This window comes from Podarcis tiliguerta (assembly GCF_965153285.1).
Source record: "Podarcis tiliguerta genome assembly, chromosome: 5".
In the NCBI taxonomy this organism is placed as follows: Eukaryota; Metazoa; Chordata; class Lepidosauria; order Squamata; family Lacertidae; genus Podarcis; species Podarcis tiliguerta.
This window is the reverse complement of record NC_139538.1, coordinates 41,213,682-41,267,781: the sequence shown is the minus strand read 5'-3', so window position 1 is coordinate 41,267,781 and position 54,100 is coordinate 41,213,682. Positions and strand designations below refer to the sequence as shown.

Below are 54,100 nucleotides of genomic sequence, written 5' to 3'. Positions count from 1 at the left end.
TGGCTTAGAGGGACAAGAGGAAGCAGCCTGGCAAAAGTCCATTTTGATGGGATAGGCTGAGCCAATAATAACATGTGGAGAACATCAGGTTGGGGAAACGCTGGGCCCATCTCTCATTCTTGGGGTCTTTTCTCTGTTTACTTGCAGAGATACATGGAAATGTTTAGTAAAAGTCAAAGGAAAAGCATCTCTTTTGACTTAATGTTACTACCAGCCTTCTGAACCGTTCCGATCAGTGGCCTTCCCAAGCACAGGGATGCAGTGAATAGGGATCATTTCACTTGCTGCATGTTTGCTTATTCCACATCTCCTGGGAAGGAAAGCATCTAGTTAAGAATAAATCAAACTGGACACTTGACCAGGATATTTCCGAGCACAATTCAAAGTGTTGGTGCTGACCTTTAAAGCCCTCCCAGTATACTTGAAGGAGCATCTCCACCCTCAGACACTGAGGTCCAGCACCGAGGGCCTTCTGGCAGTTCCCTCAGTGCAAGAAGCGAAGTTGCAGGGAACCAGGCAGAGGGCCTTCTCGGTAGTGGTGCCCGCCCTGTGGAAGGCCCTCCCATCAGATGTCAAAGAAATAAACAACTGTCTCATGTTCAGATGACATCTGAAGGCAGCCCTGTTTAGGGAAGTTTTCAACGACTGATGTCTTAATGTATTTTTAATCTTTTGTTGGAAGCCACCCAGAGTGGCTGGGGAAACCCAGCCAGATGGGTGGGGTATAAATAATAATAATAATAATAATAATAATAATAATAATAATAATAATAATATATTACTACTACTACTACTATCATCATCTAAAAGGCAGACTTTCAATAAAAAAAGAAAAAGATAAGAGAATCTATGCTCCTGAGGCTCCCAGTGCTTGAGGTAAAGCAAAGCCTTTGCTGTTCACTTAATCACTTAAAGTTAGATTCCTTTTAATCAATTTTAATGAGCTACCGCTGTTACAAATAAAATAGAGGCTTCCCTGTCTTTGAAGCAGTGTTCCAGGTTACCCAGTAGCACCTCTTTGGGCTTAGACTGGGCTTTTCTTCTTTGGATTTCCATAGCCAGCTGAAGCCACAATTTATTTCTGGGGATACTGGAGGTTTTTCCTTTATGCTCAGTAATGTTTCCCTCCCTCATCCTTTAATTTTTTTTGACTTAGTATCTAGTCTAATGAAGAATGTTTATGAAATCCAAAATCTTATTTGCCTCTTTGTGATTTTTAATATTTGGTCCAAATAAAAGTGCTCTGCTACTCTTGCTCTTAGATGACCTATAACTCCTCATCCAATACTATTACCATCATTTTGAGGATGGGGTGCCACAGCAGCCTCCGACCCCTTTGTAGCCCCCTCCCAGCCACAGCAGCAGTGGCAGCTGCAGAGGAGGCCACTCTGTGTGGTGACTGTGGCTGTGGAGGCACCTTTGACATCTCACATCACTACTTGTCACTGGATCAAGAGTGACAACTAGGCAATGGAAACGGGTTTCTGGACCCAGTCAAGGGATCCTGCCCCACCCATGAGGATAACATTCAGAAGCTCTCTATGCTCCAGATAACACCTTAGTTGGGGCATAACGTGACTCTTCTTTATAGTGGGGAAACATTTGTGACATACCTGGGAAGTGAATTGAGTAAATTTATTCTGCATTTCAAGTCAAACCACTTGCTGCTGTCCCCCTCTGAACACACTGCATGCTCGTCATCCAGTTGCTGTCACACACAGTCCCTCACGTGAACATATCTCCGTCCACATTTAACTCAAGTGTAGACACGCGCCCAGCCTTGTCATTCCTAGCTGCACTGAAGAGACAAGTCGCTCTTTCTCCCTCAGCCCCATTAATCTGCGGCTGCCAATGCAGCTCAGATAAGATAAAGCCATGGCTTTATCAAGCCCACTGGAATGAGGGGAGGTGGCCTGAGGCCCCCAGGTATCACAGGTAGAAACAAGATAAGCTCAGCAGGCTCTGGGACTGACAGAAAATCACTGGCTCCTGATGAATGTGCTGGGATGAATCAGCGCAGTGTTCAGGGGGCGGGTGGAGAGAAGGGGAGACTGGCAGGCCTTGGGGTGTGAGTGTCACGAGGTGAGACTGTGCAAGAGGAATTTATAAGAGTGTGAAGGTGGACGTAAGTGTGTGCGAATCAGCATTGGGTGTGACTCGGAATAGATGGCTGATTCTACCTCTTTTCTCTTCTGCTTGAAAAAGGAATCTGTCAGATATGTGGAAACACCAAACAGATAAGTAGGGGACCTACTCAGAGGCAGCAGCATTGCCCAGCTTGCTCTACCTCTTTGAGAACTCCAGAAAAACTTGTCGTGCAAAGATTCTCAGGCAAAGATTTGTGTCAGAAGCTGAGCGCATGTTTCTAGGCAGGCCAAGTGCTCTCTGTGTGCAGCAGCACCTCCTATAGGCTTCAGTTTCTCCTTCCTTTCTGTTTTCATGCCAAGAAATAACCATTCCCAGATGCTGGATTGATGGGAAGGGGAGAAAAGTCCCAGTAAACATGGGCCCAGGGTGTGGAGGAGAGATCCAGGAACAGGCCGTCCTTGGCTTTGCATGCATGCGCAAGTGCATGTGATGTATTTCCCAGGCATGCACCCCAAAGTGCCCCCCTGTGAATGTAAACACAGTCGCATAGGCATGAGTGGATGCTGACCTCAGTTAAATAAATTTAACCATATTGCTCATTGCAGGAACCAAATCCTTCCAGGACAAAATGTTTCTACAGCCCCTGGATATAGTATGGACATAATTCACGCATAGTCAGAATGAATTGTGGGCCCCCCTAATCCGTTGCTGCTCTGGGGTCTTGCACATCCCACACACCTGATGTTCCATAATGTCCAGTCCCAATTGCCATGAAACTGAGCATACATGTGTACAAGAGCACACAAGGAGGTTGTACAGTCCCTGGCAGCACCTGCCAACCTAGCAGTTTGAAAGTATACCAGTGCAAGTAGATAAATAGGTACCGCTGTGGCAGGAAGGTAAACAGCATTTCTGTGCACTCTGGCTTCCGTCACGGTGTCCTGTTGTGCCATAAGTGGTTTAGTCATGATGGCCACATGGACCAGAAAGCTGTCTGTGGGCGAACGCCAGCTCCCTTGGCCTGAAGCGAGATGAGTGCCACAACCCCATAGTCAACTTTGGCTGGACTTAACCGTCCAGGGGTCCTTTATCTTTACCTTTTTTTTTTACAGTCACTGGTTTACTTGGTACCTCTCCTACACATTACCTGCACAATCTAACTAGCTACTCCTCTTCCAATCTGCAGTGTAAACTGTGGTCAGATTTGCTCTAAATGCTGCTGATTTTAGAAAAAATTAAGATTAAGCTATGCTGACCCTCCTGGACCAATGATTGGTAATGCGGGTGACATGCTGTGGTGGGCTGTATGTGCATCTAGGTCAGCGTAGAGAGAGTTAATCCTGATCTACTTTCCATGGTGGCTTGTTAGTGGAGACATAGAGTTGGAAGGACCTCAGAGATCACTTATTTCCCCTTGTTCTACTACAGAATCCCTTGCAGATGCCCACTCAGGTTTAATACCTTCCATGTAGGAGAGTCCGCCAAATCTAGAGGCAGCCTGTTCCATTGTTGAACAACAATCACCATTAGGAACATTCTCCTAATGCTTGCCTGAAATATGTGTCCCTACAATTCCCACCCATTAGTTCTATCCCCGGGCTCTATACACACTATAAAGCACCCCCTGCAAAATTTGGAAACTGTAGTTTGTCAAGGGTGCTGGGAATTGTAGCTAATGACAGTTCTTAGAGTTCTTGGGGGGTGTTTTCAATGCATGGTGCATATGCACCCCTGCTCACTGGATCAACAGAGCACAAGTCTGTTTCATCTTCGGTGTGACAGCCTTTCCGACGTCTGAAGATATCTATCATGCATCCTCTTAATCTGCTCCTCCAGGCTAAACATGCACATCTCTTTCAACCAGGGACCACACACTCCACTCACATTCTGGCTGCCCTCCTTTAGAAATACTCCAGTTGGTCAGTGATTTTTTTAAAAATGTGGCTCTTGGTGCTGTGTCCATCAGTTCCCATTGGGAGATCTGGGGTTAACCTTTTCCTGCTCTATTTCCAATAGCCCCTGGAAAAGCAAAGGTTAGCCTTTTGCTCCAATGAGAGATGTTAGCATGCCTGGATGCTGGCTGGGAAGGGCAAACTGATTTTCCCCTGGGGTCTTTGTGTTTGCTTTTTCTGCTGGGAGACATTGTTGGAGACAAGATGACGCCTGCTTGGGGGTACTGCTTGGAAAGGGGGAGTTGAGGGAATGCTGCGTATTGACAGTAAGGGACAGGGGCATCTTCACTTACTACACTGGGGAACAAATTTTTTGTTGCATTGACACCTGCAGTTGTTCTAACCTAATTTTGACGTGCTGAATTCATATCTCAATTTGGTTTTGTTCTGTAAGCTCTAGTTTTTTTGCAATTCATGTTTTTCACTTTTCATCATAATCTTTGTTTTTCACAATGAAAAATTGTTTTTGTCTGCTTGAAGAAGCCATAGTCCGATCTGAAAAATACAAATATTTAGGTTACAAAACTATAAAAATAAAGAAAAATTAAGTTTGCAAAACAATAATTACCATGTGGTTAGAGTAGATCAATGTGTCAGTGTCCACTTATCTGCAGTGTAAATATGACATATCAGCAAAAGTCGGAAATTGCAAGATAACTATAGCATGTACATGAAAATCAATTTCAGAATTGAAATCAGCGTTGAAAGGACATATAAGAAGAGTTGAAAAATCTCATGCAACAGAAAATGGAAAAAAAAAATTGTTCCCCAGTGGTATTGATTGCCTTGCACAAGGCTTATAACTCTACTGTCTACCACTTAGATCCTCTGCTCTCCTGTGCACTTGAAGTACTTGGCAAAGGAACCTCTCTGATGCATTTTCTGGGGGTAGCATTATATGGCCGTTCATCCTTGCAGTGGTGTAGTGGCAACATAGGAACTGCAGGAGCTCATCATGGCAGCCCCCATGACAACACTGCCAAGGAGAGCCTTGTAGCCCCTGGGGGGGGGGTACTCCAAAATGCAAGCAGTGGAGACACACACAGCAGTGCAGCACAATTCTCAATTCAATAGGAGCTACATGACTGCAACCCCACTCATGGTTTCCTAGGAATAGGCTCAGGTGGACTCAGCGGTGCTGACTTCTGACTTGCACAAGGTTGTAAAACACAGTGAGCATCCATAAAAGATTTTCAACCAGCCGAAATGCAACCTTGAGCTTTTGGTCAGAAATGCACAGAACAATTTCAAATGCAAATTGTGCCAAGAAGTGGTACCCCCTTAAATTGCTATTGTTCCGGAAGGTGATGTCATCACTCCTGACAAAAGTTCCAGAGCTGCACACTCCCTCCACTACATTGTGGGGTTAGAGAGCTGCCATGGCTGTTTACACTGTGGTTTTCACTCCAGAAGGAGCGGCTTATCTGTATCCTCCAGCATGCTGTGAACTGAGCCATTGCCATGCTCTTGCTAGTCTGAAATCTGGGGAAGTGAGGGGAGGGGCTTGAGAACAGTTGGCTCATGGTGCATCTGTTATGGGAGAGCATGGATCTCCATGTATGTTAAGCTGCCATGGCATCAGATATAGACATGTGGTTCAGCCCTGTGTTGCCAAGATCAGATTCTGCCCACTCTGAATTGGTGCAGATTTTGAGTCCCTTCTGGACTCACAGCTGTCCATGGAGGCGCAGGTTAATTTTGTGTCCAGGGCAGCTGCTTATCAGCTCCACCTGGTACGCAGGCTAAGACCCTACCTGCCCGCAGACTGTCTCACCAGATTGGTGCATGCTCTAGTTATCTCTCGCTTGGACTACTGCAATGTGCTCTATGTGGGGCTACCTTTGAAGGTGATCCAGAAACTACAACTAATCCAGAATGCGGCAGCTAGACTGGTGCCTGGGAGCGGCCGCCGAGACCATATAACACCAGTCTTGAAAGACCTACACTGGCTCCTAGTACGTTTCCAAGCACAATTCAAAGTGTTGGTGCTGACCTTTAAGCCCTAAACGGCTTCGGTCTAGTATACCTGAAGGAGCGTCTCCACCCCCATCATTCTGCCCGGACGCTGAGGTCCAGTGTCGAGGGCCTTCTGGCGGTTCCCTTGCTGCAAGAAGTAAAGTTACAGGGAACCAGGCAGAGGGCCTTCTCGGTAGTGGAACTCGCCCTGTAGAACACCCTCCCACCAGATGTCAAAGAGAAAAACAACTACCAGACTTTTAGAAGACATCTGAAGGCAGCCTTGTTTAGGGAAGCTTTTAATGTTTAACAGCTTATTGTATTTTAATATTCTGTTGGAAGCCACCCAGAGTGGCTGGGGAAACCCAGGTTATTATTATTATTATTATTATTATTATTATTACCCAGGCAGTGACATAATACTCCTTCCTACTGAGTCCAACATCTTTCTTCCTAGAATTTCCAGGACCCAGGTGGTTTTTATCATGGACAATTTCCTATGCCTTCAGCAATTCCCTCAGATGCTGCACCACTGCAAGAATGAACAAGATAAACAACTTAAGTGGCTTATTTACGTTTGACCAAATGACCATTTTTTTGCAAAGCCGCTTGGAAGGGCCTAGCTGAGAAGGTCAGGCCAGAGGCAGAAGTACTCTGATTTTCTGTTGGGATGCTAATATTATTTTTAATTTCTCCAGCAAGTTTACTACAACAGAGTGTTTTTGCTGCTTCTTTTAATTCACCCTCATATGTATGTGAGGTCGTGATCTAGGGATTTCAAGGCAAGTGACAGCCCCAATGCCCCCAAAAGGACTGGGAGGGACTGGGAGCTGTTTCAGCACTGGTGAGATATTCTGCCATTTTGAACAGCCTGCAGTTTTGACAGACAACCCTGTGCATAACACATAACAGTAATGTAAATCTGGACATTGTCAGAGTGGGGGGTAATTGACCAAGCTGTCCCTTTCAAGGATCAGTTGTAGCTGGCACCAGGGGAGCTGCTGGAAGTCACCTTCTCTCTCCAACCCGGTCTTGGTTCTGCTGCTTGGGCTGTTAGTGACAAAACTAGATCCACATTGAGCACCCTCAGAAATAAGAACCTGCTGCTTTAGGGAAAATACAGTCCTGTCTAGGACCTGTTGAGCACCCCCTTGACAGCCAGGAGAACCAGCCGCCAAATACACATCCACCTTTATAGGATAAGCTTCACCAACCTAGATGTTTTGGAATAGAACTCCCATCAACTCTAGCCAGTATGGCCCATGTTCATGGATAATGGGAACTGAAGTCCAAAACATCTAGAGCAGCAGTTCTCAACCTGTGGGTCCCCAGATGTTGTTGGACTACAACTCCCATCATTCCTAGCTGGCATGACCAGTGGTCAGGGATGATGGGAGTTGTAGTCCAACAACATCTGGGGACCCACAAGTTGAGAACCGCTGATCTAGAGGGAACTAGGTTAGGGAAGGTTGTTGTAAGGGCTAGTGAACAATGATGGCTGGCCCATTGGTTATTTAGCTGGGTGACAAGAAGCAAAGAGCTGACTGCAAAGGTTTATGGTTGGTGCAGGAGAAAAGATATTAGGCATATCTGGTTTCTGGGCACCCTTGTTCAAAAACTGCCTCTCCTCCCAGTCACTGAATACCTTACATGGGTGTATGATGAAACAATCACTTTTCCCCCCAAACTTTGTGTCAATCTACTCAACCAGTTTGGACCTATGAGTTGGTTGTCAGCGATAGTAATAACCCCAGGGCAGTAAGTTCTCAGTGAGTTCCTCTGAAGGGTTCCTTCATTTAACATTGTGAGATTGAGAGCTGGTGTAGTGTAGTGGTTAAAATGTTGGGCTAGGACTTGGTAGACCAGGGTTCAAATCCCCACTCAGCCATGAAACTCACTCAGTCACTTTGGGCCAGTCGCAGTCTCTCTGCATAACCTATCCCACAGGGTTATTGTCATGGTCAAATGGGGAAGAAGAGAACCATGTATGCTTTGAACTCCTTGGTGAGATGTAAATGTGATTGATAAATAAATAAATCCTGGGTGAAGAGTGACTAACACTTGCTATCTACACACACACACACACACAGAGAGAGAGAGAGAGAGAGCAAGCGAGCGCACAAACAGAACAGAGATACTTCAACAAAACAGCAAATGGCACGTTGTGTTGCTTTAGTGGGAACACTGTATTAAAATATAAGATCTTGTTATTCCACCCCACTCAGCATCCCTCAGGCTCTGAGCTGGGGAATTGAGATCCTCCCTTTAATAAGGATGCTGACAATCTGGAGAGAGTTCAGAGGAAACCGAGTTGGGGAGATGATTGGGTTGGAATGCAAGACCTATGAGGTAAGCCCAAAGAATTGGGCCAGATCACTAAAGAGAAAATGATGGGAAGCGGACAGCACAAAAACTGCTTTCAAATAAATCAGAGGCTGCTTTGAGCTAGATGATAATTTGAAGGAGACCGAGCCTGGGAGTAAAGGGAAGGAGTTTTGGAGAAACAGTGGAGGAGGGACCTACTTTAAAGGAGACTGCAAGCATTGGGTCAACTGGGAGACTCCTTCATTGCAAGGTGGTTGGTTTTTTTTAATTTAAAAAATGTTTGACAAATACGGTTTGGGAAAGGACTGGGTCAGATTGGTCCAGTTGAGGGATGGGTCTTATGGAGATTTAAAGTCATTTTTAGCAATAACATAGTGGTTCAACTGGTTTGTGGAAAAGGGAAGTAGCTGGGTGTTCCTATATAGTCTCCACCTAAGGGTTCTCATTTGCTTTCCTAGCAGGTATCCTGTGTTTTTTTACCAGCGGAATTCAACAGGTGAAGCCTTATCTGTATCTTCATGTGCTGAATTTCTGTCTGACGTGCAGCTAACTGCATGGGGGTATCTCCCCACTAGGAGATGTGTCCTCCTGGCACCAGGTATGTTTTCCTGTCCTCTCCCTCTCTATCATAGGGTGCTGTGCCTGAGGTGCTCCTCCCCAGCCTCATTAGTGCCGATCTGCTCCCTGTCTGTCAAAAACCCAGCCGGGCCGAGAGAGTCGCTGCTGCAATTACTGTCTCCTCAGAGAGCTTCAGCAAAGACACCACATGTGCCTGCAGCTCAGCCAGCCACAAGATACCAATTAATGTTACTGACTGTGAACAGCATGGCCAAACTTGACTGCTTCCCTCTGGCTCTGCTTCCTGCCAACCCTTCTCCACCCCCCATGCTGCAGCCTTAGCTTGCAATGGGGATAGGGGTCTTCTCTGTACTCCCCTTTCCTAAATCTGGCTCTCCCTCCTTCATGCACCCAGAAAAAAAACTTGTTATGTTTTTAATTCCAGCTTTGTAGCTGAATGAGATGACCCATGTCGTAGGGTGCCAGCGTCTAGGGATGAAGACAGCTTTTAAAAGGGGATTAGGCAAATGAACAGAGGATAGGACTATCCATAACTGCTGCTAGTCAAGAATCCGTAAGACAAGTAGTCAAACTTAGTCTAACAGTAGTAGATAGCCTCAAATACCCAATTCTCTTTTTAAAAAAATATCAGTCTATTTTCCTATTACACTGCAGATTCACAGTACACTCCTGCTAACATTTTGCTTCAGCCCCACTAGTGGTGCTTAGGCCTCAGAAGTAGCAGGAACACATTAAAGCATTGCTCAAAAGCTCTTTGAAGAAAAAGCAGTTTACATGAAGTGAAAATATCACTGGGCAACATTGGCTGAACCGCTTAATCCATTTTCGCTCTTCTGCAGCGTTTTCACAGCACTTGGCACTTGCAGTCCTCTTGTCAAGGTGAGACCACCACACCAAACCATGAAACCTGGTAGTAGTGGCTGGGTGAATTTTGTTTTGAAGGTGTACAACTGCTTTGAGCTTGCGTTATAGAAAGAGAGCTGACCTCCATCAAAGTTGCAATAGACTCCTATCCTGTCTGGAAACCAGGACATCTAGCTATGCAATGTCTCCAGGATCAGAGGCACCATGCTTCTTAATACCTGTTGCTGCTGCCAGGGAATCACAGGCAGGAGAGGAGGGCTCTTGCAGTCATGCTCTCCTGATGGGCTTCCCTTGGGCATCACATTGGGAAAGGGGACGCTGGACCAGATGGGCTGTGTTCTTATGTTCACTTCCTGTGGGAGAAAGGAATCGCGTCCCCCTCTTCATTTGAATGAGGGAATCTACAAAATCAGGGGAGGCCAAGGGTTTATGAGCTTGGTTCCGGCTGTAGTATAATACTAATGTTTTGGCATATCCAGAGTATAACATGAAGGGGTGTCCCGGAGAAAGGGAGAGAGGATGATGAGCAAGTTCCATGGAATATTCAAGAGATCTGTGCACAGTGATAAAGGGTGGATTGATGATGGTGATTCAGAGTGCTGCAAGAAGAAAACCTCCAAATGAGAATATGGTTCGCTATGGTTAGATTCCCCAATGTCACCTTTCCTTAAGGGCTTTTTTTTATGAGCATCTTACTTTTCCACAAGGAAGTAGTACAGCGCCCTCTAGTGTCACACTGGCAGCATTGGGGGGGGGTCACTCAAAGGGGAGAATGTCCCCTGACTTATCTGCAATCCTCCTGACGGCACAGCACCCTCTCTGCCCTTCAGTTCAATTCCATTATTGATGTTGATCCCACGGTCTGGCTTTGCTGCTCTGCTAGGGAAGCCTTGCCAGTCCCATAGGCCAAAGGTGGAATGCAAACCTGGTCTTGGGTGTGCAAAGATCCTGGAGTGTGAGAGGGGTAACACACACACAAAATCGCCTTTCTCTTGGACGGGGGCACCTCTCCTTCTTCCAGAGGCAAATGGGACTCTCATCTCAATCAGGCTCCAGTTGGTCCCTATGTCTTTGCTCCATGAGACTTGCTTGTCTCAGGCTGCCCTGAGCTTCAATCCCTTCTAACTGAATGAATGCATGAATTATGCCCCTGGGCTCCACCACCCACCTTCCTGAGGTCCCTGGAATCACTGCAGCAGGTGCCTTCGGACTGTCAATATTTTGCAGGAGGGATTCAAACGTAGGTTTGTGCAATGAAAGTGGATTAAAAGTGTTTTGTCACTCTAGTGCAGCAAATCCACTTAAAACAACAACATTGGTTTTCTGAGATTTGGAAAGGGACAGGGAAATGCATTGAAAAGTGTGGGGTGAACAAATGAACAAATGACACCCCACAAGCAAATCAGGATGAATGCTCATTGTCATCTAAACAGATCAGAAAGAATGCTTAGTTAAGACAGGACATGAAAGCTTTGTGCAAACATGTAACCTCCAGGTAAGCTTTGCATAGGTGCTGGATAAAGAGGTCATCTGGAGGACCCCAGAGGCTGGGAGGAATGAAGTCCAAAGACTACAGAGCCACCTTTCTGGGGATCAGGGGGATTATGAAAGGCCTGTCTGGGCTGGGCTCAGAGCCAGTTGGCCCATCTGCCCTGTCTGTCAAGACACCTTCATTACTGCACACCCTCTGATCTCCCGGCACTCCTTGACCTTTGGGAAGGAAGACACAAGGGCGCAGCATGCTCTGGCCACTTGCCCCCACCTGATCAAGTAGGGCCTCTTTCCCACTTTTATATACCACTTTCCCATCCAAATGTACCCGAAAAATAACACAACAAGGCATCCCCACCTGCAGCAAAACAAAACAGAGATGAATAAAGACCTAATAACCAGGCCATTTAAATATCGGAGGCAGCACTTTCAATTGTTCCAAGAAACCAGGTGCCAGCAAGTTGGTACTATAATGGGAGTTTTGTGTCTCATGCACCAGTTAACACTGGGATCATCCAAATGACCTCTTTATTGAACAATCATCCAGATTTGCTTGGACAAAGCTTACACAAAGGCATAGGAGCCAACTCCTAGGGCCTGAGGTCCCTTCACCCCCCCAATAAAATATTTGAGGGGGCCAGTTATCTTCCAAATTTGATGGGCATTGCATGTTCATTCATCACATCTTGGGATTGATTATACAGGGCAGGGCTTACCTGCTCCTCTCCCCCCATTTATTCAAGTTGTCACCCTATGCCCTGTCTTTATTGAACATTTGTTCTGATTTGCTTGTAGGACAATAGGACAATGAATTGCTTGTGTGGTTTTCACACATATTCCCATTAATTCTCAACTCTCCCCTCCCCACATATCAACGGCAACCTCTTGAGGTGGAGGCTCTGATCCAAACAGCACAGGATTCTGTGCTTCTCTGGCAGCTCTCCCTCTCTGTTGTGTCGGAGCTCCAGCAATGTCTTGAATCCTGACACTAGCCCTGGAGGAGGAGCTGGCTGGGGTGGATGCATGACCAGGCTGGCTGGGCCTGTGAGCACCTGTGCCTGTCAGTGACATGCCGGGGTCAGCAGACTATCTCAGCCGGGCAGTGGAGGCAGGAAGAGAAACAGGGACTGTGCTTGCAGCTGGCCAATGGGGGCTGGAAGCTCGTCTGAGAATGCGGCGAGACCCTCGGCTGAGACAGGGACATCTCTAGCTTCACAGGTACTGAAACAGCATCTCCTCGGTTTGTTGGCAGTAAGGCCTCACTCAGCCCCCCAGGCTGCTGTAGGAGTTGCTTCCTTTTATAGGGCCAAAGCTGGGTCTGGGAGATTGGAAGCTGAGTGCCACCTCTGAGCAGGTACTGTTTTGCTGCCCCTGCCGACTCCAGAATACAGCCTTGGCTTCTTCTTCTCCTGGGCGAATAACCCCCTCGTAGGCCGCTAGAGGACTCTTTCTCCAGCCCCCAGCCTGTTTTGTTTCATGCCGCAGGCTCTGATGCCTCCATGTCCTTGTCATTTGCTCTCTGCTGCTTAAGATTTATTGAGGCTGTTGGCTACAACTGAGTGCTTTAGAGCTGCAGGCAGCAACGGAGAAAGCGGAAAGCGGCTGTAAGGAGAGGGGCGGCGGGGGGGGGGAGAGTTCAGCTAGAAGGATGGCGAAATCTCTTTGGCAAGGCAGGGAAGCTATGCAGAAGGCGGGAGGAAAGAAAGACATTTCAGGCATAGTTCCAAGTACCCTTGGAAAGAAAGGAACAGGTGATCTAGCAGGGTCAGGTTCTATAGTGGTGCATTGGGGCGGCGGGGGGGGGGATAGAATTCTGACATTTAAAGCTAAAAGTGATGACAGGGAACTGAGTGGCAGAAAACTGGCTTTCTGTTTATTTGGTGGTGGTGGTTGTTAATTATCCACCCTCCGGCCTAAGATCCCAGGATGGGTTACAACAATTAAAGTACAATATTAACAGCAGTTCAAAACAACTTACAACCACAGCAATAAGATGGGTGATGATGATGATGATGATGATGATGATAATAATAATAATAATTTATTTGTACTCAACCCATCTGACTGGGTTGTCACAGTCACTCTAGGGCACCTCATGTGTCCAAAGCTAGGTATTACTATTAGAGATCATGAATGTGAGCTGCAGACCAGAGGCAACCTCTGTGGATCTGGCAGGGGGGCACTGATAAATTCTGCCCTCCTGGCGTTGATCAGTGGCACAACCGCATGTGGCTGGGCGCCTCTTAAGTGCTCCTCACAGAGCCCTTTGACTCGTGCCTATGTGCCAATCCCACTTCTCCTAGCTCACAGGCCTTCCTTTCCTCCATGCCACACACTCGCGCTCTTGTCCCCAAAGCTGCGGAATGTGTCCTTGGCCGAGGCTCAGCCTGGCCAGTGAGAGGGGAGTGAAATGCATCTGGAGGCGGCCCAGTTAGTGCTGTGCCATGCTGCTGCTGCTGCTGCAACTCACGCTTCCCATACTAATAAATCCTTCCTGGCTGGTGGAGACACTGCAGAGATGCTGCCTACCGCATTCCCTTCTGCCCACCCAGGACAGAGTCCCTTCCCTTGGAACAAGGTCAAGGAAGAAGGCTTTGAGCAGCAAGGATCTTTCCTAGCCTGTTGGGGTGTCGGCTGCCCTCCTCCAGCTGCATTCATAATGCTCTCCCTGTTTGTCAGAGCTGGCTGGCTGACAGGGAGGATATGAAATATGAACAGAACAGCTCTTTGTACAGAAGGGAATCCCAGAAGGTGTGCTGGGAGAATCAGAGCCACAGTCCAGCAAGTTCCTCCAACACTCCCTTTTGGGGGGATTAGTGGCTGCGCTTCAATGAAGGCCCCTTGACTACCCTCTTGTGCGGACTCAGGTTTGGCCTCCATCACTTGTAGGTCTCTGGCTTCTTCTGGAAGCAATGGCAGTAGCCTAGGCAAATGTCTCTCTGGTCCAGCAGAGGATGTACTGGGAACAGCTCAGGAGTTGTGGTGGCAAGTCAGGCAATATAAGTCAGAGGGCACATATAAGAACATAAGATGGATTAGTTGGTTAGAGCATGGTGCCGATAATGCCAAGGTTGCAGGTTTGATTCCCATGTGGGACAACTGCATATTCCTGCATTGCAGGGGGTTGGACTAGATGATGTTCAGGGTGCCTTCCAACTCTTCAGTTCTATGATCTTATGACATGGGAAATTGCATGGGGGGGGGGGGGTCACAGAAGACAAGGATACTGGGTGTGAGGGCTGGTGATGGCAGCAGGAATATACAGCCAGGCACCTGAGCAATCAAACTCCTCTTGTGTGTAAGAACATAAGAAGAGCCCTGAGGGATTAGACCAAGGGCCTCTTTGGTCCAGCATCTACAATGCCTGTGGGAAGTCTGCAAGCCGGGTGTAAGTGCAGCAGCACTCTCTTCAACTTGGGAATCCCAGCAATCTCAGTATACTGCCTCCGGCCAGGTTGTCATTCATAATTTCCATGGCTAGTAGTCACTTGTCAGTTTTCCACTTTCTTATCTCACACCATCATGCCAGATTCCTAAAAGAAGTCTTTTAGGGCAGCCTTTCCCCAGATGTTGTTGGACTACAACTCCCATCTGCCCCAGCCAGCATGGCCCATTGGTCAGGGATGGTAGGAATTGTAGTCCAACAACAGAAATTGTGCTCTGGCGGCACGGCAGCAGCAGGAGGCCCCATTACCTAAAGTGGTGCTTCAGGTTAAGAACAGTTTCAGGTTAAGAACGGACCTCTGGAACGAATTAAGTACTTAACCTGAAATACCACTGTATTGTTTTTTGTCCTGTTGCCTTTGTTTGTGGGTGTGTTTTTTGGGTGTGCCAAGATAACTTGACTAGCCTTGTGGGTGCTATTTGTGGGTGGGTATGGGTGCCATACCCGCGGACGCGGGTGGCGCTGTGGGTAAAAGCCTCAGTGTCTAGGGCTTGCCGATCGAAACGTCGGCGGTTCGAATCCCTGCGGCGGGGTGCGCTCCCGTCGTTCGGTCCCAGTGCCTGCCAACCTAGCAGTTCGAAAGCACTCCCCGGTGCAAGTAGATAAATAGGGACCGCTTACTAGCGGGAAGGTAAACGGCGTTTCCATGTGTGGCTCTGGCTCGCCAGATGCAGCTTGTCACGCTGGCCACGTGACCCGGAAGTGTCTCCGGACAGCGCTGGCCCCTGACCTCTTGAGTGAGATGGGCACACAACCCTAGAGTCTGTCAAGACTGGCCCGTATGGGCAGGGGTACCTTTACCTTTACCTTTTATGGGTGCCATATGCTGTTCCACCTGGCAGCCAAATGTATTGAGCTAGTTCTGCCCACAGCCACCTCTTGCCCAAACCTCCATGCATAGCTCTGCTTTTACTGAGAGCAGCTGTGCACCAGGGTCAGGAAGAGGAGCAAGCTGTTGGGACAAGCGGAGTTGTGGCTGGTGCGATAACAAAGCTCTGAGTGTAAAGGTGCCTGGTTTGAGAACAGGTGGTTCCCTTTATGGGAAATCCAGCCAATGCACTTTCTTTAAAATACTATTGGACTTTAAAGGAGGGTTGGACAAATTCATGGAGGATGACGCTATCAGTCGCAACAAGCCAAGATAACTTTACTCTGCCTCCATGCTTCTGAATACTAGTTGCTGGAAACCCCAGGAGGGGAGGGGGCTGTTGGGCTCAAATCCTGCCCTACTGGTTTCCCACAGGCAACTGGTTGGCCACTGTGAGAACAGGATGCTGGACCAGGTGGAGCTTTGCCCTGATCCTGCAGGCTCTCTGTTCCATTCACAAAGAAAGGTGCAGGATTGCAGCCATGTTCTATCTATCTGGCTCTGTCCTATCCTTCGTTGCTCCTATCCTTCAGTCACCTCGTTTCTGCCTTCCTATTCTACGCCGAAGGGGCTGGCCATTGGTCAGCTCAGATTCTGACCAGACTGGAATAGATATGAAGTGTAAACAAGATGCATAGGAATAGGTAGCTAGCTCTGGCAGCTTGAAAGTTTTATGTTCGGTCTTTGCAGACCAGACTTTGCAAAAATAATAATTCTGCCCTTCAGTCAAGAGGAATTAGAAAATTAACATGCAAAAAAGAGAAAGATCTGGATTGTTGCTGCTGGTTAGTGAAGATGCCACCAAGCTTAAGAAGCTGCAAGCTGTGTAGCCCATTGGCACCATTCTATAGGGCCAAGTGGGAAATGTAGGCAAAAGCTGACTCCATCTTCCTGTAGTCTCTTCCTGAACAGAGAGTGTTTGTTGGAGTCTGGCTGTATAATTTGTTGATGGTTCTGATCCTGCTGGCCAGATAAAGTTTTGCATCTGTACCAGGACTTCAGGATGGAAAACAAACAAACAAAAAAACAAAGGACTGGGTGCTTCCTGGTTCTGATTCAGTTAGGTTCATTCATGATGCTTCAGGGAGAAGAACAGTTCTAAGCCAAGTGCTTGGTGCTCCAGTTGGTCTGCACGGCTGTCCATCCTTACTCACAAATAGCAGCTGCCCCTACCACCCTCTCCCTTCTCAGTGAATTATGATTTTTGCTCGAGTCCCTTTGTCTGCTTGGAGGACCTCAAGTGTGGGAGGGGAGGGGAGGCAGAGGAGATGAAACCTGCTTTAGACTATCCACCAAAAGGTCATGCATCAGAGAGCATCTCCCACGCACAAAGGTACCCTTAGAAACAGTTCTCTGGAGTTTCTCCTTCCACACGCACCTGGTGCCTTTATAGAAAGGTCAGCGCATATCTCCAGTAGCTTCTGCAGTCACCTGGCTTGGCTGCTGTCATTCTCCATCCTAATGATCCAGTCGGAGTTTGCTTCCTCCCCATCCTTGTTTTGGAGTGCAGCTGACAGGCTCCTAGCTAAACCGCTTGTTCTCTCTGTTACTTTGAAGAGGGCTTGAGCAGGCAGATGATGACAGCCTGGCCATAATGGGTTTAATGAACTGGGGAAGCAGCTGCAGATTGTGATGAAAGCTAACAGGGAGGGGAGTGTGAGCAGGATGAGGGCTTTCAGATGCCTTCCCTTTTGGTCTTCATAACATGCAAGAAGAAGAAGAAGAAAGCTGACTGTGATGGTCCAGGCCTGGATAGTGCTGTGGGGTTTTTTAAAGCTAATAGCCAGTATCATCCTTAACTTTCCCATTCTTTTGTGCTTTCACTGCAATTGGACAAATAAAGCAGGCTTCAAATGAATGTTGATCTACAGTGAACTGAAAAGCATTCAGTGAGTTGTGCCCTGTTTCATGTGGGACACCTAAGCGATATAAGAAGAACCTGCTGGATCAGGCCAGTGACCCATCTAGTCTAGCATTCTGCCTTCGCAGTGGCCAACCAGGTGGCTGGGGGAAACCTGCAAGCAGGACCTGAGCACAAGAGCACTTTCCTCTGCTGTGGTTCCCAGCATTTGGTATTTAGGATCATACTGCCTCTGAGCATGGTATAGAGCTGCTTCAGTATACAGAGTTTGCTTCAATGCATGAGATGAAATTCCAGGTTTCCTTCATCCCAACTGAAATATACTCGGACTCCTGTAGTGAATTCATGTTCTTTATTGCAGCCTGTAAAACAGTGATTGAATTGGCCCCCAAACCTCAGCCTTTTATATACAGTGGTACCTCGGGTTACATACGCTTCAGGTTACAGACTCCGCTAACCCAGAAATATTACCTGGGGTTAAGAACTTTGCTTCAGGATGAGAACAGAAATTGTGCTCCGGCGGCACGGCAGCAGTGGGAGGCCCCATTAGCTAAAGTGGTGCTTCAGGTTAAGAACAGTTTCAGGTTAAGAACAGACCTCCAGAACGAATTAAATTCTTAACCCGAGGTACCACTGTACATTATTTATACAATGAGTCCCATCTGATTGGCTGATTCTGCTTCCTTCCTGGAGCCTGATTGGTCTTTTCCTGCAAGCCAATCAGTTGGTGCATTCTAGGATCCTACTTGCCTATTGTTCTAGGATCCAAGCTTAGTACATAAGACCAACCATTTTCAGGTTTATGGATTTGATGTCTACATAGACAGTTGGCTCACACAATGAAATAGTCCCCCACAACAAATTAAACTAACCCATATAATACCAGCATATCTGAGAGAAAGCTAGGTTACAAAAACAATTCTTCCCCTTTTAAAAAGTTTTCTATATGTGGAGAATTTTCCTTTGCTTTGAATGGAAGAGCATCCAGTCATGCGAGCTCTCACGCTGCAGTGGGACAGCCTAGACTCAGATTTACAAGTATCAATTTGGGGAGAACTCTAAGCCCTTCCACAGGGCTGGGGCCCCTGTAGCCTTCCAGATGTTGTTGGACCCCAACTCCCACCAGCCCCAGCCAGCAGAATCAGAGGTCAGAGGGGTTGGGAGCCATAGTCCAGCAACATCCAGAGGGCTGCAGGTTCCTTATCCCTGGTATTCATAATACAGTGTTGGCTTGGCACCAGAAGTCAGCATGGTTGAGCACCTGTTGACTGCCTCCCCTCAAATGCCACCTGTACATTTAACCTCTCCTTCACCTCGGCAGAAGGTCGATTACCATGTGGACCATGTCCTGCTACTCTGCTCTTTCTCCACCTTGCCTCCACTTACCTGTGTTCTCCTGCAGAGGGTGGACAAGTGAAGACACTGGCAATTTTGAGGAGGAGCAGTAGAGGAACAGCCACAAACTTTGGGCAGACCTACACCATACATTTAAAGCACATGACCCCCCCAAGGAGGGAACTGTGGTTTGTTAAGGATGCTGGGAATTGTAGCTCTGTGAGAAGGAAAACTACACAAGTCACCTGGAACACCTTCCCTTCTGAAATCAATCAGGCACCTACTGTTCTGATATGGTGTCACATGCAGAAAACATTTTTTTTGCCCACTGTTTTTAGAGAACCACTTTGATTCACTGCTGGTCGTTTGCTTCTTACTTTTTCATGCTATGGTTTTATGATGTTTGAATGGTTTTTTTGTACACTGTCACAATATTTTTATGAGTAGGCGGTTATTATAAATACATACATAAATAGAACAGCAGCAGCAGTAGCAGCTGCACACTAATGTGCTGCCCCCCTATGGCTACTGGGCTGCCTGTGAGAGGAGAGGATGAACCATGGGCAGGGGCCCTTGCAACCCATAGTTAAGGGGTCCACTAAGGTCCACTTGCATGTAGTCTCCCTGCCCCAACCTTGGAGCTGACCCAGATTCAGTGATCACTAGAGTGATTGACGTAGGGGTTGATTTTCCCTATGATCCAACTCAAACGCCATATTACTGCCAGATCATTTGCTTTTACTAGCTACATGACAGGCAGAAGTTCATTAGCTGAAGTTTTCCCAGCCCTGCATCTCAGAGAAAGGGGTGGGGAGAGGGGCCAATGTACTGTACGCACTGTACTGTATTTTAGGGCACACCTACTTACTGACCCCTTCTGCGCCCTTGTGCATACCATGGCCCCCTACCTTCCCTCTGTTTCCCGAAGGCATTCATGCAAACACAGTGGCAGGTACCCTGCCCTGCTAATCATACGTTGCAGAGTAATATACGCAGCTATTCTGTTCTTCCTGCTGTGCAGGATTTTCCCATTCCACAACAAAGAGCAAAATGGCTATTATCTCCATGCCGTGGTCTAAGAAAATAGCCCCTAAACAGTGGAGAATTGAAGGTTCTGAGAGCAGGGGTGGGAAACCTGCAGCCTCAGGGCCACTTCCAGTCCTTCCAGTGTGCAATTAATTGCATGGGGGAGGAAGCAAGGAAATGAGAGAGAGAGAGAGAGAGAAGAGAAGGTTCTCACTTTTGGCTCTGGCCTGCTCACCCCCCAAGCAGGTTACTTCAAAGGGAATGTGGCCCTCAATGGGGAAAAGTGTCTCTATTCCTGTCTGAGAGGGATAGACATTACTACCCCATAGAGAAACACTTAGATCTGCAGTTTGGCTTCCCTCCAGGTGCAGAGCTTCCTTAATGCATGGGTTAATTCTCCTTGATGTGGCTGTCTTGGCAAAAGTAAATTAGGCAGGGACACCTGGGAAGGAGCACCATCTGCCAGGTGTTTTCAAAGCCAGCTCACAGGGTACAAAAAAGAGCAGTCTCTTGCCAGCAATTCTTCATGGAAGCACGGACTCCCCTTCACTCCAGATTAGGAGACGGGTTATATTTTCTCGACACAGAAATATAACAGACATGTTATATTTTCTCGACACAGGATGGGGGAGCATGGGGAGATACATGTACAGCATCAGGTGTGACAAATAGACCTGGCTGCCCTCCTTTTCACTGTGGCTGTGTACACACCATGCACTAAAAGCACATTTCCTCCCCCCAAAAGAGAAGTGTAGTTTGTTAAAGGTGTTGGAGATTGCTACTCTATGATGGGTAAACTTCCCAATATTCTTTTTTGGTGGGAGGGGTGTGTGCATTAAATGTATGGTGTGTACTATGTGCATGCTGGGAAGACACAGGGAATCACGTCTTCCAAGGTTGTGCATGAAAAGAAGATACGATCATTGCATGTGACCAGCTAGATGGAGATGCCATGCAATTACATAAGGGGAAGCCTTCCCTGTAAGGGGCAAAACATGTATCCGGTGGAGTAACCGTCAGGTACGGCTAATAAGGTGCTTGATGAAATTGACCATGGCCAGGAACTTCTAAGGTGTGTTTTTGTTGCTCTAGTAAGGGAAGAATGATGTCATCTCTGTTCCTTTAGGGCCTGCGAAGCTGTGCTGGGAGCAATTTAGTAAGCTCTGAGACTTCTCCAGCATCAGCACATTCTTCCTTCGCTCCTTCCCTCTCCACCTGCTTTGAAGAGCATCCATGTGCTTCTGTGTCCCAGAAGATAGGGAGCTCTTTGAAAGGAGAGAGAGAGAGAGAGAGAGAGAGAGAGAGAGAGAGAGAGAGAGAGAAGCAGAAGCGACAATATGCTTTTGAGGCCAAACAGGCAGACACGTTTAATTATACACTGTACAGCACAATATATTTTAACTAACTGCTAGCTATTTCCCTAAGTACCCCCTTATCTCTCAGAGCAATATAAAACCTGGGATGGATTATGCTGCAATTCTGGAATCTCTGTATATATTATCGGCTGCGATTACGGAACACATCCTGCATAAACACTCCACTGAGTCAGAACAGCACCAGGTCTAAAAATAGTTCAGCACTGTCGAAACCCAACAACCTGTGAACACCCTCTCCCCCAGTACATATGGGGTGACAAATTCCAGCTCCCTGGCTTGAGAATGATCCAGCCATTCAGGAAGAAGCCGAAGCACGGAGATTAAAGGCAACACAGCTTCTTAGTTTTATCATAGGCATGTCCCTGTCTTATGAGTGGAGAGGGGATGTCTCAGCTGACCTGTCTACCCACAACCCACAGGACTGCTGCTAGACTCACACAGTGCTTATACCAAATGAATATAGAGTTGGGAGGGGACCAAAATAGAGTTGGAAGGGGGACCAAAGGGTCATCTAGTCCAACCCCCTGTGGTGCAGGACTATTACAAAGAAGCTCCTTATATGCCAAGCAGAAGCTCAGTAATCATCAAAATAAACTTCTGGCAAAATGAGTGTGCAATAATGTATCTTGTTGGCAAGGAGTGAATTGTACTGCACTGCTGGGGCTGCAGAAAAAAAGGAGGGTTAGCCAGAGTCCAGTTTCGAAATTTGATACTGGCGAGTTTGTGAAGAGGGGTGGGAGAGATGGTCTGTTTGGATTAAATGGTCTTATGCCTTTCCTGCCCCGAAGCCCTGAAAAAACACAATTGCTGCACTTCATCAGTACTTTTCCAGGGACATTTTGTAGTATGTTTAATACAGGCAGTCTCAGCCATGCTCATTCAGACCACACCTGGAACACTGTGCCGATTTCTGAGCTCCACCATTTAAGAAGGATATTGACAAGCTGGTATGTGTACAGAAAAGGGCAACCAAGATGCTCAAGGTTCAGGAAAGCAAGGCAAAATCACTCAGGGGCCACAGAAAGGGTCTGGTGAAGGAGAGTGTGGCCTGGGGAGGGGATCTGGTTTGGGAAAATCCCAGAAGGCCTGAGAGAGAAATCTGGAAAGAAGGCCACATTCAAAGCCCTGGCCGGATGTTCCCTACCGCTCTTGTTATTTGCATATTTTAATTGATTATTGATTGTTGATTCCTTGTCAGCAACCCTGGGGGCTTGTTGAAGGACATGGTAAAAAATCTCTTAATAAAGCAGAAAAGCAAGCAAGCAAACAGATCCCCCAAATTCTCTCAACGTTCTTAGGGTGTGGCTTCTTCTTCTTCTTCTCTTTGGCGATCCACCAGGTGTTCTTTAGTTCTCTGGTTCTTCTTTGAACCTCAGCCTTAGAGTTGGCATAGGTTTTTTTTCTTAGTGGTGCAGTTTCTATCTCTTTGCTAGATCTGAAATGCCTTCCTTTTCTTGTCAATAATGCATTTAATCTCACTGTCATTCTCATCAAACCAGTCCTGGTGTTTCCTGGTTTGGTATCCAAGTTTGTTCAAAGGCTGCAAAAATGGATGCTTTTAGTTTGGTCCAGTCTTGTCAGGGTCCTTAAGAGTCTTTTGGAAGCAATCCCACTTAATAGGACCTTAAAGGGCTTGAGTGTTCATTTTGCAGCTTGGTTTCATTCCTTGAAGCCTATGTTGAGGTATAATCTTGATAGCCGTTATGGAGTGTATTAATCGGTGATCTGTCCAGCAATTGTGAGCACTGTCATAGCTCTGGTAAGGAGCACATCACAGTGATTTTCAGCTCGGACAATTACATAGTCTAAGAGGTGCCAGTGGTTCGACTGAGGGTGCCTCCATCATGTTATTTATTTATTTATTTTTGTTGAAAGTGTGTGTTGGTTATAACAAGGGTGTGTGGCACAGCTACTAGTAATGTTGAGAAAAGACCTTTTTTAAAGGAGTTAAAGAAACAGGATACAATTCAAACTTAATTTTAATTTTAATTACTTAATTTTTAAAACATCCCAAACCTCAGACCAGCTAAACCTGAAACATAAATCCTTATTCACCGTCTCTCAGCTTAACCTGCCTCACAGGAATGTTGTGTTAATACGGAGTTAATACAGAGAAGGGAAGAGCCATGGTATGCCCCTTGAGCTCTTTAGAGGAAAGGGGTTTTTAAAAAAGCAAAATAAAATAAATAAACAAGCATTCACTTATACCAGGAGCCCAAACACTGAAATCACTTCCAGTTAATGTGCTGGGACCAGTTTGAGAGGCTGGTAATAAATGATTATTTCAACACACCCCTCCCAAGAGCTGAATTCAACTTAAAAGAGAGAGCAATGCTTAATTCTGTGCACTCAGCTCTCTTTTGCCTCTGGTATACAAGTTTAAAGGTTTATGTTTCACCCCTATTAGTGCTTTTGTTCAAACAGGCTTTGCAGGTTTTTGAGACAATTAAAAACATTTGCAAGATTTAATCAACTCATGGGACAAATGGAACAAAGGAAATAAGCATGTAAGCTATAGGTGCTGATGTCTCTCTCTCAAACCACTTTCAACTCTTGTCTCTTTCACTCCAGCTACCTGAATTTCTTCTACTAGCATTGCAAAAGCACGGTTGAGACTGTTTTCACAAGTTATCGTTTCTGGCTGTGGTGCCTACTTGCATTCTGAACGCCATACTTTAAGCTCGGTGGATCATCTCACCTCAGATAATTACATCGCTCCTTTCCTTCCATAAACTATTTGAGACATTTACACTTATCTTCAACCATCATGTCCTCTGTCTTGGCTTTTAGGAAAGGTACATAGATGGATTTGCTGTCTTGAAGGTATCAGGAAGGAAATTAGATCGTGTCAGATGGAATCCACATTGCTGATTACAGAAGGCAGTGGAAATTTGCCTTTGTCTTTGCTCAGCCCTTCAGCTCATTCCCACTCTCTGGGCAACTTGGCAGCCCTGAACAGAAGGGGGTCATTAGGCATTGCTTGTGAGATGTGCCAGTCAGGAGCATCCTTTAAGGACAGTGCCTGACACTGGTACAGTGTGAGTCTTTGTCATGGGCCTCCATATCTGTCTAGCAGATGGATGGGGGGGGGGAGTGGGGAGGGGAACCTGCGAGCAATAGTTGAATGAGTGCCTTGGTCAATCTGTCTCTGGAGGCTTGACCAAGACTCCTTCTGTTGCCTCTGATGAATGGGTCTTGCAATGGACTGTTGTGTTAGGGTAGGGAGGGTCCCTCATCTGTTTGTGGCTCATTTTCACATCACCCTGCTGCCCTGTGTGTCTTGATAAGTGATGAGCCCAGGGCACAGTAGTGGAATCAATAATGCACAAAACAGCTTCACTGGCTCCATCCCAGCCCTATACAAGGCCTGACTCTTGCTTGCTTCTCTGTGCCTGGGGTAAGTGATGGATGGAGCAATGCAGTGGAGTGATAGCTCTGGGCAGGAGGCAAGGGCACACATAGGCCTGGGAGAGCCCAGAAGGCCTTTTTCTCAGGGAAGATTCATTGCTGACTATCCTGCTCTTTTCATTTAATGCAATCATGTTTCACAGACTCAGAGATCATACTCTGTCGAAACATATTGTATCTGATCTAAGGCTCGAGGGGGAAATTAGTAATTAGGTGTGGGTGAACAAATGCTCCACTCATTCCTCCATTCCAGCTTTGGAAAAGGTTGGGTTGGGGTGTTTCTAGGAAACCACAGAATGAGATGTTGCCAGATGATCTACTTCACCAAAATGCAGGTGGACTCCAACTCCCATCACCTCTGACTGTTGGCCATGCTGACTGGGGCTAATGGGAGTTGCTGGGCCCCACAATTCCTGGAGGGCCACAAGCTCCCCATCCATGCTCTACAGCACTCTGTTAGCAGAACAAATAAGAAAGTTGAATGCAAACAAGTAAGGAGGTTGAATGCAAGGTTGAATGAAACCAATTAGATCAGGTTGGGCTTGTGTATTTGTGTTTAGGACCTAGTCTCCTGTGCCGATCACTGTCAGATTCTGGGAGACTCTGAAATCTAGAAACATCTCAAATTTCAGATGGTGCCTACTTCCCTGGGGTGCACAACTGAGAGGAACGGACACATTTCCATAGCAGAGCATAAGCCTTGCCTGCAGAAAGTGTGAGAGCCCTGGCATCTCCACAGAAAACAACAACTCTCATGTCACTGGGAAAAGCCTCAGCTAGCTTGTGTAGGGTGTATTGACTTATGTGGCCCACTTTGTAACAAGAAGCTCGATATCCTCATTTGCACTTCTCTGCTTCCTGTAGACCCAATACAGGCTTCTAATCCGCTGACTGAATATTCATGAGCTTGCATGCTATTGCCAGATCTGCTGGAAAGCTCTCCTCCCCTAAAACAGCGCCTTAAGGAGGCAGTATAGATTCTCCTTGGAATTGGAGTTTGGGGGCACCGTCAGTCGCTCAATGTTATTTACAGAGATGTTTGCTTTTGGGAAGCCCAGTAGTGGGGGTATAGGCTTGAAGTTCAATGATGTCCTTTTCCTGCACAGTTCTGCCTGTGTTGAGGACAAGCTCAAATGCAGCAGCTGATTTTGTTTCCTGAGGTGTCATCACCACTGTGCTAAAGAAAAGAGAGAGCAGCTAAGATGTGAATACAGAGGGCACAATGTTTATGTGGGTGCCGTTTCCCCCTCTGCAGAAAAAGAATTGAAGGATTCAATGGCAAAGCTGTTAAGCCCTCTACTTCTGCTCCAAGAAAGGAGTGGCAGACCACAGTGAATGTGTGAGTGTGATTTTTTTTTTAATTCATACATCCAAAGGCAGAAGTGTTGCCATAGAAACACAGCACATCCTTTTTGCCAGCTGGGGGAGATGGCTCCTGGATGACGTCATAGAGAAGATGACACACACGTGGCACAGAAAGGTGTGGACAGTGGAAGTTGAACTATTATGGGGAAACAAAAAAGGGGAGCATAGGAGCCAATTCCTAGGGGCCGAAGTCCCTCTGGCCCCCCAATAAAATATTTGAAGGGGGCAGACTACCCCAAAGTTGATGGGCATTGCCATGCAAATGGTTTGTGCGTGCGCGCGCTGCATCTTTGTGATCGATGATATGGGACAGGGCTTACCTGTCCCCTCCAATACAGTGGTACCTCGGGTTAAGAACTTACAGTGGTACCTCGGGTTACATACACTTCAGGTGACATTCACTTCAGGTTACAGACTCTGCTAACCCAGAAATAGTACCTTGAGTTAAGAACTTTGCTTCAGGATGAGAACAGAAATCGTGCTCAGGTGGCACGGTGGCAGCGGGAGGCCCCATTAGCTAAAGTGGTGCTTCAGGTTAAGAACAGTTTCAGGTTAAGAATGGACCTCTGGAACGAATTAAGTACTTAACCCGAGGTACCACTGTAATTCGTTCTGGAGGTCCGTTCTTAACCTGAAATTGTTCTTAACCTGAAGCACCACTTTAGCTAATGGGCTGCTGTGCCGCCGCCGCCCGATTTCTGTTCTCACCCTGAAGCAATGTTCTTAACCCGAGGTACTATTTCTGGGTTAGCGGAGTCTGTAACCTGAAGCGTCTGTAACCCAAGGTGCCACTGTATTTTATTTGAGTTGGCACCCTTGAAAGGGAGCATCAGGAGGTTCTGAATGGAAACCCCAATCTAGTTTGTAAATTCTGTTTCAATCTGTCTCAGTGCGGTGATGGTTGATGCCCATTGGGATTGGTGAGGCAGAAGAGAGGCAGACCCAACAATAGGTGGAACCAGATCTAAATGAAAGGCAAACCCACTTCCTAACCAGTTGTAAATAAGAAAGCAGGCAGATAGAGAGTTGGTTGACGGTAGACTGAGGTTGGTGGTGCAGTGTCCAATTTGCCCATGCAATGAATGGAGTGAGGATAGCAGATAGTCCTGCTGAAAAGAGAACATTTAACACTTGTGGACAAGGCAATTCCTACTGCCTTTTGTTTGCCCTGATATTCTGGCACTTGCCAGAAGGCAGCATCTGATTTTGTGACACACAACCTCACTGGACTGCATCTTTACTGCATCACCTGATTTCACTAATTTTGAAGGCTACAACCAGGTTCTGTCTGATGCATCCGTGGGTGATTGCAGTGGGCGATGGCTGCCATGCCATGCTGGAAGGGAGAAGCTTGGCATTCTCTGAAACAAAGTAAGTATCTTAATATGAAACATTGCATACAATCATCAGTCCCTAGAGTGAATGTCAGTAAAATAAAATGAATAAAGAAGTCAAATGACTCGTAGAGAAAATAAAAGCTAATCACATCCCAAAGCTGAATATCACTGGCTAGGATCCCTGTGGTGTGCAGGCATATTCCCCACCTACCCAGTTAGAGAAGATGACACAGTTTAAAAACATTTCATGGATGGTTTATTTTTAGATTCAGAACATTTCTTTCCTATCGGACTAGTTCTCTTGTGATTCTAGGCATCTGGGTGGTGTTAGTTGTCATTATTGCTTCTTTTACTGGCTTCTCTCCATCAAGGGCGACTGATCCCCATCAAAACTGATGCCACATACATGTGTGTGGTCATGTTGAGAAGTTGGCATTTTCTGGACAGATAAAGTTTTTTTGCAATGGACTTCCTTGGTATTGCATAAAGTACTGTGATTGAAGCACAGATAGTATCAGCTGGCTCCAAGCTTCTATCTAGCCTCTGTAAGGAGCAGAAAAATGTCCTGTGTTTGTTGCTGGTTTGCCACTTGTCTTAGGGCTCTTCCAGACTTCTGCTGTTTTGGGGTGGGATTCAATCACATACCAGTGAGTGCATCTTTTGCACCGCAAACCCACTTCCTCCTCTCCAAAGCTGATTTTTGTGACAATGAGAGTGATGGGGAAATGCCCCAGAAAGTGTGGAATACACATAACCTTCCCACAAACAATTCAGAATAGTCCTGTTCTTGCAAACTTGTGCAAACAAGGAAGCATGAATGCTTAAGGAACAGGTCATCTGCAAGTGACCTTAGCTAAATGATAATGCATTTCAGGATCCTTGTGCCAATACGTCAGAGTCCTTGCCACCAGCTCTCTAATCTGGACTGAACAAACTGCTTTTATTCTGCCAACTGTAGGTTCTAAAGTCAGCTTTTGGACTGCTCTGACCCATAAGAGAAGCAGTCCCAGGCTAGCTGCATGCATCTTCAGGCCTACAACCTCTGTTATTTTCCCCCCTGCTGTATTATTTCCATTAGTACATTTTTAAAAATTCAGTGCAGAGAAGTAGCTAGGTCAGCATTGCCTCCCATTGCTTTTCCAATTGAGGTAGAAGCCAGGCCACTCATACCACATGCAAACTACCGTAAATAGGGCTGATAGTGGCTGTATCAGTAGCAGGCAGAATTATGAGCTTCAGTCAATTTTCTTGGTAGATTAATCGACTTAAGCTTCTGCTGCAGTTTGTCATCTGATTAATTAGTAGCGCTAATAGTGAAAGGGAGCCACCCTGCAGACTTCAGGCACATGCCAGCTCCTCCTCCTTTGGAAAAAAACAGAGTTATACCAGCATGTTCTGCATGCATGAGTAAACAGAGAAATATAGGATGAAGATGCCCCTTGTTGCTCATTCCCCTTATTTCCCCCCTCCCCAATCACTGTAGTTCCATTGATGGCTGTGTCTTTGTACCCTTTGAACTGAGGACAATGCAAGATTCCTCCATGAAATTCAATGCAATTTGCTGACAGCCAGTCCCCTTCCATAGCGAGACACAGCATGTCTGACTGCAGCAATCCTGACCTAAAAGGACTGGCTTGAGTCCATTAGGCAGCAGGCACAATTACTCTTTGCCATAAAGCACCGATGTTGGCAGATTCCTCTCTCCACTGAGTACCATGAGTGATTTGCGAGGCGTGCTTCCTTCCCAAAGGCAGCTCAGGTCCTGCAGGGAAACTTATTTTTAGAACGCCATGGAAAAATCCCATTGGCTTGCCTTAGGTCCTCCCAGTGATCTGAGGTGCAAGGAGATTCAATCCCAACCCAGGACATAATGGAGTGCCCCGAGTTCTTCAGGGTTCCTTCACCTCTTCCTAGAAGCATTCTATAGATATTACACATGCCTACAGACTGAGGCTGTGTATACATCATATGTTTAAAGCACACAACTCCCCCCCCCCCAGGATTCCTGGGAATTGTAGCTTGGCAAGGGCACTGGGAACTGTAGCTTTGTGAGGGATAAATGACAGTTGTCAGTAATCTCTGGGGGAAGTCATCTGCTGTAAATCTGTGGTGTGAATGCAGACAGAGAAGACAACATATATCGTAAGCTCCCTAAAGAAGAGACCTATCATTTTTGCTTATGCTACCCTGTGAAGATCCAATGCACATTGACTGTGAGGTCTATCTATGATATGCCATAAAAAGCACATGGTGCATATCACACGGTAACATGTCTTCCATCCTTAAATGCATGCTATTTGTCATTTTACTCTGAATGACATCATCCACCTTCTATCTTGTATGCAAGCAGCAAATACTCTTGCTAGTATTACATAAACAGAAAATGTGGCATCTCCAAGAACTAGAGAACGGAATCCTTTTGAAGCCATACTGCCTAATCATAATAAATAATACTGCCAGAGATCTCACCATCATTTCCCTAGAGTGAGCACAGATGTGCTTAACCCAGTCTGCCAGGTCTTTCAATTATTGACTTATGAGTATAAGGCACTGCCTTGACCTAAGACAGTTTCCCAACTTGCTTTCCTTCCCAAACACAATTCCTTATACTGGATTCAAAGCACCCTAGCTGTGTATCTCTCTTCAGCCACCCTCCCACTCTGTTTTCCCCATACTGCAGACTGTGCCAATTGCCTGCATAGGTCTAATGAGCCCAGACTTTGTTCAATCTTCCAGAAGTTTTGCTCCTCTCGTTGAGCTGTAGCTAATCTTTCAGCCTTTCTTGTTGATGTGATTCTGTGCAGTGATCTCCAATGTGCAGCCTGAGTTTCCTTTCCAAATCTTCAGTTTTCGGGGGGGGGGGGGGAGACACACCATGTCTGAAGATCCGTAAATGAAATTTTAGGCTGCACTTTGGGGAGCGCTGCACAGAATGGCAATGAGAGATACTAAAACATTTCCAGAGCAGAACTCCTCTGCAGATAATTACAGGTTCCAAGCACTAGGCATCATCGTTGGCTTTGGGCCAGGCATGCCCAGCATCTGCTCAGGTCGATGCAGCATTTCTGCTCATGCCAGCAAACAGCTGGATTACCACTGGCTCTGAAGCCTCCATTCTGCTGATGAAGTGCTCAACTGCAGGGTTGAGAAGCTTCTCAGCAATCCATATTGCTCATTTAATTTGCCTGAATGACAAGATCCTCTGAGAAATTTTTCTTGTGCCTTTGCACAATGCATCTGACAGGGTCCTGGGCTGTATGAATTGGGAAGAGATGGGAAGAATGGAGAAGGGCCAGAATGACAGGTTTGTCTTCAGGGTGAGGCAGAAGAAGCAAGTATCCTGGCTTGAGAGTTGGGTGTGGTTCTTCTGCAGTTGTATACAGGGTAGAATTAGGCTTGATATTTATGTGTGTGTGTCTGGGTATAAGTATGCATATCTGAAGTCTCTCTGAAGTAGCACATAATGACACTATATTTTTAGACCTAAGCATTTATTTTCCTTCCTTCTTTCCTTTTTTCTTAAAGGTAGCACATATATATCGCAGAAACATGCACAGCTAAACTATTCCTGCTATATGCATGTATCTCTGTTTCCCTTATGTTGCTGATGTGAAGTTTTGGAACATTCAGAAACAGTCACAATTTTCAAGACAGAACACACAACAGTAAAAGGTTCATAAGCAGGCCAATTTCTATGAGGGGCTAGAGAGCTCAGCTTGGGTGGGGGAAGATTCACATAAGGCAGAAGAAATTATATCCATGTTGTTTATATTCCATGAAGTCTTCAGTACCCTATATAGCTTGTTGCCCCTTCTTTATGTCCGCTGAATAAATTCTGCAAACTAAGCAAAGACATGAAAATAATAAATGTGCATAATTCATAGAGATTGCAGAATCCAGCCTTTTCCTTAGCACTGAACTCCATAATTCAGAGTACATTTGAAGGAGCAGCTGAATAGCAAGAGGCCCCAGGAGGTAAAGAAGACAAAGAGCAGATCCTGACGCAGAGTAGAGTGGGCATGAACTGAGAAACCAAAGGGAAGGATAAGGAAATAAGGCAAAATCCTAATGCAAGGATGATGAACCTGTGGCCCTCCAGATGTTATTGGATTACAATACCAATAATTCCTGGGTTGCTAATGGTGCTGATGGCACTTTGAGCTGAACAACATCTGAAGGGGCCAGGTTCACCACCTTTGCCCTAAAGAAAGGACAAGCAGAAGAGACAGTGAATTGAGAAAAGGATTAATCAGTGAGAAAGGTATTATGAATAAAGCTCCCATATGGCCTCAAGAGGGGGGAGAACATTTGGCTCCTCCAGATGTTGCTCAACTACAACTCCCATCATCCCTGGCTAATGGCCATGCTTGCTAGGGCTGATGGGAGTTGAGACAACAGTGACTGGTGGTCACCTGGAAGTTGCACTAAGGAGAAAGCAGAGCAGGCAAACCCCATAAAACAGGATTAGGGACCTTGTGCTGTTAAGAGAAAGGGTGAGGACAGGCAAAGATGCTTTGGAGATTAGAGGAGTGTGGGTCAAGGAGTGATATGAGAACAGGGCTATTACTTCCAGGTGCCAGGAAACTTCCTGTACCTTTAAAAGTACTGTAAAAGGGAAAATCCAACCAAGGGTGGAAGAAGCCACACCAGGAACTGTAATTATTATTTTAATCAAATGGTCAAAGCAAAGGTACAGAAAATCTCTCAAGGTGTGAACATTGCAAGTTTAAGGGGATAGCAAGGCCCAGAGATGCAGGCTTGAGTTTGAACTATTAACTAAGGGCACTGCATCTAAAGTTGCCCAATTGTGAACTCAGGAGAGGGGATACAAATATATTTAATTTCATGAAAAATTATGGTTTACTGGTATCTTTCAGTCCTGTTTGGGGAATATCATTCCCTGGAACAGGGAGAAAACCCCATTATCTTTAATTCCAAATAAACATTCAGAAATCATAAAATGCTTTTATACACATTTCCCTCCGAAGATGAACACTCCCTGGCCAGTTCTAGACAGTAAGCATGGAGGATCAAGTATAGTGCAGACACGCCACCCCAGGGAGGGCTATTCTGAAGGAGGCCCTTCTGTCGCTGTGCCCTAAGTGCCCATTAGTGCGGCCAATTAGTCAGTCCCACACCATATACCAGGTCTCCCTTAGGCTTGGTATGTGAGGGGTGGGTATGTGGCAGCTGGGGCCAAGCGTTCCCCATCAAAGGGAACTGCCCTGGAAGCGGAGGCAACAACACCCGCCAGCAACACCGGGACCTGAAGCTATGCGCGATCTCCCGCTTTGAGGCTGGGATGGCATGTGCCCCAAGTAGCCCGCACGCCGGCTCTCGGAAGACAAGCAGGAAACGAGCGCGAGCCCGGTTGCTCTTTTCCTTGCTCTGCACAGCTCCGCCTCTCGCCGTCCCTCCCGCGAGTCAGTGCCGGAGCCCGGCGCTCCAGCGTGGGGACGCCCTGGGGGGATGCGGCTCCCACGAAGGCAGCCCGCCCCCTCCCCTTGTGGTGGAGATGCCATTCACTGAGGAAGCCTGAGCGTTGAGGCTGGGGGCGAGCGAAGCAGCGGTTGAGGAGGGGATCGCGCTGGGGGAGCGGGTCGTCAGCACCGCGGACAGCGCTAGGCGGGGCGCTTTGCCCCCGACTCCTGCGCCTCCGATTCCAGCACCAAGGACAGCGCAGAACTCTCCGCGCCAGTTGCCCACCGCGCTTCCCCGCCGCGGACGCCGCCCCAGCCCTGCCGGTGGCAACAAGCTCCGGGGAGCCGAGCGCTTCCTCCGCCTGCGGCAACAAGGACATCGCCCTTAGGTCGGCTTCCTGGGAAAGGAGGAGCCTTCGTCACCAACCTGCTCTAGCCTCGGCTTCGGACTCCCGGGCTCTCGAGCAGCGTGGAGCAACCACGCTGGCAGCACAACATGGCAACCGAGGTGAGCAGCGCGGGGAAAGCAAGAAGCACAGGAGGAAGCTCTGTCGAGTCATGGCAGCCGCCGGGAAGCATCTCCTTCTGCTTTGCCTGCCTAGTTTCTGCCCGGTGCGGTAGGAGATCGCCAGACCAGGCGACCCTCACCGAGACTGGCTGCTCCGGCACCGCATCCCCTGGGTTTGTTCTGCAGGCCCCAGAAGTCCCTTGTGCCTCCGACTTCAGCGCGGGTGAAAGAAAGGCAGCGCCGAGAGCCTCCGGCGTGTGTCTGGGGCTAGGGTGGTTGGCACGTCATGGCTCCCTCCCCAGCGTGGCGCTTCCCCTGCTCCGCAATCCTGGGTCACTAAACAAGGCAGGGCATTGCTAATAGAGAACGAGACCTCGCTATGCTCAGTGGCTTAGGTAGTGTGTTTCTCTGGGTGCAGCGCAGGGAGTCTCATGGCAGTACCTGCCAGCGTCAGGCAAGGGGCAGGACGACGACAAGAGGAAGCCACAGGGGGAGGACAGCAGCACCCCTGATGCTTCCCCAAGCTGTCCTTGGCATGTGGCTCTGTTGATGGAGGATGAGACCACCTGTGGCATATGACTCTCCGGTTTAAGTGTGGGTCCCATTTACCAGCTTGAATAATCGGCTGCCACCCCCACCCCATTGCTCCGTGAGGAAGGACTCAGTGGTAGAGCCCTGGGACCTCCAGGTAGGACTGAGAGAGAGAGACCCCTGCCCGAAATCCTGGAGAGCCACTGCCAGCCAGTGTGGGCAATATTGAGCTAAGATGGACCAATTATGTGGCACAGCATAAGGCGGCTTCCTAGGTTCCTATGTGGGGTTCAGAGTAGAGCAGAAAGGGTGGGGGAACGGGGATCCAGCAGCGCTATCTCCCCAAGTGTCCTATAGCCAGGAACTCTCCAAAGCCAGCTCCTTCATCTTACACCTCAAATCCATCCCTTAGGGCTGTTCGCCACAACCTATGCTCTTCACCTTCCCCCTCCCGCGCCACAAAACAAGGTCTTGTTTACTGTCGTTGTTGTGCTGCTGCCGAGGCAAGATGCAGCAGCGAGCAGGCGAAAATGGTCTGAGCCGGAATGGGAACTACCGAAAGGTTGTTACTAGGGGAAAGGCGGCAGTTTCTAAATGCGGGTGGTGCGGCGCGCGCGCGGGGAGGGGGGGATTTGCAGCCTGCTACTAACGCCACAGCAAGGCATCCCTGTAAAAGGCCAAAGCATCTGAGCACACGGTGCGCCCTGAACCCTTCCCCTGTAGAGTAGACCACTTTCCCTTCCTGCTAGGAAAGTCAATAATTTTTATCCCAGCAGCAGATCTTCAACATCGCAATCCTTGTTGAGTTTAAGACCTCGGTTGACTCCCATCTTGCACATGCTCAGATTAAATAACCCTTGACTTGAGTCCGAAACCTCTTGGAAAAAACGAGGGGTGTTCCGAAATCCAGGTAGAAAACAACTGCTGACTTTCTCAACATCTAGGATGATTTATTAATTTGGAGGACCCGAGATCCAATATAACAGAGCATGTGGGAAATTTAATGAGGTCAGAACCTGAGACATGCCTTTTTTTTGAAGTCTTGTAAGGAGATGTCTAATAGGAAGGAAAGGTGTGCTCTCCCTGCCAGACAGGGTGGGGGCTGCTTGCAAACTGGGAAGAAATATAAGATTTCATCATGCCCCTAAATAAAGCCAGCATCAGACTGTGAACAGGCAGGATGACAGATTATCCTACACTTGCTTCCCAGGGGATCTGAAATGCCTCTTTGAAGGTTTGAAACTGGGCTGAAAGGATTTCTGGATTATATATACTGGGCAGCTACAGAAGTTAAAAAAGGTAAAGGACCCCTGGCAGTTAAGTCCAATTCCACAAAGCTCATTAGAAACTAAAGTCAGTGGGATGGACCCTGGAGCTAAGAGGTGTGCAGTTCCATATCGATTCTTAATCACTCTGGGATTCATCACAAATAGGAGAGGAATAGCTTGAGACACAAAATCTGCTGCCACCTCTTGGATTATCCATCACACAGCTCTAACTCCCAGCAATCCTATTCAGGACTTTGCAAGCTGTCAGTTGGCATATACTGCTGCAGTTAATTTCTGTTTTCTTTCTGTTACTCCATTCTACATCTTTCAGTGTTGGTTTTAATGTTTTGGATCTGCTATGCTTCAACTCAAGCTGAGTAAATTTCAATAAGTTTTTGAACTGATTTGTGAGAGCACATAACAGCTAGATAGTTGGTTTTTTAAAATAGTTTTTGCCAAAAGTGCACTTTCTTGCACTGTTAATAGCTTATTGACTTGCCACATCCTCATTCAGCATATTCCATTATAAATAATTGGTAAACCAATGAGTCATACAACCTGGAAAATCAAGATACAGAAGTACACCTCAATAACAACAAGGTGTTCCATACCTAACTATGTATTTTATCCTCACACTATCAAACCCTCAAAAATGACGTGTTTCCATCAAAATATTTTTGTTAAATTGATTTTTCCAGAAGGTTATTAAATAGTTCCAATTTTCCGTATAGCTTCTAATTGTGTTAATCCTATTCCCATACTGATTCTAACAACATGTATTAACTTTATCAAGTAACAGATATTCCATGCATTCATAACTCTTTCATAGCTTTAAGTTATTCTTCCAAATTGTTTTTGTGATTTCAATTCTTGCAGATATAATTTGGTTATTGAAAATCCTCTGGTTTTATCCATGTCCTCTGCTCCATAACACAGGAGAAACCTTAATGGTATTAAAGGCAATACAGAGAGAATGGGCTTTTACAGAATTGGTGTGTGTGTGTGTGTGTGTGTTTCAAAAAGATGGAAAAATAATGCAATACGATGAAGAAAAATATAGGTAGTGCCAAGCTTATTTTCTTCTGACACAAATTTTGTACATCTTCATTTCTTTAAGCTTGCTTATTTATCCCTCTTTCTGTCTGATTAACTGTGTCTTTGAAGTCTGTATGCAGGGCTTGGGAAGCTTCTGCAGAAAAGGCAATCTCCTTCAAAAGCAATTTAGTTCTGCTGCAGAACAAATTATAAGTGTAGCTGGAAATACAGAATTAATAGGATTTTTTATTTTTATTTTGGTTACCCACAGTTTAGTTCACACTCACATATACGTTACATCATTGCATGGGTCAAACACAGTGGACCTTACTCCAAATGGAACCAGGACACTTTGAAAGAATAAAGAAAAGTGTCTGGTTATACCAGTAATTTTTCAGAACTGTTTGGATACTTCATGAAGAAGGAAACTGCATGAGGTTTTTAAAGGCTTAGATAATCTGGGTTTAGGAAATGAAAGTGTCAAGAGAACACAAAAAGTAATATGGCATGACAAAGACGAAGATGCTGAGCATAATTGTTAGGAACAAGTGACTCAATGTATTGTTTCATGCGTCTTATGCAGTTTAATTATTATTGTGACACAATAAGGTAGGGCAGAAATGGGTCGTGAACCCAGGATTACCCACACCGAGTCTAATGCTCCAGTCATTGAGGCACACTGCTCAGTTGTGTGTGTGTGTGTGTGTGTGTGTACACCCCACCCGACTCCTTCTGGATGAAATAGGACCAGAAAGGAAATGCCCATTAGAATTGCCAAGGGATATTCAGCTACAAACTGGCAGTTTATGAAGTTATATTCATATAGTCACAAATCTAGGGGCGGCTGGAACAACTCAGAGTGTTTAACAAAAATGTTTATAATGGGTTAGCCTCAGGAAGGATACACACTTTTACTCCCTAAAGTTATGTGACAGATGTCTGCAGTGTTTATGGAGGATCTTGCTTTGGGGTTGTAGTTCTTGAGCCTACGTTAAATAAGGAGACAGATGCAAAGGCTAGACTCCATATCAGCCTGAGGCTCTTACCTTTTTACCATGCATGATCTGCTGCTCTTACTTTTTAATCTGTGTCTTTGGCTGGCTGGGATTCAAACTGGAGGTGGGATGAGTCTGTATATTCAGCTCAATCCAGTCTCAGAGTTGGCTGGCAACCAGGGGAAGAAAGAGTGTTTGGGGAGCAAAAAAAAAAACCCTCTGTGGTTTATTCTGGAAGAACTTGTTCTTGCTTTGTTAGGTGTGTCCCTTCAATTGAGGTCATCCTGTGATCTTTCCTATATGTTCCTGCCAGCCCCACTCTTTGTAAGACATATAACCCCAGAGTTTCAGGTTTTCCAGTCATTGATGGTCTTGGGAACCTGCTCCATTTCTTACTACAGAGCATCTTCCCAAGTTCCATTGATAGTCCTCTTGCTCCAACAGCAGCAGGCACATGTTGCTTGTATATAGGGATAGCCCATAAAATGCAATAGGAGGGCTGATTCACACATGGATGTTGTACAGTTCTCAGCCAATAATGTGCACTGCCTCAGTCGGAAATTACTATCTGTTGTGATATAAAAGCTTCATGATGTTTGATCTACGATGACTGTTTTACACATCTAAGTTACTAGCTAATGAATATGGATGTATGAATTTACTCCATGTCTAACCTTCAAACTGCATTTCCAAATCTAAAATCCTTACCAGTATTCTAAGGTGATGCTGAAGAGATAAGGAACTGTGTTATAATCCACTGCAGCAGGGCTTACCAGTGTTGTGAACTACAGTCTCATAGAACATATTTCCAATCAGTTTTGGGTAGGATTGCAATGCTGAATTGGTTAAACAGCTGTTGAATGGCCTTCTGGTCAACTAAAGAGATGCCCTCCAATTAAGTAGCAGATCAAAACAACTGTTCTTTGAATGCAAGCAAGTGTCAGACGCTATCTTAGAAGAGTCATTCTTGCTTCTTGCTCACACAAGGAGGGAGGGAATGCCTCTTCTGAGATGGTGCTCTCAATGAGGAGTGGCACATCATCAAAAAAATAAAAAAATAAAAATGGGTAGCATCCAAACCTGTGCAAGCCATGTTCCATTTGTGCAAAGTATCTCACCCTCTCCTCTTCCCTTGCACCCTCAAAATCTACTTCAGATGAGAGAAGGGGATATTTCCACTGAACAAGCAGAAATCAGTTGCATGAGAAGAGCAGCATTGACAACAACCCAATAACAGTACCCCATAATCATAACTATTTTTGTAAAAAAAAAATTATTTGTATCCAAGTTGATGTAGATTCAGGGACTCTTAGAGCAGGGTTGAAGAACCTGCAGCCCTACAGGTGGTATTGGGCTCCATCTTCCACCAACCCCTGCTAGCATGAACAATGGATAGAGAGAGTTGTAATCCAGCAACATTTGGAAGGCCACAAATTCCTGCCTTAGATGCATGGCATCAGGGTATGGCGTGAGCTTCTCCCACTGTTCTAGAAGGCACCCTTGCCTGTTGTAACCACCTGCCTCTGCTCTTCCAGGTCCACAATCTCCAAGAACTACGGCGGAGTGCTTCCCTGGCCACCAAGGTCTTTGTTCAGCGGGACTACAGTGACGGGACCATCTGCCAGTTCCAGACCAAATTCCCTCCAGAGCTGGACAGCCGGGTACAGCCAGTTTTCTCACAGGGTTCATGCTGACTGGTGAAGTAGGTGACAAATCCTTATGTCAGATGAAGGCATTGTAGTCTGGATGCCAGTGAGAGCAAGGTGTTAGTGCACCAATGATGTTTCAGATGCTCTAGAAATCTTAAGCTGCACAGAGTGGTTTGCTGCCTTCTTAAACACCTGGGGTATGCCTCATTTCCTTTTATGATTTATTCTAACTTGTTAGCCGTTGTGATCATATACAAAATGCATAGCAGACCATCTTGCTCAAAGATCTGAACACACACACTTCCATTCCACCATACACCTGCTCTTGTTTCAATGCTCCCTTCTCCAATAGCACCTATTATTTTGCAATGGGTGAAAGATGGGTGCCATAAACAATGGAATGGCCTCTTGTGCATACATCTTATGGCATTCTTTCTCTTTTTTTCTCCTCACCAAAGATTGAGCGGCAACTTTTTGAAGAAACTGTGAAGACCCTCAACAACTTCTATGCGGAGGCTGAGAAAATAGGGGGCAGCTCCTACCTGGAGGGATGTCTGGCCTGTGCCACAGCCTACTTCATCTTCCTCTGCATGGAGACCCGCTATGAGAAGGTTTGGAGCCACAACATGCATTGTATTGTGATATAACAATTGACGTTGTTATATAATATTGATTGGTCAATATGGAGTGTGTAAGTTAAATGAACCACCTGATTATCCACGTTCATAAGATGTAGATGCCTTGTTTCTCCCATATTTAACAATATCCTGTCCAACCTCTTCTTGTGCCAATAATCTCAATTTGTGACTCATTGGGGTTAAAGGTAAAGGTAAAGGGACCCCTGACCATTAGGTCCAGTCATGACCGACTCTGGGGTTGCGGCGCTCATCTCGCCTTATTGGCTGAGGGAGCCGGCGTACAGCTTCCGGGTCATGTGGCCAGTATGACTAAGCCGCTTCTGGCGAACCAGAGCAGCGCACGGAAACGCCGTTTACCTTCCCACTGGAGCGGTACCTATTTATCTACTTGCACTTTGACGTGCTTTCAAACTGCTAGGTTGGCAGGAGCAGGGACCGAGCAACGGGAGCTCACCCTGTCGCGGGGATTCAAACCGCCGACCTTCTGATCGGCAAGTCCTAGGCTCTGTGGTTTAACCCACAGCGCCACATCATTGGGGTTAGGACTGAACTAAATAGGATATAAAGGGTTACCATCCAGAAATGTTGTGATCACAACTATTGTAGCAAAGCTGTAGCAAACTGACACTATGCATCGGTGCATATGGTGCTGAAGCACCCAGAAATTAGAATGCCAAGCTGATGTTTTTATTTATATACTTGCTTTTATTTACTTAATTGTGATAGTATGTGATCTGAATCCTGAACCCAAACAACGCAGGATCATGTAGACAATGAGGTCACACTGGCAGAGTTTTTAGCTTTGTCTGATATGCTGATGGCAGGAATCCAGTGAACACTTGGCTCATGCATATGGACTGAAGGATTACTTGCACATAATGAACACGTAGAGTTTCAAGAGTGGAGAGAGAAGCCCAGTGTGGACACATCCTCATTCTTTGGTTTTGTTCTTTAGAGTCCCCCCCCCCCCTTCCTGGTTGCATCTGAAATTTGCTTATCTCTAACAGCAGGTAGGCATGACCTTGAATATCCTTGCCTAGTAAAGAGCTCTGGTAGAATAGAACCAGGGAGACTTGCAGCAAAGCGTTGCAGTGTGGAATGTTCTTGGGCTCCTCCAGATGACCTGTTTATTGAGCTCTCATCCCAGTTTACTAGCACAAAGTTTTCAGGGTAATTTTGCAGTATCCTCTCTTTATTGAGCATTCCTCCTGAATTGTTTGTGGGGAGGTTATATCACTTACTGTCAACGGACCATCATCACACACTTTTTAGTGAACTTCCTCATCACTTTCCTTCCTGCAAAAAGTCTGGACCTTTTTTTAAAAGTAGATTTGTTGTGCCACAGCACTTTAACTGTGACAACCAAAATTTCTGGTATGCAATTAAATTCTTCCTGCGATATAGTGACAGTCTGTTCAGTACCCTCCCTAGGATACTCCATTACATTTCCCACCCAATCAGTTTTCCTCCCCCCACCCACATGCTGCAATAGTATTCCATGGCCACTGAACATGTTCTTTTTGTGGTCCCCCATAATTTCCCCCCTAAAGATTCTTTATACTTCTACAAAAGTTAGAGTTTCCTGCAGCCTGTTGATACTTCCCTCTTGCCCATAGCTGTCTTAGCTTCATAAGCAGTGGTACTGATGTCTGAACATAAGAAACAGAGGGAATAATGAGCAGGATTAAAAGGGAAAGGTACATGATTTAAACTGACAGCCTGTTTCAAGCTGTAGGGAATGCTTTCTTTGTCACAGGTTTTGCTCAAAATGTCAGACTTGACAACTCACTATTTTCCAGGGCTGGGAAAATATTCAAAATAGCAGAGCATTCTGGTACACTTAACAGCTCTCCCTTCAAGTTTTATACATTTCATCTGAATGTAGCTCTACCTTTCTGTGAAGTCTTCAGCTAATTTAGATTGGGCTCCCATGCATTCAAGATGCGATGCAGTCATTCACAGGGGCACATAAATAGCGTAGGAGAGAGGCTAAAATAATTCTGTTGGTTTCACTTACAAAAAATGTTCTCAGGCAGATAGTAGGGCAACATGCTCTGTGTAGGAGCACAGTTAGGCAACAGAGTGACTTGTCTTGGGAAACTTTCAAAGATTGATGGTTATCAATCAGAGATTACTGAAACTGGGAATGGGATATCTAGGTCAACACTAGCTTCTGTTATTGAGGTGTTTCATCTGTTGTGGTTTCATGAAACACCTTTTCCTTCTTGAAGTAGGTGAATCCAAGAACTTCAGAGGATCCCAGTAAATGGATCATCTTCCCTGTATTTTGTGTCTCATTCTCTGGGGCTACATCTTCGCCAAATAGTTGCTGAGCGCTTGTCCAATTATCTCACCAGGTTCTGAAGAAGATCTCCAAGTACATCCAAGAGCAGAATGAGAAAATCTATGCTCCTCGAGGGCTGTTGCTGACAGACCCAGTGGAACGGGGCATGCGAGTTGTATCCTTCCTGGTTAGCACCAAAGGGGAAAGGGGAAGATATGGTCACCATATAGATCGCTCTTCTTACCCATGTGGATGACTCTCAGCAACACACACACACACACACGACCATTTCCTGTGTCCCAGCTGAGATTCTCTGCTCCAAATTCAGCATTCAAGCTCAAAAAAGAAGTTGTGGGATCGTGCTACTTAGTCTACTTACTTATTTTACAGTGTTTGTTTACTGCTTTCTAACCACAGTGGCTCAAAGCAGTTCACAAAAATAAAATCAGATCTACAGGCAGATTACTGTAGATTACTCTACACAGCAACAAATCTGGAGTCCCAAGTGCTATCGGTGATATTTTGAACAATAGCATTGTGTGACTCTGCTCCCTTGCCAAGAGTTTGGGGAAATGGGACAATATAAGGCTGAAGTTTTTAGCAACATAGGAAACTGCCTTATATGGAGCCAGACCATTGTCCCATCTTGCTCAGTACCACTGAGCTATGACCCTTCCTAACTGCTGCTCACTTTTCTGCTGCTCTCAGCAGATGGAATCAGCTGGTTTGAGGCACAGTGTGTGGATAGTGATGTCTAAAGTAACCCCCCAATTCCCTTTGCTGGTGTTGCTGCCTCCCCAGGTTCACCACAGTGCCACAGGAAACGACCCTTGCTCCCAAAGGGGCTACCAGGCCTATGCTTAGCAGCCAGAGGTTTTCGGTCTTTGTGGAGGCAAGCTCCTTCACCAGAGGTTGTGTCCAGCTATTGCGGCTTCTGGCTCTGCTCCCTTGAAGGGATGTGGTGGCCAAGAAGAAGTGGGTACTGAAAGGCCCATGTGTTCCCTCCAACCCACCAAGCATTCCTGCTGCCTCTAGTGCTGCCAGGACTCACAGTTTCCTGAACTCGTCAGCAAAATGTATTTTAGCCTTCAAAAACACAAGCAAAACACCGTAGGGATTATAAAGGATGTGCTTGGGATGTGTTTGTGTAGAGCTTTAAAACTTTGCTCTTCAGATGAAAAAGGCTCGCAAAGACCAGAAATAAAACAGTCCCTGCCCTCGGGCTCACAATCTAGGGGACACAGCACAAAATGAGAGATTTGGGAGGGAAGAGGTAAAAGTAAACTCAGGTGCAAGTTTTTAGTTACAAAGAACATCTCATAATGGTAGGCAGTAGCATATAACTTTAGGGCTGTCCCTGCAAGAGTGAGCATGCAATACATTCATGGGGCAACGACTACTTTTTGTGTAAGGAAAGATTAACTGTCTTATCATGTGCCTGCTTACTCTCTCAAACGTAAGTTTCACTTAGTTCAGTAATACTTACTCCCAAGTTAATAAAGCATTGCACGCTTTCAACTATTCGGCTTAGATAAGTGGTGGTTAAGGAGTGGAAGTAGACAGATATGAAACTATGACGATGGAGCAACCTTCTTTCATCTTCTGTGTGATATCATACAGCAGGAATGGAAAACCTGTCACCCCACAGATGTTCTTAGGTTCCAGCTCACATCAGCGCCAACCAACATGGTTGGCCAGTAGTCTGGGATTATGGGATGGAAGCCACAGATTAAGGGCTTGTCCACACTTCTCCTTGTCATGCCACTTTCCCTGGGGTAATGCAGCTCTTTACCACTGAATCAGAGCAAATGTCAATTGGGCTTTCCATGGACTGACACTTGCTCCAATTCAGTGGTAAAGAGCAGGTTTTCCTGGGGAAAGAGGTGGGGCAAACAGAAAACCTCTGGGACCTGTTCTTTCTAGGTGAGGGATAAATGGAAGTGAGCAGAAGCTCCAACAACACAGGATGCCAACCCCTTCTGTAGAAGAAGGCACCTGATGTCAGAGAAAAACAGATGAGGCATATTTTTACCCAGTGCATAGTTGACTTGTGGAACCACAACATGTATTTGAGACAGAGCAACTGCCTGAAAGGTGTGCTGTCATTTCATATTTCAGCTGCACATGCCAAACTGTCTGAGGTTGGAACAGTCAGGAACTTGCTCTTACCAGATCAGCTGATGTCTTACAACAGGGGTGAGGAAACTTCTTCAGTCTGAGGCCTTGTTTCCTCATGGGGAACCTCCTAAGGGCTACTTGCTAGTGGTGGGTGATGCCAGAGGCAAAGCTGGGTGAAAGATCAGATGGGAATCTTCCAGCATACATCAGAGGTTTATATACACACATCTGTCCAGCCAGGCAGAATAACTCAAGGTGGGCATACAGCAAGATTGTCCCAGGAGGGGCATGGCCTAGGGAGTTTCCTAAAGGCTGGATGGAGAGATCTGGAGGGATGCAGTTGGCCCCTGGGCTGGAGGTTCCCCACCCTGCCCTACAGCACTGTCAAGCTCTATGTGCATTTGTGGCTGCTGAGCAGGGGTGTGCAAGGCTACTACCTCTCCTTGTTCCCTGTGTCCTCCTTATCCTCTTGCCCACAGATCGAGATCTCCATCTATGAGGATCGTTGCAGCAGTTCCAGCTCTGGCAGCTCAAGCAGCAGCAACAGCAGTGCTGGCGGCGGGGGTGGGGGAGCCGGGGGCCGGTGACTGGCACAGAGTCCCGGCAGGGATTTGTACTGCCGGGACGACGGTGTCTCCGAGATCCGCAGACTGCGCTACCAGAGCACCCGCTTCTGAGCAGCCCCAGGGGGGTTGGGGTGCCGGCAAGGAGGGTTGTGACACCCCTGGGGAGGGGCTTGTGACAACCAGCGGGGGGCAAAGTCCTTCTAAAGAGGATGCTTGGCCTCAGCCCCAAATGAGCCCAGTCTCCCCATGGCTCAAAACCTGGATAACCTGAATTGACACTTCCTGCGGGCTCCTGGGGACACTCCTGCCCACCCCCTCCCCGGGATGTCCAAATGTGTCATTGTCCAAGTCCTGTCCTCACAAGCTGCAGGTACACAAATACCCTGTCCGAATGCACCCTCTTGCTCAAGGTCAAATGACCAGTAAAGATCAGCCCAGCATGGTGAGATGGGGTGGGGTGTGGGTGAGGGAACTGGTGATTTTGGGACCCCGTGACAAGCCTTTCCCTGAGCACCACTGTCCTCTCCCCTCCTGCATTGGCACTGACCCCCCATCCTAGCTCCTGTCTTTTGCTTGCTGCTGTGCATGCCATTCTCCTGGCACTTTAGGCATGGTCTGAGCATCCAACATCCACAGTGCTGTGGTGGGGCCACTGCAAGTGCTTTGCCCACCCTCCCATCCCTCCTGCAGGGTGCTGGTACTGTCAGAGACATGCCCTCTCACAGATTCCAGGATGGACTCTGTACTAGGGCACATGCCTCATGCCCTGGATCCTTTTGAGGCAACAGAGGGACAGGGGCATTGTATGGAACCACAGGAGGATGTGAGGCAGCACTGTCCCCCTCTGGTGGGATAGCAGCACATTTCCTGTTGAGAACAATATAGTCTTCCAAAGTTGAAAGACTGCACCTTGCCACCTCTGGCCAGCTGCAACAGGTTTTCCAGTTCAACCAGGGATCATGGAGAGCATCAGAAGATGGGAGATGTTGGAGGTGCTTTAGTGGAGAGGCCTCTGGCTCCTCAGTTCCTCAGCTCATCCCAGTCCAATAAGCATCTTTGGGATTATGTCTGTAAATATTTAATATAGCCCTGGCTACCAAAGCTCCACCCCTCCCTTCACCCTTACACCACATTTGGCAAACAGAAGAAAGAGGAAGGAGGATGAAAACTCCGAGGTGGGTATGGAACCCTGCAATATTTGACCCACTTCCCCAGTGCACAGGTGTTTTGCAGCATCACCTTATCACTTGCATGCACAAGTTGTCTCCTTGCTGCATGTTCCCTTTCCCTCCTTCCTGTAAATAGCTACCTGGGCCCCACATATGTATGTCTGAGACCTTCTTGGTTCTGGAGCTTCGGTATCTCTTCTCTGAGTCCCCAGTGCCATTCTGTGAAATGAGATGGGAAGGCAAGGGGGAGACGACTGAGCCACTGGGTCAGTGGACTGGGCTGCCCAATGAACAGGTGTCCAAACCTTGGGCGAAGCCTGCCACCATTTCTGGCAATGGACAGCAGCTCCAAAAATGCTTCCAGCTTCTCACACACCACATGTCCCACGCACAGCTAGATGTCCTTGTGGGGGTCACTCAGTATAAGACTTTGTTTGCACCCAGCTGTGGAGGGGGAGATTGTTGGAGGGTAAACACTAGGCTGTTTTGGATACTTGGCCTGGGCAAACCCAGCAGTCACTCCACTACTTTGTTAGTGCTCCAAACTTCTTGATATCAGAATGGGATTTCCTCCTTTTTGATGGTTGGGATGAATGTGTTTGGAGAGTGACCAGACCCTGACTGTGCTGCAGGGAAATGGGAGAGCTGCGGAGGGCATCACAAATGCATAGAGGTTAAGCCAATGGGACCCTGGGAGGGTTTCCCCCTGTACCCAGATGCCCTGAGAAGCTGCTCCCCATGCCATATGTTGGACTCATGGATCTGGTCATAGTTGTATCCCTCTGACTCTACATGAAAACTTCTGACAATAAACTAGAAGTGAGAATCTACCAGTGTTGCTTTCTTCCTATCCGTTCTCTTAATAAATAATAGACCTGGCTCCCACACATATATTGCATTCACAGCCACTCATGCTGTTGTCTTAAGGCTGCATAACCCATTAGTAGCAATGGTTCCCATGGAATTAAAATATAAAAGTATAGTATGCATTGCCTGGATGATTGAGAACTATCAGTAGGCTTACACTTTTAGGACCCTGTTCTGCTTTAATTGGACCGTTATTCATATGCTTGAGTCTAGAGCCACTGATGCGTGGTCGAAGTATGCATTTAACATTTAACTGATGCTAACACTGCTCTTGAAACAAACAAGACAGGTGCTGGAATCATGATTGCACCAGAGGTTTTGCTGGTTTCGTATGCACTATGCAGATTCACCTGTTTCGTTTGAAGATATCAATGGAGCTGATGTTCAGCTAACCTGCTGCCTGGCTTGGTGGTACTCATACACAGGTAGGTCTGCAGGCAATTGCTTTAAGTCTAAAGCTAGCAAATGAGCTTCAAGAGAGACAGGTTTTCACATGCAGATTGTCTCACTGATGTGACCTATGCAAAGAAACAGGGTTGGGTTTGTGTAAAAGGCCCTGTATCCTTCCAGCACTCAGAGCTCTGCCCTTGACAGAGATGACCGTGTTAACCAAAGTTAGTTTGGATTAATGTGGGAATTTTCCTATAACTTCTGTGAATTTAAAAAAAGTGAACAGTCAGAAGACCTCAGACATTTCCCCCAAAAAACCAAATCAGAGGACTCAGAAAATAGTATTTGTTCATCTCCCCAGAAACTGTCCTCCATCAGCTTCCTTCCCCCCTTGCACCTCCAGAGTAGATTGGTTTGTGTGTGTGTGTGTGTGTGTGTGTGTGTGTGTATATATATTCTGAAAAATAAAAGGTAATTGTACAACATTTTCAAATTAATACTCCATCATCCACATTTGACTTCCCATCCACCCCTCCATGGTTTCCTCAAAATTCCAATTCTGCTGCGTATCATAATTATTCTATGCTTTAACTTCTTCACATAAAACTCACTTCGGCAGCACATATGCTAAAATTGGAATGTACAAAGAAGATCAGCATGGTCCAGAGTAGATTATGAGGGTGTGCAGGGGCAGCAAGGGGAAGGAAATAAAGATGAAGTCCCATAGCTTGTGTGGAAGTCCATTCTGCTCATCCGCAGACAGCGGTGGATATACTTTAAAGCAACAACTATGCCGCTGAAACAGGCACCTGGTGTTCTATCCCCCCTTTTATGTTTATTACTTAAAAAAATTAATAACACAATTTTAACAGTACAGAACAATGCCTGCCTCACAACATAGAGGGGGAAAGGCGAGTAAAATAAATTTAAAAACATTTATCTGTCAGTATAGCCCATCAAGAAGTATCAAAATTCAAACCCACAATGTTCAAAACAGCCAGAAATTTTTGTATACTTCTGGGATATTCCTTTGCATTTCATCTTTGCTTGCATAAGCAATAGAACAGTGCCAATCTGCTGCAAAAGAATCTTTATACTTTAGATTATTCATTAATTTATCCACCCAAGTGACTTGCCAGCCCATCTTATACCAATTAGCTACTGAGGCACTCTTTTGGTCCATTGAGCAACAACTTGCCACGCAGCAGCAAGAATCTATCCAATTAGAGATTTGGAATGGCCATCCCCATTGTTGTTTTGAATAGGAAAAAAAAAAGTTTAACAGGAACAATTCTGGAGATTTCATCACTTACTGTCCAGTCATTTCAGATATTTCTGCAAAGACCACAGTCCAAAACTGCAACACTTTTTCACAAGTCTACCACATATGCTGGAATGACATTTGTCTCTAACACAGTTTCAAATTAGTATCATGGACTGGCTGGAGGCAGAGGAGTAGTGGGAGGCCCCAGCTGGGGAACTCCCAAGGGAAACCCCAGGGGAAGAAGGCTCAAAGCCAGGGGACTGGTGGTGGGATGACAAGAGTGGTCAGAGGGAGAAAGGGGAGCAGACTGAAGGGAGGAGGTGTCGGCAGCTGAAAGGGTCAGAGGCTTTAGTGAGCAGGAGGAGGCTGTGGCAGAGAGCAGTCCAGAATCAGGCAGAGACAAAGGCTGCAGAGGAGGGGAGCCAAGAGGCAGAGATCAGGCAGGCTGCTGAAGAAAGCCAGGGAGTCTCCCCCTCTCTCCTGGTCTCCCAGAACCCATGGAGGTATGAAAAGGAACATAGACAAACACGGCAAAGAAGTCTCAGGTTGCATGGGAAGGAGACTTAGGGAGTTGTGGGGAAGTGGGAGCGTTCAGTCCTTGCAACTGCCTCAATGGGGCAAGATCTGCTGGGAAGAGTTGCTGTGCTCACTGGGCCTGTCTTCCTGAGCTGTTTGTTTCTTTGAATAAAGAGTTAACTTCATGGACGTCTTGTGAGTTATTGTTTATCTGTTCCCACCTCCCTCCTTGACTATTAGATATATTCATTTGAAACAGTCTCATACCATTTATGCACACCTTTTCATGCTTGTTCCCTCATACTAGATGATGCTGATTTAATGGGCAGCTTTAACCACATAGAATTCCAATACAGTGGTACCTCGGGTTAAGTACTTAATTCGTTCTGGAGGTCCGCACTTAACCCGAAACTGTTCTTAACCTGAACACCACTTTAGCTAATGGGACCTCTGGCCGCCGCTGTGCTGCCGGAGCATGATTTCTGTTCTCATCCTGAAGCCAAGTTCTTAACCTGAAGCAATATTTCTGGGTTAACGGAGTCTGTAACCTGAAGCGTATGTAACCCGAGGTACCACTGTAACTGCCTTAAGCCTCTTTTCCACAGGCTAGTTGGTGTTAGGTGGCCTGGGAGTGGCAGTCAATCGGGAGTGTGAACCTAGCATTGCCCTCACTTGCTTTCCATGGATCATTTGGTGTCAAGGCTTATGTAGGCTGGCCTTCCCTGCCCACTGCTTGCTGGACTACAACTCCCATCAGCCCTAGCCAGCATGGCCAATGGTCAGGAATGATGGGAGTTATAGTGCAACATCTTGAGGGCATCGATTGGGGAAAACTGATGCGGATCTTCTGCTGTGCTAGGCCCCAGCCACTCTGTGCCTTCACCAAGATCTCAGTTATTCAGAACTTACAGCAGTGTAATAATACATATCAGAAAAGCATGTGAACTAAGCCAGATAAGAGTTTGGGGGCTTGTAACACTCACCTCTCATTTAAAGTGGGTTTTTATGAGCCCCCAGAGTTCATTTCTGAGCCTGATGTGGCTCAAGAGAACTTCACCAGCATCTGTAGTCCCTGGTGGCTCTTGCTTGATCAAGTTTGTGCAAGACTTCCCTGACAGGTGATCAGCTTGGCCAATGATCTACTCGCCTGGGAGCCAGAATTCTTAATCCAAGCTTTCCCTTTGCTCTGCCTCCACCCCCAAAAGCTGATAGTTGGCATTATTAAATCTAGGAGCATTGACCACAGAGTATGTGTGCATAGGGATGCTCATTCATGGCCAACTGTAGCATGCAGGGGTATGGGGACTGGGACCAATACTGTGGCATGGATTGCAGCGATTCAGAGAAAACCTATGTGTGAATTCATATTTTTTTTACTTGAAATATTCTAACCATGAGGTTGCAAGCCCTGCAGGTCTTCTGAAATTCATGTTTATATCACAGCACCCTCAAGTGGTGAAGGATTTTAAGAGGCATAACCAGGGCTATACAGTATATATATATATATCAAATTCCAAAAGAGCACAGAATTCTGTACTGAGAACAGGATGTTTCATGTTAATCTCAGCTTTTGTGGTTTTTGAAAAATGAAGCTTCTAGCCCTTTTGGCTGTGAAGGTGTGATGAAAAGCAACGTGGGCAATATCTGCTGAAATCTCAGGACCTGGAAAGGTAGCTGTATAAGTTTAGCAGCAGCAGAGGAACAAGTCTTCCGTGTTCTTTGCCCTTCCCATGACTAGCAAAGGCAGAATAAATTATGCAAAATATAAATAATTGAAGAATGAATTATGCAAAATAAGAGAAGTGTACACATTCCCCCAACTTGCATAATTTATATAGATTGCATATTTCGGCATTGGCACTAAAAATATTTATTTATTCAGTACACCAAGTCCTTGCCATAACCATGGATTGTCTCCATGGAAAACCTTACATTATTTTAAATAACAGTAATAGCAATAATGTAGAACCACAGATTTCTACTTTTGAATGCCCAGTCTATGGATGAATCTCTTTTCCACCATGTTGGACCATGTTTACACAAGCAATTAGAAGGCATAATAGAATAGAGACTCTTGATCCCAAGGTCGTGGGTTCAAACCCCATGTTGGGCACAAGATTTCTGCATTGTAGGTGATTGGATGATATGTCTCTTGTGGTCCCTTTCAACTCTACAATTCTATGATCCTTGGAATATGGTGCAACAATATCCTTTATTGTTTGATCAGTGATTCATCATGACACTGGTTGTTGGTGTGGGAATGTTCTGGGGTGCAGGAGAGGATATATTGACTAATTATATCCTTATCCAACTTGTGCTAACAAGTTCCCAAAATATCAGCAGAGTTCATAGACATTCCCCTTTAAGTTCGCAACGGTAACGCTTGCACAGGTTCGCTAGAACCTCTATAATAATTACTCTGGTGATTTCCCCTTTGTTCCCTCTTAAAATACAAGACACGACACAGTCTTCATAAAAGTATAAAAGAGTTTACTCACGTTCTGTTCACAATATGATCCCAGAAGGCACACAGACTTAAAAAGGTAAAATACACTCAGAATCTATCTTATGGAAGATAGTCCCTTAGTCCTCTCTTGGCTGAGAGCCAAGAGAGCATCCTTAGATGTTTCCTCATCGAAGGAAGATGGCAGAGAGAGAGAGATGGCTGCCTGCCCTGTGCTTTTATCATTTACCTGCACAGGTGAGGCCACACCCACCTCTGGTCACATGCGGAGGAAGTCCATCCCCAGGAAGTTTACCTGCTTGCTGGACAGACATCCCTCCCCATGTTCTAACATGTACACTCTAGGAATGTTGTCATTGACTGCTCCTGTGTTTACATCCCACAGTTGGTCCAGTAAAAGGTCTTATTGATTCTGTGCCTCTATTTCTGTAGGACCAACACAGCAATAAAAACTGCACAATAAATGCTGTAAATCCATATCAACTGTACAAACTATGACAGGCTGTGTTTGTGTTCAGAACAGTATGAACGGATAACTATTTTGTGTTGTGTTTTAAAAATGTGGTTCTATTAAAGGCCCACTCATCCCTTGATGAACGTAACATCAAGTGATGACTTCCACGGGTGAAACAGTCCTCACAGATCAACCACAGCAGACAGAACATTCAAACTATCTAATATAACCCTGGGCACAATATTTTTCACACATTTATCTGAGAGCCATGAAGTAATATCAGTGAGTGATGAACTATCAAATGATATATAAGGAAGTGTGAATCCATCCTATGAATCTCTTCCATCCATCTGAAGATCACACAAATGAGCTGCCGGAAAGGTCAAGACCCTTTGCCTCTGGGAAATGGATACTCTTTAGTTTTATTGACTCTTGTGTCAGTGAGAGCTGCGCTTGCTATCGCCTTATTTTACCTATCTTCCACATCAGCTTTATTTCCTTATTTCCCATCAACTTCCACAGAAGGCATCATCCTTTTCTATCTCCTAGAAAGACCAAACCTGATTTAGATAGCCCAATAGCCTGATCTGCTCTTCTGCAGCTACCAATGTACCTGGTGACCAGACTGATGGAGCAGTTCCACATGCACCAGAGGCTAGAGGCTAGGGTAAGGAGCGCCATTCAGTAACAGCTCATTGGAGTGTGCTTGTGTAAAAAATGGCATGTGGTGTTGCATGTATGAATCTGAAGGAAGTGACCAAACACAGGCAGGTGCCTCAAAGGGGTTGTGTATAGTCCTGCTAACTTAGCCAGGAGTTTCTGCTGGACTCTGTCTTTATGGGTGGAATGGACTCTCCGGAAAGTGATGGACTCTCCTTCCTTGCAGGTTTTTAAGCAGATGTTGGGTGGTCATCTGTCATGGATGCTTTACTAGATATTCCTGCATCGCAGGGGGTTGAACCTCAGGGTCCCTTCCAACTCCATGGTCCTTGATTCTTTGAGACTTTAGCTTCTGTCTTTTTTATTCCCCCTCCCCATAGGTCTTCAGAGCTAATGCTGTGGTGTTTAGTGCCATCAGCTGGGGGAAAGTATTCTGCAGTCCAAAGCATGCCTAGATGAGGAATATTCTACAGTGAAGAAGATGGCAGATATTAGGTGGGTATGAAGGTCCATTGCCTGGGAATTCAACACAATAAGAGGTGAGCAGGCCTGGGAACCATCGCTTCCCTCAATTGCTGGCCTCTGTGTGTGTTAGCTGCAGAGTTGTTTGTGGAAGAAGCAGGGAATTATGGGAGTCGTGTACCCCTAGGTCTTTAGGGAAAAGGAATGAATGTGGCACCACAGTGTCTAATTTTGATGCACTTGACTGTGATGTAATCCAAACATTTCTGAATATACATTACACCCTCCAGCAAATCATGTCAAAGGGAGGGGTGTGTGACAGATGAGTTGGGAAGCTTGGGCTGACATAAGATAACAAATGGCCCTGTCATTTTGTAAACACAGTGCAGGATTTGATGTTCAGGATGATTGTAAAATGCTAAATTAGAGATGTAAGATCATGTGACATCACTGAAACGGTATTAGCATCTTGAATCTGATCTGAGGTGTGGACCAGGCTGCCTGTTTCATAGACCTCCTCAGCTCAGTTGGCTGGCATAGGTTTCATATGGTGATCCAAGTGTTTGAGCTTAACTGGATTATGGATTTTGCTATTAGCAAACACAAATTATTTGTGCGATAATCACTGAACATTCCAGACACCGTGACAGTTTCTGCATAGGGGTCTGGAGATCTAGCAATACTATCTTAACCTTCCATGATGATTCACTGCCAGCCTTAAGCCTCTTGACAATCAGCTCCATATATATATATCACAGAGCCAACATCTGCAATAAGTAGGAAAATTGTGGTGGAAGCCTAGAAGACTGAGAAATGACAGAAGTGATTCTGATACCAATGTACTAGATTAGCTATAAATTGAGATAATTACATTATTCTTATCAGTTTTCACTCTTTCTAAGGTAAAACCATCTCAGTTGCAGCTAATGACAAACCTGTCTCCCTGCAGGCCACCTCTGACTGTCAGTGACCTGGGGACATAGGAGCCCCACTGTAGCCAGAAGGCGGGGAGTCCTACACCCCTCTTGCTTTCATAACCCACTCCGTCACAGAGCCTGTCCAATAAAAGCTTTGACTGATGTAAACTTGTGTTTCTGTGCTAGTGAAGGCTAGTGAACAGGGAACTCTGTTTCCTATTTGTTTCTCAGCTGCGTTCATGATGAGCCACCCCCTGCAGGGGGGCTCAGGAGTTTTAGGGACTATTCCACTACCACACCCATATTAGGGCTCAGCGCCTGCATCTTATCCACCCTCTGTCTGCTCCTACCGCAACCCCCCTACTTACTGCTGGTGTGATAAATCATGCAGCTGGGCTGCATGGTGGTGAAAGATAAGGGGGCGGGGGGAACATTGATATCATGGTCTGCTGGATTCTTCATCTGCAGACAGTGGCAATCAACCAAATGAACATGGGAGATGTAGCGGGATGAGATTAAGTGGGCTGGTAAAAATGACAGGCAGCCTGAAGCAGGTCAAAACCAGGCAAGTAGCCAAAATGGGCTATTGGTCCCTGCAGGGTTGGTGTCAGCGCTCACCATCCTTGGGCACTGGCAGGACCCACTGCTG

The 54,100-nt window shown here is 46.3% G+C and overlaps 1 protein-coding gene across 2 annotated transcripts; it reads left to right on the top strand.

Annotated features, from left to right (window-relative positions):
- Window positions 1-12,314: 12,314 nt before the first annotated feature.
- On the top strand, window positions 12,315-46,287 carry GOLGA7B (golgin A7 family member B). 2 transcript variants are annotated; one of them, XM_083443914.1, is made up of 5 exons: window positions 12,315-12,473; window positions 38,569-38,694; window positions 39,141-39,293; window positions 41,678-41,779; window positions 44,202-46,287. In XM_083443914.1, exons 1-5 carry the CDS (start codon window positions 12,402-12,404, stop codon window positions 44,307-44,309), a joined length of 561 nt encoding a protein of 186 aa, XP_083300040.1. In that variant the 5' UTR covers window positions 12,315-12,401; the 3' UTR covers window positions 44,310-46,287. The 2 variants fall into 2 exon arrangements, with proteins under 2 accessions (XP_083300040.1, XP_083300041.1); XM_083443915.1 differs by lacking the exon at window positions 12,315-12,473 and adding an exon at window positions 32,621-33,204.
- Window positions 46,288-54,100: the final 7,813 nt, after the last annotated feature.

Bases quoted from the DNA above. Each gene is read 5' to 3' on its own strand.
- GOLGA7B (XM_083443914.1), top strand. From the start codon at position 12,402: ATGGGGGCTGGAAGCTCGTCTGAGAATGCGGCGAGACCCTCGGCTGAG. The intron at 12,474-38,568 runs GTACTGAAACAG...CTGCTCTTCCAG, and splicing joins GGACATCTCTAGCTTCACAG to GTCCACAATCTCCAAGAACT. The intron at 41,780-44,201 runs GTATCCTTCCTG...TCTTGCCCACAG, and splicing joins TGGAACGGGGCATGCGAGTT to ATCGAGATCTCCATCTATGA.